At 42.4% G+C, this 56,704-nt stretch overlaps 2 protein-coding genes across 2 annotated transcripts; both read left to right on the forward strand.

The window, feature by feature from the left end:
* Positions 1 to 6,812: 6,812 nt before the first annotated feature.
* Positions 6,813 to 20,447, forward strand: LOC144723231 (CUB and zona pellucida-like domain-containing protein 1). The gene is made up of 6 exons (XM_078601796.1): positions 6,813 to 6,915; positions 9,544 to 9,709; positions 12,505 to 12,698; positions 13,272 to 13,419; positions 17,533 to 17,753; positions 20,299 to 20,447. The coding sequence occupies exons 1-6, from the start codon at positions 6,873 to 6,875 to the stop codon at positions 20,445 to 20,447; spliced, it is 921 nt and encodes a 306-aa protein (XP_078457922.1). The 5' UTR covers positions 6,813 to 6,872.
* Positions 20,448 to 36,648: 16,201 nt separating this feature from the next.
* Positions 36,649 to 55,667, forward strand: LOC144739146 (enteropeptidase-like). Its single transcript, XM_078622155.1, has 12 exons — positions 36,649 to 36,823; positions 36,952 to 37,108; positions 38,451 to 38,644; positions 40,432 to 40,573; positions 42,883 to 43,058; positions 44,579 to 44,729; positions 47,021 to 47,187; positions 47,755 to 47,814; positions 48,759 to 48,924; positions 50,381 to 50,655; positions 52,728 to 52,873; positions 53,652 to 55,667. Exons 3-12 carry the CDS (start codon positions 38,452 to 38,454, stop codon positions 53,811 to 53,813), a joined length of 1,638 nt encoding a protein of 545 aa, XP_078478281.1. The 5' UTR covers positions 36,649 to 36,823; positions 36,952 to 37,108; position 38,451; the 3' UTR covers positions 53,814 to 55,667.
* Positions 55,668 to 56,704: the final 1,037 nt, after the last annotated feature.

The following is a 56,704-nucleotide window of genomic DNA, read 5'->3' on the forward strand; positions in this document are numbered from 1 at the left end:
GTGTTGTGGTTGTTGCCGACATGATCTCTTGTGCGGGGGTGTCGGTTTTTGTACCGGTTGAAAGGGTAAAAACCTATTACTATATTTTGCCACTGGTAAAGGAGGTCTCATAGTATAAATCTCGTGAAGATTTTGTTATCGCAACGTCGTGTGCCTCCACTCACTATCATTGTCCTCATCTCGCCCCACCACATCTTGCCACTTTTGTATCTTTCTACGTGTCGCCTTCTCGCCTTCTACTTTCTTAATCATGGCTGTCCCTCTCTTTGTTCCTCCTTCTCCGTGTGCTCAATTCACGCTTTCGTTCTCTCTCTATTTCTTCTCTCTCCCCTTCACTCGAGCAAACTTCCACCGCTACATTAAGCAGTCACCTTCGCTCACTAGTTTCCGCTCCTCACTCAAAACTCACTTCTTGTTCCCGAGCTCACGCCACGACCCCACTTAATCTCCCCCTCATAACCACCGCCATCGTTACTTTTCCCTCTTCATATTCTCATGACTTTCACTCGTTCCCCATTCATTCAATCCATTCACCATCATTTACCATCAACAATTTCGCATTTCACAGAATTCACGCATCACAGATGAGCCCATTGCTTCCTATCATCTATTTCATTCACCTCGTCTCCAATGTTGTGAATTCTTTCTAAAGCCCCTCGTTTAGGACGCTATATAGATTCCGTAAGGATAAGATCGACATCATGTTACGATGTTACCACTATTCTTTGGTTCTTTCGGTAAAGTCACCTAGATAGAAAAATGATAATAAAAATATTGTGAATACAAATAAAAAAATAATAAAAAAAATACTTAAAAAACACTTATGCAGACTGTAGCCTGGTTCTTACTTAGTAATCATTGGAAAGATGTTATCAACCACGCAAAAAAGACTTAGTTACACTTTTTTGGACCATCTTATCTGACAGACACTATTTTACTTTACTTTACCGAGTGTTAACATCCCCAGTGTTTAACAGTGCTCTCTCTTCGTTGTTCAGCCAGCATTGGTATAAACATGGGCATTTTCGTGCCTTTCAATCATGTGTATTGGGCCTCCCCTCCCCCTCTCTGTCCAATGCGTTGACGTGTGCGGCGCGGCCACGTTCGCGCCGTCGAGCACATCCTTTTGGCCCCGACCCCCCCTCCCCCTCCCGATGCGTTGTGCCTGGCGCCCCGTGCTGTCTTTGAGCCCCGCCCCCCTCCCTCCCGATACGTTCCATTCATTGGCTACCACATTCTGATGAGCCCCCTCTCCTCCCCCCTCAACTTGCTTTTAAGGGATTGCATCTTGAATCATTGCCTCACTTGATGCAGCTAATCTGGCTGTGACGGTCCCACCTGATGACGGAGACTTGTGTTGCCTCCGAAACGTCGTGATTTTTGTTTTATTTTATTTTTATTAATTTTGATGTTTTACCTACGTGACTTTACCGAAAAAACCTAAGAATATGCCCCGCCCATGTTGTTTGCGCTGCACAGCCCTCCTCCTCCCATCTCGTCCCCCGCCCACTCACTTTCGAAGTCCTTATAAGCAGTTGCATTTGGAGGCTTGCCCCCTCTTTTCTCTTAGCCTGATGAAGACTGCTTGTGTTGCGATCGAAATGTCGTGGGTTTTTGGCTTTTATTATTTTCAATTTATTATTTTTATTTTCTATCGACGTGATTTTACCGACAGAACCAAGCATATATTTATCCATATCAATTACGTTTTATGGCACATGGTAAGCTCTCTCTGAAGCCCTCGCTTGAAGGGCACTCAATCAAAAACAAACCTTGTATGGTGCTCATCTCTGATGGCAGAAATTCCGCACATTTATTGCAGGTACTGATCACTTTCTTCTCGTCCCATCTCGGTAACTCGCAGAAAAGTTGGTCTCATGCCCCCAGGGCAGGTCCCTGGTTAACTTTTTTGACCATAAGGTGTGTTAATACATCAACCTGATCGATGCCCCTGTGCTGCCTTGAGGTGGAGCAGGACGTGGGGCTACCGACTGTGGCCCGTCACCAGCGGCTAGACCTCAGGGAAGATTTCCATGCTGGAGGTGCTCTCCAGTGTGCAGCTCCCGCGGGGCAGTGGTACGTGGGTGAAGTTGGGATGAGAGCCCTTGGAGACCCCATATGTCCATTAATGCAGAGGTAAAGAGGGAATATAGAAACTGCAGTCATCTCGCTTTCTGATGCCATCCCCATACTCCCACCCTCCAGGTCTACAAATTATAACTAGCGTACACGAGGAGTTACACCATGTGAGAAGTCCGTGGCATAATTCACAAACTGCGTTAAATGTGCCATGGTGAATATAAAATGTTTTTGGTAGAATATATATGTTGAATATGTAGTGACCTTCAACCAAATGATGTTTGAAAGATTTGTGAATAGAAGGCGTTCGTTGCTAAGGTGACGTCCCAAGGCGAGACAATTATAAACAGCGGTGGTTTTCCCCACCATATAAATTAAGTGATGCTGAGTGACCTTAAATTGAGTAGACATTGGCACAGTTTCGCATACAGAAGTTAGGTTGCATAAGGTAGGCGTGTAAAGCATTGAGCAAAATATTGACAGGGTTTTGCATGAAAGACTTAGTTTGCTTAAAGGCAGGCATGTAAAGAGAGGTACAAGAGCAATACATTGACAGGGTTTTGCATAGAAAACGGTTGCTTAAAGGCAACCATGTAAAGGGAAGTACATAGAGCAAGGCATTGCATCTGTCTTTGTTCATTATTTACTTTCACCGTTTGTGTGTTGTTTCATTTAACTGTATATACATATGTCTTTTATTTAATATCAATAAGTCCATTTCATTGTTTAATGTTAATATTCCTCTTTCGTATGGCTGATGTACATGCAGAGTAACAACTACAAATTCACATTCAGGTGGTCAAGCCAGATAACCACGTCAGGAGTAGCAGTGTCTCGCTATAATGTCTCCTTCATAATTGTGAATTGGGCCATGTGTTATTATATGTTATATGGTCTGTTTTGGGTGACCATAGTCGCACACTGGAGAGTTTTAAATTTCCCATTTGTGCATCAGGTATCCAAATCTGCCATGGTTTGTGCGGCTTTATGGAAGTTCAAACCCTGTGAACTTTTCTGTTGGGTCTTTCCCAATGTGTTTGTGAGTTCTTTTCTACTCCATTCAGCTCTCCAACCTTCATCAGGGTTGAATTCGCATTGTTTAAGGTTAAGCGCTTGGGTCCAAAAGGGCTTGCGTGACTTCAAGCGATGACAAGGGACGTTATTGACGTCCTGATGAATGGGAAGGTGACTGTTTCCCTCGATTTGTAAAACTTCCTGGAGGGTTGCAACATTGTGGTGGATGGGTGGGGGAGAGATGTGACAACACGAGCAGCCAGAGTATTTGGGTCAACTTGAGGGTTTCAGGGATATACCGCATTGCAGTGTTCATTTGGACATCAACAATTCGAATGTGATTACTTCTGGTGCACAGTATTCGGCTACAGAGTACACAAATGCCATCGTTGATATCCGTAGCTCTGGTGCTGATGCTACCTGGCCTGTGCTTGTCAGTTTCTGGACCAGGTTGACCCTTGTTTTGGTCTTGGCGGCTACCTTTTTCAGGCGGCCATGGAAGGTTAGTGTATGGTCCAGCTTCACTCTGAGATAGGTTGGAGTGGGGTGTGTCGCACAGTGTTGCCGCAGGTAATTTCAGAATGTACTTGGTGCTCCTATTATCAAGATGAAATACAGTGACTGTTGTCTTATGGGAATTTGGCTTGAGCCTCCATTTACGGAAATATTCCCCCATGGTTTTTAGGTCTTGGTTTAGTCGTGTCGATGTCGTTGAAAGTGGCTGTTTGCGTTGCCAGGGCAAGGTCATCACCATATACACATTTTCACAACCTGGTTGGTGGTATGTCGCTCGTGTAGACATTAAAGAGCGTTTGTGCGAGTACTGAACCTTATGGCAATCCATTGTTGAAGAATTGGGGTGAGTTGGCTTTGTCATCCATATAGACATGCAGTCTGTCTCAGCATCAGACCATGCTTTCCCACCTGATGACGGACGCTTATGTTGCACCCGAAACGACGTGATTTATTTTATTTTATACCTTTGTGACTTTACCGAAAGAACCAAAGAGTATGCAGTTGCCAATTGCTCAGCATCATCCACAGCAGGTGTATTGTTTTGAGGCAAGGAATGGTCCTTGCGAGCTTTAACATCAAGCTCTTAATCCAGACTGTGGCGTAAAAACGATGAAGAAAGTCCACAAAGGCTGCGCCGGTATTGGATTTCTTATGGAATCCTGCCTTGATGTGTGTTGTAAGGGCCAACATTTGGTCACAGCAGCTGCGTCCAGGTCAGAATCCAGCTTCTTCAGGGATCACTGCCTCGACGAGGTGGCTGATTCTCCGGATGATGATGCATTCCAGGAGTTTATAGCTCATGCACAGAAGTGATATTGGCCGATAGCTTCCCAGTTTGTCAGTTGGCTTGCCCAGTTTGGGTATTGCAATGACTATCACCTCCCGCCATGCTTTTGGAATGCATCCGGTTTTCATGGTTTTGGTTTTACAGGTTTGTCAGCCATTGGAGTCTCCTAGGGCCTAAGTGATAGAGTAATTACCATCTCTGCCAGCAGCCTTGCCTTTCTTCATTTCAGTCAAATCCTCCCTCACTTCCTCTGGCGGTGGTGTAATTGACTACGGATATGTCTCTTGGTGTTTTTGTTAAGCGGTCGTTTTGTGTTCTCCACTAGTTTGGAGGCTATAGAGTTGGGCAGGACTGTCGCAATCCGGTATTGCTGGGTTAGTATCACCCAGATGTCGTAGTAGGGCCCAGGCACAGCTCCTGGAGTGTGTAAAGTCCAGGCTTTCATCACACTCAATCCACCACTAACTTCTGGCTGAGTCTACAAAGACTCTAGCAGAGCCTTTCCAACCTGTGGGCTGCCCAACCGGTTGTACTGTTGAAGCAGGTCCTCTTTTGTCCAGCAGGGAGTGTATTCTTTCTGGAACCTTCGGGGGATGCTCTTCTCTCTGTTATTTTTTAAATTTCATTGTCTGTGTTGATCAATTTAAAAATACCACAGGCCACCTGGGACTTTGCATCGGCGCACCTTTTGCAAAGTACTGCTCTCTCTCTGGTCTCTAAGTGGTTCTTAGTGTTGCACACTCGAAATGCCACATTAGGCAAAGGTGGTAACGTTGTATGCTTGCAATTGTCACTCAAACTGCTTCTGGTGGAAGGGCCTCCACTGGAGGGAGCTCGAGAGAGCGCTCTAAATGTTATTTTTTCCTACGCCTCTCTGCTAGTCAGACATGCAAGAGGTGGGAGTAGCCACAGTTTACCCCACCACACAACCTGCTGATTGACTACCTGCGGTGTACCGATTTATACTGCTGGGTGGATCGGGGGATTTTATAAACCTGTCCATTATTTAATCTGCCGCAGTTGGAGATCCAAATGCAATGGCAACCTTTGTATTGCTACCCCAGTGTGCTATACATTACACTACTACAGCTTCCCATGTGGTTATTGTCAGATACCAACGTTTTTCAGAGAAAGGTTATAAACATTTCTGAAATTCACATTGAACAATTATGCTGATATGTGAGCAGTTTGTAAATATGCCGATAGAATATAGCACCATTATAGTACAGTTTTTTTGTGACACTGCATTGGCAATGCTCAGTAACTGTACTTCAGGGCAAACATCGCTGGTAAATACAGCGCTCTAACAGTTGATCTAGCTTCATTTGAAGTGTATTTCCATCGTTGGAGACTAACCAAAGCATTCTAAAACCACAAGCACTTTCCGCTTGAACAATCATACAGCAGATGCCACCATCGATTTGTCTTTCTACGATAGTCCAGTGTGCGATGACCCCACACCAAGATATCTAGGGGTTATCATGCACAGAAGCCTGACCTTCAAGCCTCACATATAACAAATCCGTGAAAAGATCAAATCAAGATCATCTTGCTTCAGACATTTGCAGGAATGATCTGGGGCGCCGCAGCTGATGTGCTGCCAACTGCCACTCTCTCATTAATCTACTCAGTGGCAAAGTATTGTGCTCCATCCTGGTCCGAGAGATCTTACACAAAACTGGCAAGTGCATAATTAAATAATGCAATGCACATCATAACCGCAACATTGGCTCCCTGTTCTGGCGAACATTCTGCCACCAAATATTTGCAGAGACATGCAAACTGCAAAGAAGCTTACACGTGTTCATGCCGACAACCACCTACCCATCAACCAATCACCCTTCTGGGATCGTTCTGTTATCTTTCTATAATTTCTGGAAGAACGCTGGCGAACAGAGTAGAGCAATGCGGACGTCCAGAATAAACACCTCATTTGAGACCCAAACATCACATCTACTGGCTTTGATATTCCTTAAAGACGCTGGTGTACTATCAATGGTATTGGAGCATAAATAGGCTGATGCGAACATCTCCTTCAAAAATGGAGTTAAGAACGATTCACAGACTCACAGTGCGACTGTGGCCACGCCACACAAACAATTGACTATATAGTAAACCATTGTAGTGTATGCTCATTCAACGACGGAATAGCAAAACAACACACATTCTCTCCTGAAGTCCTTTCATGGCTAGCATACCTTGACATTGTCATTTTGCTCCTAAACATACTGCCGGGAGTAAGAATAGAATGCTGTTGGTTGAATAACATTATTTGACTTGCATGGCATGCAGGAGGGGTTACCATGATTGAAAGCTGACATTTCTAAAACTGTTTAGTACATAAAACACTAAGGAAAGATGACTTTGCGAAAGATTGCAGATATGAGAGGCATGCTCGCCCCCACCCATTTTTTTCCGTATAAATTAGCACTCACGAGCTGCATTAACCACTTGAGCAAGGACACAGGGCAGCATCATGAAACTTCTCAGTGGCGTTCTGTTGCTCTACCTCTTCACTGGTAAGCTTCATGCATTCAACAAATCACCCAGCATGCATCCAATATCAGATCTCTAGAAGCTAAGCAGGCTTGGGTCTCGATGATTAGGTGGGCAACCATCGTGCACTGGTTGTTGTAGGCTGCGGGCTACGTGGTGAGCAGCAGAGGGCAGTGCAAATTTCATTGTACTGTATTATTAAGGCCCCATGGCGATGGTCTTTGCATTCACCAATCTACATGGACAAAGCATGGTGAAGTATGGTAAAACAACCCCCATGATAAGCAGGGCATGGGGAGTTCCTCATACCGACGTGGGCGGCACAGTGGCGCAGTGGGTCACACTTGTGCCTCACAGTAAGGGGCCATCCATTTAGCACGTACGCATGGAAGGGGTAGAGGTTAACCCAAATGCGTACGCTTGCGTATGGGGGGGGGGGGGGGTCTACTGACAATGTGCGCACGCATAGGGAACGGGGGAGGGGGGGGGGGGTGATGCCTCGATAATGCAGCCGGCGGTGGACTATCTGTTTAAACACGTTAATATTATTAATCCTTGATCGTTTCTGCGTGGATTAAATATCGGCCGTTCGATAGGATTCGGAGGGGGGGGGGGGGGCGTCAAGCGAACGTACGCAGGTGGGGGGGGGGGGTGTAAAAAAGTACGCGTGCGTACAGGGGAGGGGGTCAGGTTTTGACAGATTTTTGCGTACGTACTAAATGGATGGCCCCTAAGAAGGGCCTGGATTTGATGTTTTACTTGGGTGCCTTTCCGTGCGGAGTGTGTATGTTTACCCGCCTGTTCTGCACGGGTTTCCTCCAAGTTATCTGGTTTCCTCCCATAACTAAAATAACGTACAATGTAATTGGTCTTCTTGGTTCTTTCGGTAAAGTCACGTAGAAGGAAAATAATAAAATAATAAAAATAAAACACAACAAAACAATTCTCACGACGTTTCGGCCACAACGCAAGCAGCCGTCTTCAGGTGGAGAACAGGTCTGTCGAGAGACAGTCAGACTCTCAACACAAAAAAGCATGGTCTGCCTCAGCAGTCTGCCTCAGCAGCAGACCATGCTTTTTTGTGTTGCGCCCGAAACGTCGTGATTTATTTTATACCTACGTGACTTTACCGAAAGGACCAAAGAATACTTAACTAAATGTTTACAATTTAATTTGTATATTTTAATAACGCTTAAAAATCACCACTGTACAGTGCAATTTGAGTTACCGTCGTGATGCAGAGGTGGAAGGCTGTCGTTCACTGGGTGTGAAAGGCTGAAAATTTATGGCAAGATCACAAAAGAAAATGAGGTGGGGTGATACCCCACCTGAAACTAAATGCACAATCAAATGTGTTTCTAAATGTCATGGACTTCAAATTCACCATTTCCGTGACAAATGTGACATGGAATAGATTTTTTGTCATAATAAATATTTGATAAAGATGGTACTTTTATTTAATAATATACTTACATAAATGTACGCTTATTGTCAAAAACTGAATTAATATTTGAATAGACACAACAGTGTTTTAAGTCCGTCTTCAAAAGGACTCATGAACGTCATTACCAAGATCGACAATCAGGTATTAAAGAACACCCAACGGATTGCTGTCACATTTGTAATGAAGAAAGAATACCTAAAATTTAGCAAAACGGTACAATCACTGAGGATATTCACATAAATGATGGACCAATGGCCGCAAGGGTACTCATTGCACCCTATGGGAAAACTGGATTTTTCTCCGGGTCCTCCGGTTTTTTTCTCCACATTTAGAATTAACATACGTTTAGAGTATTTGACTGCTATACATTTCTACACGATGATAAGCCACTTTGTTGAGCTATCATTTTTGGCTAGGCCGCTTCTGAAAAAGAGCAACATATCTCAGTGGGCCATACATTGTAAAATAAAAGTTTAGTTTAATTCAGTTTACAAGGCTTTAAAATTGAATTTACTTTGAACGAATCTTCCACTAAATGCACTGTGATAACAAGGTTCATGTATGTATGTATGTGTTATGCTGCACCTCTTTCGCACCGTATGCAGCCAACCATGCTAATCTGTAAACGTGAAAATATGTTTTGCCAAAAATGACTCGAACGGTGAAAGCACAATGTAAACACCACCGCTAAGCACCCTTCTCACGCAGTGCTCGTAGAGAACGCACGTACAACCGGGCACATCATTTATTTACACAGTGTCTTCAGTTTCAGCTTTTGTCCTATTTTAACAAAACATGTACAGCTGTCAAAATAATTCCTGGCATTGAACAGCACTGCATAGATTGGGGTGATGTGCATTGTGTGCAATTCCTGGTCCAAGTTGTCTCTTTGCAGTGTTATTTTTTCAGTGTTTTCAGTAGCAACTTTTTCACACAATACACATCAATCCCATCCATGCGGTGCTGCTCAAAACCAGAATTTATTTAGACAGCTCTACAAATGTCTAACATTCTCAATCATATCTCGTATCTCCGATTAGACGTTCAACGTACATACAAAACAACTTGTTGAAAAAAAAGTAGGAAGAGAATAGCCCAGCAACCATATCTTCAGCGATCATGTCACACATAATGTACAGCTATCAAACTTTCTTCATAAGATTACTATGAGAACCACATTGAAATGGGCTTTGTGGATGTATTTCAGCTGGTGGAGAATGCATTTGGTTGGAGCCAGGATCGGAGTTCTACAGCGCCGACTCCTGCAGATACTCCTTCCGTGGAAGTGGGAACTGGATTTCCCTGTCCCAAAACTGCCTGCATACATTTGTTGTGGAAGACGATGAGGTGGTCAGCCTTTACATGAGTAACTCGTAAGTAAATCAGACTAAGATAGGCAGGATATGTGAAATAATGTATGCTATAGTTATAACGATGATGGAATGTACCCCTGTTATCATCAGCCAATATTTATCCACTGCTGGTTGAAGGCCTCCCCACAACATAGCTGTCTTTCAATGTCTACTAATGTTACAATCCACCTAGCTCAGTGATGGGCAACCTAGACTAGTTAGTGTGCAACATGAGCGGCCCTCCTTCACCTCATTGTGGCGCAAGCTTGAAACCGTGCTTGTGCACTAATCATGACCCCAAGCATCACACGAAATACACTTAGATCAGGCCACCTCGAGGGGCTCCACGGGACACATGCAATTATTTATACTAAGCCATTTTAATTTGGTACAGTGGTTAATAACACTGGTCAACACACTTTTTCTGGCATAAGGTATTCCAACGGTTTTAAGGTAATTTTGGGGTGCCGGTTCCAAATCTGGCATCAGTTTTTGTCTATCACATCAAGTTTTTGAGATATTAAATATTGCATTTTCAATAAAAAACATAAAATGTATGCTCATATACGAATAGCTAAACAGACATCCATACAAGAATAAGATAAGATACAATATACAATAATAATGAAACAAACATTTAATGAGCCGTAGCACAAAGTTGTGAGAGTGACTGCATATCAATGTGAGTGAATGCATATTACCATGTGAGAATTGAATTGTGAAGATAAGAAAAATATGTACAAAAAGGTCATTCACAATAGTGATGTTACATCTGCATAAACGACTGCTTCTTTGACGATCTCCGATGCACAGCTTGTGGAATGTCTCTCATCAAGGACCAGCAGTAATCTGCCATCATGTTTGAGTCCCATCGGCCTTGGTAACGTTCTTCCATAACTTTAATGTCTTGATGAAAGCGTTCACCTTGCTCTTCGCTCACGTGACCCATGTTCTCTGGAAACTGGGCCAAGTGACTATGTAAGTAGTGAACCTTGATGCTCATTCTACGTCCAAGTGCTTGGAAACTCAAGAGCAGCTCCTCCACAATCTCTTGATAGTTGTCCGCTTTCCTGTTCCCAAGGAAATTCCGCACCACATCAGAGAATGCATTCCAAGCTCTAGCCTCTGCCTGCCGCAATCATTGTTGTAACAAAGTGTGGATCCCTGATGAGTGTTCTTATTTGAGGGCCATCAAATATTCCTGCCTTTTTCTTCTCGGCACTGAGACTTGAAAAGGTTGAACATATATAGCTGAAGCAGTCTCCAGTGTGATCAAGAGCTTTGACGAATTGCTTCATTAACCCAAGTTTTATGTGCAGTGGGGGAAATACAATTTTATTCCTATCAACCAGAGGCTCATTCTTGATGTTCTTGTCACCAGGCGTCAAACTGATTCTTGGTGGCCAGTTCTTCTTAACCCAGTGTTCTAATGTAGCCCTACTGTCCCAGTAGCACAGGAAACAAGGGTATTTGGTGTGACCTCCTTGAGAACCAGCAGAAAATTAACCATTTTCAAATCAACACAAATTATCCATCCATGAACATGGTATTCCAATCTATCCAGAACAATCTTGATGTTGGCATACTCTTCATTCATTTTTACAGAGTGTCGTATTGGGATTGAACCATATATATATTTCTGTTGTGAAGTAACACACATTTCAAACTCCTTTTACTACTGTCAATAAAAAGTTTACATTCACTTGAATCATATGCGGGCAGTCCCATATTGAGAAGAAGCCCTTCAACATCATTCCAATAAACAAGTTGACCATCTGAATGGAAGTACTTTCGCAGTGCTGCTTCTCTGTTACGATAAAAGGGGACACTAGTGCCAGGTCTGAGTAGTCCTTTCTCTTGCAGCCTGGAAGCCAACAATTCAGCAGACTGCTTTGGCAAATACAAATCTATTACAAGATCATTCAATTCAGGCTGACTAAACAGAGAAATTTGATCACAATCTGCATCAGATGGCGTATATTAGATCTGAGCATCACCATCATCATCTGTAGAAGCAGGTAAACTGAGGGATTCAACATAAATCTCTGGTAGCTCAGTAAATACAAGCACAGGTATTTCCTCACAGTGCTCAAATGGTCGTCTGACAAGGCAGAAGTAGCAGTTATCCAAATGGTTTGTAGGTTCTCTCCAAACCATTGGCACACCAAACTTCAGCTTAGCATTCTTTCCTTTAGACCATGATCGCAAAGTTTCAACACAGGTTTTACACACTTTGTGAGGAGCCCAATTTTTGTCTTGGTCTCCAAGTCGTACTTTAAAGTAGGCAAGATAAACCTTCTTGACAAAGGTATTGATGTTGCGCCTTTGATCCTGCAAAGTGAAGCTGCCACAGATGTAGCAGAATATATCTTGGTCATTACTGCATTTCCTTCTTTCGGATGTTGTAGCCATTGTTAGATCACGCCCTACAGAAGAAAAATATTAAATAAATGTGGATATCTACATAAAATGATATTATAAACACACTTTCTTAAAAATATAGCACCATACTTTAACACTAAAGCAGTCACTGACTCGCAACAACTTGCAATCATAAGTGACAGAGTTAATTTCGGGTAAAATCAATGAAAATGGGGTATGCTGATAGCATAAAAATGAGATGTGATAGAGCATATCTGAGACCAGATTTGGAATCAGCACCCTGAACTTAGTCTAAAACAGCTGCAAAAGTCCAGGCCAAAAAAAATAAATAAATGTGACCAGTATAATTAAGACGGAGACACAGCAATACTCAGGCTGTTGTGTAAATAGAGAGTCCATGATATCTAATTCCTTTTTTGTGTTGTTGTCCTCAGCTATTCCTACTGCGGGGGAAATGACACCATGGTGGTTGTGTATGATGGAGCGAACGCCCAGGCACCAATCCTGGGCACCTACTCCTGCAGATCTACCACAAACTTCATTTCAACAAACTCCTCCCTGTCACTATACTTCAAGTACCCTTCCAGCTCATACTCTTATATCTACGTGTCATTCTTTGCATCCCCCGGTGAGAACGTACCATCTAACTTATTAATTCAAACAATATTTTATTGTAAATCATAGAGAAAATATTTAACGTGTTAAAGTTCAAAGCTGTATGTTGAACTTCTTTCTCACCATATATAGCCAACTGGCGGAAAGACAACATGAATAATATAGTACTATATTGCTCTGTTATGCTTTTGATGATTAATATTTTCTAGTAGTAAATGTAATACAACTGGTCCCATTTTACATTAAAGCAAAAAAAAAGTTGTATTAATTCACAACAGTTCATTCCTGGAGGTTACAGCCAAGAGTTAACGAGAGAGAGTTAATGAGAGCTAACATTCCATTCCATGTTAGCTCCACAGGTTGTAACATAGGAATGCAGTAATGTGATATCGGTATTTAAAATGTTTTGTTTTAATAACATACTATTGAACCTGAAGGCCTGTTAACCAAATAGTGGTAGGCCTTATCGAATTGACTTTAAAAAGTGATATTATAAATATTTTACAACAAACAAATTTCTGTTAAATATATATTGTAGTAAAATTTTCTGTATTGATTGGTATAAATTTGCACATTCCTTACACAGCTTCTTCTGGGTGTGGTGGGAGGCTCAGCGCTAATCAGATTGTGACATCTCCAAACTATCCAAACAACTACAGCAACAATGCCAGCTGCACCTGGGAAGCATATGCCCCACCTGGATACAAGATTTCGCTCAACATTTATGATTTTCAGTGAGTATTGCACTGGAATTTTTAGACATGTACAAACATTTCTAATACTTGAATAACCATTTTTGCATAATTGTACCTTTTAATGTCATCAACAGCTATTGTCTAGTCACTGCTGGATGTCTGTTAAAAGCTCACAGGGGTATTTGGCTTTTATGTAATACTAGCGTTCCCGCTACTCTTAAAAATCTAACAGCAGTGCGTACTGACTGTGGTGGTACCTGCTATGATTACAGCAGTGCATACTGTGGTGGTACCTGCTATGATTACAGCAGTGCATACTGTGGTGGTACCTGCTTTCACTGCAGCAGTGCATACTGTGGTGGTACGTGCTATGATTACAGCAGTGCATACCGACTGTGGTGGTACCTGCTATCATTTCAGTAGTACATGCTGACTCTATAGCAGTATTTATTGACTGTATAGCACAAAGTACTCACCTGACAGAGTGGCGTGGTGAGGCCTAGTCCCGTGCAGAGTCTCCGGCTTCGCCGAGATTGTCCAACCGGCCTAGGTGGCACCTTGGCAGGCTGGGACTGGGCTGCTACCCCTACCCACCCTGAAGCCACGATCTCCCCGGCCGATCTGCAGTAATATCTACGGCCTATAGTGGTAGCATCTAGCGACTGTATATAGTAGTAACTGCACGCATCGGGGTGGGGGGACGTCACACAGTGAAGAATTTACCTAAGCATGTAGTGTATTTTTATAGCATTTTTAACGCGAAAGAAAATGTCCCCCTCACTCCCACCGAAGGCGTGCGACTTGGTATGGGCCGTCCCCCCCACCAAAGGCGCGTGAGTTGGTATGGTCGTGCATGCGTCATAAATAAATAAATAAAAGGGAAGCGCACAAAAATCGCACAAAAACGCTAATTAAACTAATTAAAAGTTGACGGATGTGAAAAAGAATAGCAGTTGCTCACAGCGGGGCTTACGGCGTGGTGCCTGGCTATTTTTTTTACGTGAACCACCCCGTTGGAGAACCAAGCGCGCCACCACACACAAACCCACATACCCCGCCAGAATGTTAGACTTTTATACATATAGAAGATTGGGTATGTGTCTAGGTTGACTCAGCCTTAAATGGGTACCTGGTATGATGTGTTCACATCAGCACTGCGGAGACAAAGATGGCCAAGCATCGTTCTGGCCATCCACTCCCTTGTGTGCATGCCGGCCTTCATTGGTGCTTGCTAACAGCACTTGTCTCAACAGTCTTTTAAAGGCTATAGTGGGGATCTTTGTCTGTGGTGTGTTGTGGAGCAGTAATGCAGTGTTTATCGAATTGCGCTACAAACTTGGTGGACTGGTCACCCGAGTATGATTTGTGCTCACAAAAAATAATATTTACAAATATTTGAACTGGTCCTGGGCCTTCCCAGGGTCGACTCAGCCTCAAATGAGTACCGAATGCAGTGTGTAAATATCATCAGTGGGAAGACAAATGTGGCTGGGTGTGGTGTTGGTCACCCAGCCTCTATAGGTGCACCCTAACATAACTTATACCAACAGTCTGTTGAAGGCTATATTGGGGTATCTTTGCCTTTGAAAACACCAAAATAAGCATGCGTCAGAGTCCCCAAGACAACTGGCATCTATGACATTGTCTGGCCAAACCCCATATGGTAGAGCAAGTAGACTGAAAACCACTTTGGTTTCCTCCAAAAACAACAGGTCATTGTAGTTGGCCATATTGAATGTTCTAAGGCTGCCTGGGGTGGAGAGGCTGCTTGTAGGAGGTTCATTGGACTGGTTCTGGCTCCAGTCACCTCAGTGGGCAAACAGTCCTCTATTCGGGAAAGGGACATATTAAAGAACAAGGAGTGGCTCTGATTAATAAATGATAAAGGGGGCATGGGAGCGTGACGGTGAGGTGTGGGAAGCCGTGAGTCCCAAGTTATCGTGGGCTCACCTCCCCATCAGCAGGAGGAAAGGAATAGTGGTGGTGGCTTATGCTCCCACCAAAGATGAGCATAAGTGGAGGGATTGTTGGCTGGATAAAGTGACCCCTTGGGATAGAGTTATCTTGTTGGGTGACTTTAATGCCAGAGTGAGTCATGAATCAAGCACTTGGGTGGAAGTGATTAGAATGCTTAGGCCAGAATAGCTCAATAACAGTGGTAGGAGGCTGGTAAACTTCTGTACAGTTCATGGAATTAAAATTAACAACACCCTCTTTCCTGCATTGGCACATCCACACAACATCATGTATCCATGCCGGATGCAAGCAAGAACATCTGCTGGACTAGATAGTAATGAACAGCAAATGTGGGTCCATGTCCTTTGATACCAGGACCTACCGTGCAGCTATTCATATTTCGTTTTTACAAATCGTTGTTTATGCAACTGCATCACAAATGCAAATATGGAGGCGTATATATTAAATTTTCAGCCAATTAATGAATTTTTATACATATGTGATGAATCCAGAGCTCTCAGAGGTAGCAACACTATCCAAAATTGGACATTGTATCACCGTCTGGCCAGCCAGGGTATGGCACCTTGATACCCATGGGAAGTTTCTCAACATTTGTGTGATCCACCAACCCTCATCTCCACAGATCTGGATTACACCACTTGGCCTGATATGTAAACAGACCATTGGCTTGAAATCTGTAAGATACACCTGCATTCTTCCACTGCGGTGGTGGTTGCATTGGGTACGCAGTCCAGACCTCCTCAGAAACCATGGCTGATGGAGCAAGTGTTCTCGCTATCTGAAAGTGGCAGGCCTGCTGTCACCATCTACATCACCCCACATCTGAGAATGAGACTTACTGCAGCCTATTTTCAGAGGTTTTGAAAGCCATGCGGTGCTGCAATGATGAGTGGTAGTCACAAGTTTATTTAGAGATGGAAACTACCTCAGCAGCTCGAGATCACAAATCGCTCTTTAATTCCATCAAAAAAGTTACTTGCTACACCACACCTCTTACCAGGAAAGTGGTGACCTGACCTCTGGCCCGTTAAGAACAGGTTTGCAGTTTTACTGAGAATTTCTATGATAACAGCATTTAACAAGGTAGGGTTAACTCTGCGTGGATTGCTGAGCCTGAAAAATAGTGACGTGTGTGTACATACACAAATACAAAGATCTCCCATATAGCCTGTAACACTGTTGGGGCAAGTGCTTTTAGCGAGTAACACGTATGAAAGCCGGCACGGCACACGAGGGGGTGGGTGGCCAGAACCACTCACAGCCGCCTTTGTCTCCCCAGTGGCGATATTCACACGGCACCAGTTACTAATTTTAGGCTGAGTCGACCTAGGGGTGGCCCAAGACCGGTTCAGATAATCGTCACCAGTGTTGGTGGCCATCAGCAGGAATCGAACTCGGGTCGCCGGGTTTGTAGCAGCTCGCTAACCGCTACACTACTGCTTCTGACACACACGAGTGCACACACGCACACGAGTGCACATGCACGTGTGCATACACAAACACGTGTGTACATATACACACCCCTGGTCAGGCTTGCTTGAGCGCTGGTGATCCAAGATTTCAGTATCAAGAGAGAGTTTAGTTCCTGTACAAAGAGATTGTTTTGCAAACAGATCTGTCACCTGCTAAGGAAATGTAAAATATGATCCAACGCCTGAGACCAGGCAAAGTACCAGGCAGAGATTACCTTCCAAGTGATCCGTTCAAGGAGGGTGGTGACTGTGTGTAGACTGCCTCTATGTTATTACATCTGCCTGGACCACAGGATGGGTTCTGTAGCATTGGATAGATACCCTTGTAGGTCCCCCTTTATTAAGAAGGGGATCACAGTAATTGTCTCCTCAGTGTGCCAGGAAAGGTCCTGGCAAGAATTATTGAACATTGCCTTGCCATGTACGCTAAGAAGCTTGAGGGCACCGTGGCCCAACTACTGTGTTATTTTCTTAAAATTGTTCAAAACGTTTTAGTGAAGCATTTCATTTAAAATAAAATTATATTCCCTAATTCGTTGGCAACGTTATCGTGAAACAACGTAAATAGAGGACTTATTTTTAATATGTACGTGTGAATTGTTTTACTTTCAGAAGCTGTTATATATTTGTGATTGTGCCTCTTTATCAAGCCTTGAGGCTTTCTTATTCAGACGGTGGATCGATACTTGCTTGTGTCTCACAGGGTCCTTGATCAGCCAGGAAACACTCGCAGCTCCAGCAGAAGGTGCAAATACGACGGCCTCACTGTTATGGATGAATCTGAGGGCGAGAGCTCACTGCTAGTGCGCCTCTGTGGGTATCTGCCCCGCCAGTATTTTCAATCCACTGGCAACCTAAGCTTGCAGTTCTCCTCTGATGGCATCGGGACCGGCAGGGGATTTTACATTTCATTGGGGTACATCGGTAAGAAAATCTCCACGCTTGTCACACCAAACATATTGTGTAGAGGCAGTGTTAGTTGTCAAGTGACCAATTACTTGAATGATAGTGGCACTCATCTCTGTTTCTGGTAGAAATTCCAACTCGTATGTATGTTGACCTTTTTTCGCACCATACATAGACAACCGTACTAATCGGACCATCGTATGGTCTAATTTCTCCATACCCTTAACATCGTTGATGTATTACAAAGTGTTGCTTATTTTATTTACCATGTCGCCTGGCTATTCTCCCTCGAGCAAGGGCAAAGTGTCTGGCGCTCCGGGTTGTCCCTCTAAGGGTTGTCCCTTAGGTGGGCAACCACATCTTTGGGAGCTCGGAAAGTGCTAGGCTACCTCTTAAATCACCAGAGCCGCAATTTTTTCCCAAGGATTTTTTGCCCCCCTCCTACTATCCTTTTACTTCAACAATAACTATGCTCTTCAGTTCCTATAACAATTTAACCGTCCCTAGAGTACCAAACACATTCTCACTCGGACACAGAACTGTTTCAACATGGAAGGATCTTTCAGACAGACTAAAGTATGCCACCAGTCTCAAATTATATAAACCACTCATAAAAAATATACTTGCACAACATTGGCAACTGTTATAGCTAGAAGAGCATTCTACATAAACCTGTGGTGTGCGACACTGAGTTCTTTATATACACAAAAAACCTTGCCCATTGCGAGTTTTCCCATCACAGATTGGACAATTTGCACATCATCTATTGAGGTACGGTTCGCCGATCGCGCCCCTGTGGCTGACCATTCGCGTGTTTGACCACGATATTCCTTGTACAGTATACACATCGTAAGGCAGTACTAGACATGTAGTATAACTGCACTTTGCTCGCAATGATGCTGCTGCGGATGAATACACATGTAGTGTCAGTGAGTTTGGAGACGAGGTTTGTAGAGGCACCTTCTTTATTGAACACTCACGATCTCGCCTGCACACTCTACAGTCGTTAGCCTATACACAACACTAGCCGTCTAACACCGACGGCGCTGACGGAGACAGCCAACACCTCTCTAGTAGCGCAATATCGAGCGAAGACGACAGCGACGTTGGCGATGAGATGACAGCAACGACGAGATCCAATCCTAAAACCGGCAGCCTCGAGCTCCCGCTCTTGGCCCCTTTTATGCTACCAGCGCGGCCTGGCTCTGCCGTGGCCGTGCCTCCCTTCTGGAACCCACTAGCAGGTTCCAGGGGCTTACAGATTGGGCCCTCCATTACCCTTGCCCTAGTTCCTCAGCCCTGCTGACACACCCGTGTATATGCTCACCGGCGTGTTTACTGCTCGTCCACCACAGTTGCTGTTGCTGGTCACCAGCCGGCGCTATGACACTACACATAATCATCATTCATCATGTAAAAATGTTTTAGTTAGTTTTTTTTATATTGATTTTTATTGTGGTATAATGTGCGGGAACGGGCTCGTAGTTTGTTCTTTTTTTAACTGTACATTACATTAAGCTTGTCTTTATTTTCAGGTTTACGTATACATGTACTGTACACTCCATTTATTATTCCTTTTATACATTTACTGTACAAATTATGATATGAAGCGTTCGTGACTGCAGGAATCCATACTCTTTGGTTCTTTCGGTAAAGTCACGTAGGTATATACGTGACTTCACCGAAAGAACCAAAGAGTATGTACAAATTATATTTAACACGTGAGGGAATAACATACTTCTCGTTTCATGTTTGGGTTCATGTAGGGTAACATAAAACAAAAGAACTGGTATCGTACACCATTGGAACCTCATTTGCCAGTAAAAAATATGATAATTGTTGTTTTACCCTTCTATCTGGCAACAAAACTGGCACCTTTTTTTTACAAGGAGTCATGTTTGCATAGACCACAATACCTGCAGTCATAATGCTAACAAAAAACATAACTCTGATAATGTATGCACAGTGATAATGTATGCACAGTGCATACATTATCAGAGTTATGTTTTTTGTTTGCATTATGACTGCAGGTATTGTGGTATATGCAAACATGACTCCTTGTAAATAAAGGTGTCAGTTTTGTTGCCAGATAGAAGGGTAAAAAACCAATTATCAACTGGTATCGTATTTCGAACCGGGAACCAAACCCACGTTTTCCCATTTGCCTTTGAGTTTATGGATCGCGGATTTGCCGATTGAGTCTATTTTCAAGAACGTAACCCCCCTTCCCTCGCAATAGGCAAGGTTTTGGTGTATTTATTTACGTGTTTGGCTGGATGTAATGTTCATTGGATAATTGCATGCTGTATAAGTTATACACTTCAATGAATGTTTACATGTCATTACTGTATATGTGTCTTATATACGTTACAGTTGATGTCCTTGACACCCTTGAAAATGAAATGTTCCACTTGATGGATTTTTCCAATAAAATATTTGTATTAGTAACTTTAAAAAAATCAACAAGGGTACAACAATTTCATAAAAGTATGTTCTATACATTGGTACTATGTGGCTTGTATGTGATAACCATGTATGTCTATTTGTGTACATTTGTTTAAAGCGAACTCACCCAATGCTATCTGCGGAGGAATCCTGGAAAGCTCACATGGAAACCTCGGCTACAGTGGATATAGTGGGCAGAGTTGCATTTGGATAATTAAAGTTCCAGAAGGGAGTACTGTCCAAATCAACGTTTCTATATCCAGGTGAGAGTCAGGGTCTCTACAAACTCTAACTTTTAAGAGGTTATAATTTTAACTATTATTTTTAGCATATAATGGATATTTTCAGTGAAAGCATGTTTACGTATTAATGATTTCGTGCAAAATTGTCTTCTGACTAAATCATTACACATGAAACCATTCAGCAATGAAAATATGTTATTATGCCGATGAGGTACGTTAGCTTATATTATTTTCAATTTACGACAATGATATGAATGTAACAACATTTAAACTAATGGTCAGAATGAGCCAGACGGTGTAAATGAGATCTACAATACAGACAGGAAAGTACGAGATAGAACAGATCAAATTGACCGTATAAAACGTTACAGATGAGATAGGCAATAGCCAGATAAGGGATGGACAATTCATTTTAAACTTAACAAAGTGCGGAATTGTTACTGCCACAATCTCATATTGTTTGAGATCTTGACAAACTTAGATTTTGCAATGTTGCAAAATTAGACAGCTGGTAAAACCAGAATGTTGCTGCAAACATAGAATTTGTGTCATAAATTGTATTGCTTCGTAAAGTAATATATTTTTGTTGAAAAGTTTGCAGTCACATTGCCACTGAGTCACATATGCCTGACAAGTTAACCTACATGGTTAATCTGCAACTGCCAACAAAAAATTGAGTTAAATCTACTAAAACTATAAAGGGCAAAGGGTGAAATCATATAAGATTTGGTAGCTATTTATTAAGACCGTTACTTTTGCCACCCTGGGGAATGTTTGGTGTTGTTGTAGCCGTTGTGATTTGTGAAAGCCATCACCTCTGGTTTAGGCATTTGTGCTGTTGATATCATTTTCTCAACTAGCTGATAACATTTACTTACGTCAAAATGGTTGCTCTGCATATTTTAATGCTCAAAATGTATCAACTAGCTGATAACATTTACTTACGTCAAAATGGTTGCTCTGCATATTTTAATGCTCAAAATTTATCAGATTAACAAAAACTAACAAATGTGACGATAAGGGGAAGAAGATAAATCTTAAGGAGAGAAAAGTATAACATTCCCATTTAGATCATGTTTATGAAAATATCCGCAATTCCAATTGCAGTAACGCCCCTTTGCAAATAACACTTCCACCTGTTGATGCTGGGGAGGGGCCATTTTCCCGATGTTTTTTGTGGTACATACTAACACAAACGTGCATTCAAAAATTTGCACTGGCTGAAGTTGTGTAATGGTTGCATTAATGCAGTTAGTTTGAAACCAAGATCTAATACTGAAGCTGACTAGAAACCTACTATATGTGTAATGCGGGCGTAAACGGCCTCGCGAATATGACGTCACGGGGGGAGGGGTTAGGTCACGTGGGGGAGAGGGGTAAGCTCTTAAGAGCGAGAACCGGAAGAGACGGGGAGAGAGTTTGGGAATAAAGACAGGGTGAGGCCACGCAGGGCAGAGGGTGGAGAGTGGCGAGATCGCCACGCGGTGAGGCTCGGCACCGTCGGCCAGCGGTGACCGGGCATGGGTGGAACGGAGAGCAGTGGTGGAGCTGCAGCGAGAGCAGCTGAAAGACTGCACAAGGAAGCCTGCAGCGGAGCTGCATCGGAGTGGAGAAAGGCTACGGGAGCGACGGCAGCTGTCGAGCTGCCAAGCGGGGAGGCTCTGAGCGAGGGCCATGTGGGACAAGTTGTAAGAACCCAAATAAAGGACAACGGAGACAGACACAGTGAAAGAGTCCTTTATTACACTGGTGTCAGAAGTGAAACGGCATGTTAAAACAGCTCAGAAGAAAGAATATTCCTGCGCCATCATCTGCTACATCATCCGACGACGATGACCTTCCTCAGGTGGTGGACCTGCCTGCGATGGAGGAGGAGATCCGTGCGGGAACGAGTACGGGTCCGGGAGTACAAGATGTCGCCGCGTCAGTGGACCCGTCCGCGCCGGAGGACGCGGACTTACGATGGAGACAGATGGCGGCGCAGCTGGAGACCTTGAAAATCGTGCTGGCGCAACTGTGCGAGCTCGTCACGCCGAGGACGGCGTCGGGGAGGCCCGGTGGTGATCTGCAGGCCGCCGCCTTGCCTGCGCTGTCAGCGCCATCTGCCACGCGGCACGAAGACGCCATCTTGGGCGTGGCAGGGGAAGAACGGCGGGAAGCTGCCATCTTGCGCTCTCCGCGGCGGGGAGCCGCCATCTTAGACACGTTGCGATGCGACGCCATTTTGAATATGCCGCGTGATGAGTCATCTGCTGAGGACGGCGCAGCAAGGAGTCGCAGTCGTCATCTGACAACCGTTAAAGAATTCTCCATCGGTAGCGATTGGAGTGCTTTCGCCTGCAGATTTTTGGCGGCGGTACGCTCCGCCAGGTGGACTGACGCAGAGGCATTGGAGGTTCTACCAACTCTTCTCGACGACGAGTCGGTACAATTCTTCCGTTCTATAAAGGCCGAGAAAAAAAAAACATTGAGAAGAGTTTTCGACGGGATGGCAGATGCATACGAGCTGCTGGATGATGCTCACCGCCGGTTTGTTCAACGCCAGCGAGCACCCGAGGAGTCGCCGGTGGCATACAGGGGTGCTGTCTTGGAGTTAGCCATGGCCGCATACCCGGAGACGGAGCCTGATCTACTCGAACCCCTCATTTTGGGAAAAATGCTCGAGCTGTCCCGGGATTTGGGGATCCCTATGCCGGTGTGTGGCCACGAAAAGCTGACATCCCGGGCGGCCGCAAAATGTCTGGATGCCCAGTTTAACCTACGCCGCTGGAAGCAAGTCACGGCGTGGACGGGGGGGCCCATCATCGAGGGAGGTGCCGTGGGTTGGGATCCCAAGAAGGCAGTGTACGTTCCTGACGGGGGGAGGGCCCGCAGGAGCTGACAGCCGCCTCTGCTCAGTGGTCGGCCCGCGGTGGACCGGGGCCGCGATCTGCGCCGCCGTCACGGGAGCGTCGGGAGGGGGGGCCTGCGGCGCGGCGCAACGACATCGACTGCTTCCGCTGCGGTCGTAAGGGCCATTACGCCAGGGACTGCTGGGCCCGTATCCCAGGTCTGCCCCAGCAGGAGGCCTCGACAACAGACGTGCCGCGGAAGGATCCTCCAGGACAGGCAAGTCGGTGCGCACCAGACACCCGGCAAGGCTTGACACCTCATTCATCACCATTGTCGCGCGATCCGGGTGTTGTTAATAACGGGAGGCCATCGACTGGGCCATGTCGCTCAGTAACGCAGTAGTGTAAATTGGCACGGCGGGTCGTCGCGGCCGCTACTGGTTCGTCCACTGTACCGGGTTCTATACAGGGGGTTGACGTGCGCATTTTAGTGGACTCCGGGGCGTCCGCGACCATTATATCGGATGTAATTTTCCATCTGTTGGGCATCCCACCAGAGGCCGTGCGTCCAGTTTACGATTCCTGCGTTGCGGCGAATGGGGGTAGTATGGGCATTGTGGGCCAGGTGGACGCCAATATATCTATTGGGGGAGTGTCGGCCTCGGGAATTGTGTTAATTTCGAGGTCCCTTGCGGTTCCTTGTTTGTTGGGAACTGATTTTCTGGCCAAAATGCCCATTCTAATTAGAATTAATGAAAACTGTATCGAATTACCGGGGGGTCGTAAACTTACATTTCTGCCGTCGCCCTGGGGGGACCTGCTCCGGTCGGCCAGGTGCAGGCGCTGTCAGAGGTATCTGTTGACATTCCACCGGGCTCACAGATGCTTATCCCCTTGCGGTATCGGAAACCTCTACCTGGTCGGGAGGGAGCAATTGGGGTTTTGTTATCGCCGTCCGCTACTTTAACGGGCAGATCGGCGCTCGTAGGGGCACAAACTATTATCCGGCCGGACCAGCAGCCATTTTTGCAAGTGCTTAATGGGAGTACGGAAAATGTGTGTGTGCCGGCTGGAACGGTGGTGGCACACGCCACCACAGCGTTTACGGCCCAGGACTATCTGGGCCGCTGAGAGATGGTTGCCGGTGTTTCGGCCTATGCAGCCCCAGATAATCGCTGGATAGCCAAATTGTGCGGGGAAAATTCTTCCCTTTCCGGGGAGCAACGGTTCGCGCTTCGCGCGCTATTGTTGAATTATTCGGATGTGTTTAGCTCTGACGATCTGGACTTGGGACGCACCTCCTTGCTTTCTCATCATATTGACACTGGGGACGCTGCTCCTATTCGGTTAAACTCACATCGGATGAGTCCGGCGGAACGAGATCATGTTCGAGGGGCAGTGGACGACATGTTGGCCGCGGACATAATCTCTCCATCTAATAGCCCATGGAGTGCGCCTGTTGTCTTGGTTAAGAAGAAGGATGGGAAATTGCGATTTTGTGTGGATTTTCGGAAATTGAATAAAGTGTCAGTGGCAGATGCGTACCCCCTGCCGCGTATGGACGATTCCCTCGATGCCTTGTCGGGGGCGAAGTTCTTTTCGACGCTGGATCTCTCTTCGGGATTCTGGCAGCTTCCCCTCGATGAGTCCTCGCGGGAAAAGACTGCTTTCCGTACGCCGCAGGGGATATTTCAATTTAATTGTCTTCCGATGGGATTGAACATTTACTGAGGTTGGAGGCAGTGTTCGCCAGGATGCTGTCCGCAAAATTGAAATTTAAACCTAAGAAATGTCACCTACTGCAACGGTCCATGCGCTATTTGGGACATATCGTTAGTGCGGACGGGGTTGCCACGGATCCGGACAAGACGGCGTGCGTCCGTGACTGGCCAACCCCGGCCACGGTGGGGGATGTGCGTCGGTTTTTGGGGTTTGCCTCATATTATCGTAGGTTTGTTCCAAATTTTGCAACGATCGCGAGGCCTCTGCACCTTCTTACGGGTAAAGGACGGAAATTTGCTTGGGGACCGCCAGAGGAGGCGGCGTTTCAAGGCCTGCGCGATCGGTTGGCTACGGCGCCGACGTTGGATTATCCAGATTTTGATCACCCCTTCATTCTGGATACGGATGCGAGTGACACGGGCATTGGGGCCGTGTTGTCTCAGTCCAAAGGCGGTGGGGAGCGCGTGGTGGCGTATGGTAGCCGGGTTTTGTCTCCCGCCGAAACCTGCTACTGCGTCACTCGCCGGGAATTTTTGGCTATTGTTTACTTTCTCCGCCAATTTCGACCGTATCTCTACGGCCGTTCGTTTATTGTGCGCACGGATCATGCGGCCTTGCAGTATGCCCTGAAGGTGGACCAACCATCCGGCCAGCTGGCGCGGTGGTTGGACACGCTGCAAGAATTTTTCTTCCAAATTCATCATCGGAAGGGGGTGCGTCACGCAAATGCGTGACGCGCTCTCTAGGTTGCCGCAGCGATCCCCTTGCGCGTGCGCGTCTGGGACGCATAGGTGTGCGCTGATCCAGCAGCCCCTTCAGCCTGTTGCGTTGGCGGTCGAGGTGCCTGAGGCTCCAATGGGGCCGGGACCGGCTGATGGGGTTTTGAATCTTCCAAGGGCTGTGTGGATTCGTGAACAAATGCTGGACGATTCATTGGGGACCCTGCGGAGTCGGGCTACGAAGGAGAGTGGGGGACCGGGTTCGGGGGGAACGCCGGGAACCGCTCTCCGCGATGGTCTGCTGATGTGGAGGGAAGGGTTACAGGAACGCTGGCGTCTTGTTGTACCGGCATCCTTGCAGTACGAATTGATTAGGACTCTGTATTGCGACACGCTCTTACATCTGGGGGTGCAGAAGACCCTATTGACGTTGCAGCGAGATTACTTTTGGCACGGCATGACAACGGATGTAGTCGGGCACATTCGCGCGTGTCCCGATTGTGCCCGGCGGAAACCGCCTAAACACCCATATGTGCCGCCGATACAGTCTATTCAGGTGTCTCGAGTTAATGAGCTGGTGGCGTTAGATAGTTAGTTGGGGTGGAGTACCTCTCCCGCTGGCCGATGGCCTGGCCCTTGCCCGACCAGTCGGCGGCGTCCATTACAGACGCCTTTCTATTCGGGTACGTTATGGACAAGGGGGCGCCGGAGAGGCTCCTCACGGATCAGGGCCGAAATTTTTCTTCTAAATTGTTGGGGGAAGTGTGCGCGGCTCTGGGAACTAAAAAGATCCGGACATCTCCCTACCACCCGCAGACGGATGGTATGGTCGAACGGCTAAATCAGACTTTGTCCGCCATGCTGTGTCACACGGTGAGTGAAAAACAAGCGGATTGGGATTTGCATATCCCTGGGGTACTCTCGGCATACCGTATGACGCCGCATGCGTCTACAGGATATTCGCCGTTTTTCCTTATGTACGGTCGCGAAAACGTGCCGCCAATGGATGTGCAGTTGGGAACAGGAGTGAGGGGACCTACTAAGCCTCTTCCTGATTACATTCAGGACACCGTTCGCCGTGTCACTGAGACGCGGGAAGGGGCCCGCATGGCTACGGCCAAAGCCCAGGCCCGGAACGAACGGTGCGCTCGACGCTCTAAGGGGAAGTGCCCCTGGAAGGTGGGGGACATGGCCTGGCTGCATTGCCCACAGGTGCGGCCAGGGACCTCCCCTAAATTACATAAACCATGGCAAGGGCCTATTCGCCTCATCGAGGTTCCCAACCCACAGTCTGCACACGTTCGGTTTGGATCTCGGCGTTGGTACGTTCACACGTCTCGCTTGAAACCATATGTGGCCCCTCGAACGGATGCGTCATCTCCTGATGTTGCCTTGCCGGGGTCTGTTGCTGCCGATACACCCTTGCCTGTGCCTGTTGACCCTGCAAGAGCGCCTGTCGTGCCTTTTACAGACAAGCCGGCCGTGACACTGCAGGAGACAGGGGACTCTGCTCGGGGTGTGCCTACCATGGCTGCGGGGACACCGAGCCCCGCCGCCCTTCCGACCCCGCCGCGGACACGATTGTGGGACACCCCTGACTCTGGCCCTTCAGGGATACGGGACCGTGACGTTGGCGGGCCTCCAATAGCGACAGGAAGGCTTGATCCTGTCGCTCTTAAAACCCCGTCGCGTTCCCGGTCTGCAGGGGGGCCGCCGCCCGTCCGGGACGGGCCGGCGACCCGCACGCGGTCTAAGTCCCTTACGTTTCGTTGATTTATACTGTTCGTGTTCTTGTTGTTATTGTTATATTTATTGTATGCTTCGTTGTCCTCGCATGTATGATGGTTGTTGGTTGCTCGCATTACTTGTTGTTGTTGTTGTTGTTCAGCCAGGGACGGCTGGAATTTTCTTCACGGCGGAGGGTGGTGTAATGCGGGCGTAAACGGCCTCGCGGATATGACGTCACGGGGGGAGGGGTTAGGTCACGTGGGGGAGAGGGGTAAGCTCTTAAGGGCGAGAACCGGAAGAGACGGGGAGAGAGTGTGGGAATATAGACAGGGTGAGGCCACGCAGGGCAGAGGGTGGAGAGTGGCGAGATCGCCACGCGGTGAGGCTCGGCACCGTCGGCCAGCGGTGACCGGGCACGGGTGGAACGGAGAGCAGTGGTGGAGCTGCAGCGAGAGCAGCTGAAAGACTGCACAAGGTAGCCTGCAGCGGAGCTGCATCGGAGTGGAGAAAGGCTACGGGAGCGACGGCAGCTGTCGAGCTGCCAAGCGGGGAGGCTCTGAGCGAGGGCCGTGTCGGACAAGTTGTAAGAACCCAAATAAAGGACAACGGAGACAGACACAGTGAAAGAGTCCTTTATTACATATGTGCCCAAATGCTGTGGCTGATCTGTAATATGCTCAGCAACCAAAGGACGTATGCTTTCTTAGCAAATATTTGAGTACACCTCACACCCTAATGCTTTGATCAAAGCACATTTTACTGAAAAAAGTGAATAAACCACAGATAGTCGAATGTATTTGGTACGTGACTGCTCTTACCAATGAAAATCAGCAAATAATACAATGCTATTTTGCTACATTTTTCGACAAAAATTCCAGATAATTACGGATAATAGGAAGAATTGGGCCCACGGATAATAGAAATTTTCACTAACCTTTAAGCTGGTGTGAATTATAGGAGTCACGGATAATTGGGCAGCAGATAAGAGGAGTTATGTTTTTCGCTAGTAATAAGCCAAAGAGGAGGTGACAAAAGAATGATGAAGGTCCCCCATATAGCTTGCATAGGTTGTTGGGGCAAGTATTGTTAGCAAGAACCTGTTAAGGTTGGAACAGACCAAAGACAAAGACATAAACACATTGGAATGAAATACCCATTTTATATTTACTAATTTGTATTATTAGTATAACTAGTATTACCGTATTACAACGAATACACTTAATTTAAATAACATCCATCACACCAAAGAGTTAAAATTACATATATAAAACATCGAAAAGAATACTGTCATAAAAATGAGAAAAGCAACAGCAGCAGAAATGAGATCTTCATTGTGAAATGTTCTCATTTCAACAAAATGGTTACGTTTTATCAATAATGTTCCTCAAGATGATAATGATATCCATACTGTGCCATAAATATATATGCATCTTTTAATAATAACTGTCAATACTAATGAAGTTAACGTTCTTTTTCAGCCAAAGTTACAGCAACCTGGTGGTCTACGATGGGGAGTCTGAACTGCAATCAATTATTGCACAAAAATATTACTTGGGGCAGCAGACATCCTCTTCTATCGCATCAACTGGAAACAGCATGCTTATCTCCTTCTATGGAACCGATATCTCAGCTGACTACAATGCTGTAGGTATGGATAACATAGGGACTGGGGCTATATATCTCTTATTACAGGAATGTCATATTTAGGAGGTAAGAGTGTGACATGGGAGGGTGCTCACATTACAGTCAAAATGTGTGCATCTAGATCATGGGACCTCCTTTGCCAGTACCAAAATATAAGAATAGGTGTTTCCCCTTTTTTCTGGCAACAAAACTGAAACCTTTTTACTAGGAATTATGTCTGCATTAAGGACTGTTTCGTTTATCAAGGACCGTCTCGTATTCACGTGAATTGCGGCTCTTGAACGTTTTTCACCGAATTCTAATAACATTGTCTCTCGTTGATATTTTGGTTGCCGACTCCTGAGCTAGAACAACCTCTGAGGCCCGGTCCTTATAAACTCAACCAACTGTGTAAATAACTGCGTGGGGGTGTTCGGGTTTGTTAGTCCTGCAGACAAACACAGCGAAAGAACAACCGCTTAAGTATGCCTAAGATATGGCTGTGATGAGGGATTATATAGCTGCGGGGAGGGGGGGGGGGTGTGGGGGCGGGGTGTGGGCTGGGAGGTGTGCATGGAGTTCAAACTAAAGCTTTATGATGCAGGGGACATAAGTTAAGCTGGTTGATAAGAAAGCTAAGTTAAGCCGATTAATGACATCCTTTGTTATGCTGCAGGGGAGTAAATTGGAGCTGCTGGGGGAACTAAGCTTGCACGCTCAAAACAATGCACAGCAAATTTCCAAGTGATGGGAGTAAGCAGGCCTTAGAGTCAAATTTCTTAGTGATGGTAGTGTGTAAAGCTGGGAGTAAAAGACTGGGACTATGGATATGAATATAAACTAGCTGTCATTCTAATGCTTTTTCAGAGCATTCCTATTCAAAGGCAATATTACTGTCTATAAGATATGGGCAATTGGTCCGTATCTTTGTCACAATTAATACAGAATAAAATATTGTCATGATATTACACGAGATGAAATGGGATCAATACATTATTGAATTACTTTGGCAAAAAATGTGTATTGTGTTGCCTTTAACAAATCGATTTTAACCAGTGTTGTTTATGATTAATGGTTCAAATCTGAATTATGTTTGATTTCTTTACACATTCTTTATATATGATCTTGTTTACGTGACCTTGACAAAATTCCACATTACATTATGCATTAAGAGCATGTTTGTTTTTACAATGACATTTGGTTCTCCACTCCTTTTAGTTAAAGACGATTCATTTGACTGTGATTTCAATGGAAACTTTTGTGGATGGACACCCTCATCTGGAGATGTAATTAATTGGGACTTGTACAACACCAACTACTACAATCCTTCTTCGGGTAAGTAGACAGATCACCTAATACTTGTGTAGTGCTGAACTTTACACGGACAACTTCTTGCTTTTCTGTCGTCCTTTTATTTTACCAACACGGCACATTTCGCCACCATTCTCCAGCGCGTTCTCCGCTCACTCCCCGCGCTCCGCCGGCCTCGCTCGGCCCGATTCTCCTTCTCTCTCCCCGTCTCTCCCGACTCCCCTCTCGGTTTCTCTATCACACTCCAGCCGCTCTCTCGTGGTTTCTCCGTCTTACTACAGCCGCTCTCTCATGGCTTCTCCGTCTCACTCCAGCCGCTCTTTCAGTTTCTCCGTCTCTACTGCTACCCTATACTCTTATTCTACTGCACTGCTACTCTATACGCTTCTTCCACTCCACTGCTACTCTATACTCATCTTCTTCTCCTCTGCTCCGACCATCTCCGTCCAGCTCCCAGGCACAACTCCACTCAACTCCACACCCCCCCCCCCGTCTCTGACGCCCCTCTATTTATCCCCGTCCTTATTCATTTCCAATTAATTAGTTGGCGTCCCCCCCTGCCAACTTTCTCTATTCGCAGACTTGGAGGCGCCACCTTGTACCCAACAACAACAATCGGCCAATCACTGCCCTGCACCATAATTGCCTAATGGGCCGTCTTCGACTCTCTCGTTGCCCCCCCCCCCACAACAGCAGCATGTCCCGATTTGACCCCACTGTTCCCAACCCGCACGTGTGTACAATTACCCCCCTTGGCGCGTGTAAACCACTATACTTGTATCGGTGAATTTAGTGCAAAAGTAGTGAAAAGTTGAAGAGATGAGAAATGTGAGAGGTCATAGCTGGGAAAAAACACAAAAAATGTATTTACAGTAAAATTGTATGTGGAGAAGCCCAAACGGTCAAATTAAGAAAGGGTTGACTTGATTTTATCAAACAAACTGCAGACTGTCAGAGATGTTTCTGGCCTTAACAAATTGAACACAGGAAGTGGTCACAGACTGATGCAATGCAAGTTACATGCCAACATAGTCAAAGAGAGGGTGAAGCTATTAAAAATAAAAATGTAAGATACAGTAGACTTTCTATTATCCACGTGCGGTTTATCCAATTTGCGGATTAACCGCCCACCTGAGATTTTGACGTAAATTTATAACTCATGGATTTTACAGTAAGCACAAATTTATAATCTAAAAAACAGATATACATTGTTATTCTAGGAAATGTGTATTACATGTCACGTGCTTAAACCGAACAAATATCTGCTCTGGTTAATCCGAAATCCACGTGATCACCTCTACAGTACAGCAGTTGCATATCTTTACAACAGTGGGTAGAGTTTTGATTATTTTTGGATTATCTGCGATTTTTTATAATCCGTGGCCGTCCTCCCCGTCATTCGCGTGGATAATCGAGAGTCTACTTTAGTATCAAAAATATAGACCAACAATAATCATATTTTAGGCTAAACAAAAACAAACAGATTGAAATGGCGAGAGGAACAATTCATGAAATAAATTTCATCACTTTATTTAATCCATTATCTAGCACAGTCTGAAAAATCAAATACGTTTTGGGGAAGGTTAATATTAAAGAGATAGAGATGCAAAACAAAGGGTGTAATCCAATGCACTGAACTCTGTTAAACAATTATATAAGAAATAAAATAACCAGAGAAAACGAAAATTATAGAATATGTCATTGGCAGCAATTAAAGCATGAAAGCAGCAAGAAGTTTGATGACTTTAAATTCACAAATGGTAACTCAAATGAAGAAAGATGGAATCAACAGATGGGATAAAAAAAAATCTAAAATCTATGTAATTTACCCCCAATGTAATCCTAATTGTGTTGCCAGTGTCATATCATGACACGGGCACCCTACAATTCTAGCCATTGACTGCATATTCTCTCGTATTGGTTTTATCTCGTAAGTAAATGCAATGCTTTTTTGTATGGGAATATTAATAAAAATAATGATTGTATTAATTTTCTTGTGCAGATGGAGGACCTTTTGCTGCTATCAGAACTTCATATCTCCCAGATGATGCCCCTGAAATGAGCAGTTACCTATTAGGACCTCAAATTATTCCATCAAACAGCACTCGCTGCCTTCACTTGCAATACATGGCTGGCAACAGTGTAAACCTGAGACTCTTGGATGTGTCTGCCATTGGCAGTGCTGTGGGAGACTCAGAAAACCCCATCCCTGTGCTCTGGGAGCCCACGATGTTTGATATACTTGACCATTATGGACAACAATGGCAAGACGTGGCTATTAGTATTCCAGCCAATGTCACACAGGTAATATAATATCTTATAATGATCATGCAATGATCTGAAAAACATAACAGACATGAACACCATGCATATCAACGCAGGTCACTCTGGGATAGTAAAACACTTTTTTTTAGATAAGGGAAGCAATCTATACATTTAGAGAGTAAATAAACAATACACGCTTATTCAACCATATACCCAGCATTCTCTCATTTCTTATTAAATTATGTTCAAACATCCACAGACATATTAAACAAGGCAAAGTGTAAAGGCAATATATAAGGTCATACGCAATAGGCTAAACATTTTGAGGTGTCAAAACGCAACATTTATTATGAGAAAACCTTAATAACTGTGGCAATGAGAGATATAGTAAATTTTACCTTCCCATTTCACACAAAGCTGACTGGATAGCAAGTATCAAACCTCGCCCAGGAAATTAATGTCATTCACAAACTTTGCAGTCACAGATTCCCTGGCTATTAACTTAACATGTTATGCAATTGTTTGGCTCCGCCATTAACTCCGCCCACCATGTCCCATTTTGGTGAGTGGACTGAAACGTAAAGTGGAAAAAATGTCACTCATGAATCTCAGAATGCAGAACTGTCACTAACTTAAGGGAACATTTTAAATTTTACCACTAAAATTGTAAGGAATAACAGTGTGAAATGGTTTGGCTTGCTATTTTTGCATCAATAAAAGATGAACCATTGTTCAACAAATTATAACAATTTCATTATTTATAATCTCATTAATAAATTAAGGTATGCCTGTGTATTACTACAGTATACTGTACTACCGAACTTAAAGGGAACTGCAAATGCTTGTTTATTTGCAATTTTTGCCATAAGATTGGAATATTACATGCAGTAAAAAGCTTCATTTTTGTTTACGCTGATTGCAGGTAGCATTTCAAGCACACAGCTACAACCGTGGTGCTCTCATTGGGATTGACAAAGTCCACATTTCGGAAAACGCCTGTCTATCGCGAGGTAATGTTTTTTTCAGATTGTGATATAAACATTTTTACCAATAAGCTCGGCATGTATGTCCTGTCGTTTGGGTTGTTATTGGTTGAGAGCGTATTACGTAATGTTAGATGGGGATTGGTGGTAGTGTCTTCTGGAGAAGAAAAACGATTGAAGACCGTTTTTTTACACAGAGGAATACAATGGAGCACATTGTTGAATTCCAGTGTAATGGGATAATGCGAGCACAGACCATGGAAGTATTGTCAACTGTGCAATAGTTGCGCAATCTAGCAACTGTGGTGGTAGTAATCGTGTTGGCAATGACTTCTTGAACTTGCCATTCAAAGTTGTTCATATTGTTTTTGAGTAAATTGGTTTGTATATTTTTTAGACCCTTAGCTCTGTTTTGTGGGTTTATTTTAAATTCAGCATTAGGCCTTCCTCCGATTTACCAAAGTGGTTGAAACAATACTTGATTATTTGTGAATAAAATAGATTCATAACTTCTAATAATATTCTAAATAAATTAATAATAGAATGACTGTCGAGTCTTATCGGGACCATTTTCTTCTCTTTTTATTTCTATTTCAAGAAATTCCGTTGAAAGTAAGACCACTGAAGTCTACAATTAAGAGTACAATTAAAGAACTCGCACATAACATTCCATAAATCTGGTATTCGATGGTAAAATGTATCTGTGCGAGATCTACACATGCGCGCCAGCTAGCCAGGAATGCAGGCAGGAAGCCAGACAGAATTACATTTTTTTCGTGGAGAGTATGATCTTTGGGTGGTGATACATTATGGTCGTAGTGTGGAGGGTGGGTGGGGGGGAGGCATGATGTCAGCACGCACGAACCCGGCTCAACGCTGTGAAATGCGGGTGACGTCATCACGCAGATGTGTGTGTGGTGACGTCTCCAGGGCGCGTACGCACTTGCCCACGTGCCAGGCAGACAGGAATCCATCCAGGAATCCAGCCAGAAAAGTTTTCTAATATCATTTGAAATCGTTCTGTTTATTTTATGATATATGCTAGCTTCACTTGACATTTCATGTTGGTATTACAAATGTATAACTATAAGAAAGGTATTTGTGCGTGTTTATGATGAGCTGAATTATATATTTTTGAAATCATTACTTGCTTTTCAGCGGAATTGTGCGTTTTTGCTCTCGAGGGTCAGAATGGTACCATTGAGTATGAATTGGCTCCTCAGAACAGTGACGCTTCCTGCTTTTGGGAAATAACTGCGCCTCTCGGGAAGATCATAAAATTGAAACTTAACACGGAAGGGTGAGTTATACAGTGTGATCAACATTCTTCTGTATTTCATGTATATTTTTCCACATCATGCAATTCACATCTTAATTAAATAAACATGTTTTCAAATGCAAATTAAAGGGGCAAATGCTGCCATTAAAATTGTTTGTATAGAGTTACATAAATAAAACTTGGTGTCTGCCAGCATTACTGCCTTATGCTTTCCTCTTTTACGCTGCAGTCAACAAACGGAATCTTTCGCCTGATTGCATGACTTTTACATTGTAAAATGTATGGGCACGGGGTCAGCAAGTTACAACAGCAAACAATAAAAAAACAATAGGAGTGCAAAATAGAGAAAAGGGTAAGCAAGTAAATATAAATAAATAAAAGAATGATATAAGGCAATCTCATGCTGTACCACACATGCTTGGCAGGCATTCATGTTTTAACTAGAGAAGAATGAAAGGTTGTGTGTTGGGAGTAACCTTTGGGTACTGTCACCTCTTCTAAGATGTCTTGTTAGCATGGAAAAGTAGGCCAAATACCTTCAGTAGAGGTCCTGCCAGTAGTGGAATGTATTAGATCGCATAAATATTATTGTCGTTAACCTACCACCACCCGACTGGCAATTTGCCTGATGAAACCGGTTGTAATCACCAGTGAAACGTACTCAAATTGTAAATGTCGTGGGTTTACTCTCTGAAGTAGTTAAAAATTGGCACGCTTTGTTTACGTGACAAACCTTACAAATTTGGCTGTGTCGGATGGTGGTGTGTTTGCGACACGTATTTACGCGATCTAACCCAAAAACTTATATTATTAATAATGTTGGTCGCAAAAGCCTGTGTGTTAAACAGCAACAGAAGCATCATCACCCTCCTAAATTTGTTTGTGAAACCATTTGTTGGCGAGTTCTCAGCAATGTTTTCCGTGTACCACACATCAGAAAGTACCATATGAATAGCGCAGAATAGGTCGCCACACCCATTCTGCACTCCTGTGAGTGGCCAAGCCCTCAAGTGTAGAATGTTGTGGTTCCAACACTCACTTTAAGCCATATTTATTTGAGGCGGAGTGGATTGTGGTTTGTCAGTGACGTATATGGCCCATCATTAATTCCACATACGAGGCTGTAACTGTGTTAAAATGAGGCAGAATGACGGTAAAAAATGCTTCATGATTGATCAAAATAAGAATTGTTACTTAGACTATAGGAAACCGATGAGCTATGAAGCTCTTTTTGACAGATGTCAGCAAGCTACAACATCAAACAATACAAAAAACGATAGGAGTGCAAAATAGATAAAAGGGTAAGCAAGTAAATACAAATAAATAAAATAATGATATAGGTCCGATTTAGTTGTCCAGTATTTAAAATATTGAATAATTATCTAAATATTGTGGAATATCTCAATAATTGTACGTCTGATGAAGCCTATGACTGATTTCCATTCAATATTCTGTTTCTAATGTTGCTATCTTTGTATCATCCATGTCTGTTTTTGGTTTTGTTTCATAAAGTGAATGCATATTAATATTTATTACTTAATGTACACTCACATAATTTCTAAAGTGGGTAATTATAATTGTACTGGTCTTTATACCCCTTAGCTTTTATGTCTCAATTCAACCAGTGAGAATAATTTAAAATCCCATATTCTCTAAAAAGTAATCACGCCATTTTATAATAAACCTATCTGTAGGTCTACTTAAAATGTCTACCTATCCCAATGTTGTCTGTATGTAATGTTTTTTTTGTTTCAGAAACAACAATGCTTACTGTTTTCCCATTTATGAAATTAAATATGATATAATTAAACAGAGCAATGCCAATTACAGAGCTAATGAACAGTATACATACTATTCATCCCATAATACACTGATTGTCAAAGTTCCAAATCGCTGCGTTGGGAATCTGGTCATTGGAAACTTTACTGCAATAAGTCCAAGTAAGTATTGTATTATATTTGTTTAAGTTCGATTCAACAAAAGTTTTTTCAAAATAATTTAACACTGATGAAAAAGTAGTGATATATCTTAAGTCGTACCTGGCTGATTCATATTTGTTCCACAAAAGATGACGTTCCTGGCTGCGGAGGAGTTTTGAAGAGTCATTCGTATGACTATGTTTTCTCTCCAAACTACCCAAATGACTACAGCTACAACTCACACTGCGAATGGAGCTTTGATTTACAGGAAAATTCGAAAATTGCGTTGTACAGCTACGTATATGGGTATGTTTATGTACAATATATGTTTTATCAACCATGTCATAATTGTCACAAACTTGCTGTGCTGATGCAATTTGCTTGGTAAACGTTTGTAAACGGTTGTTCAGCATATTTTAAACTTGTCAATGCAAACAAAATAAAAAAAAATAATAAAACCTTTAACATTGACCAATATGACAGAATTGCACAATGTGTCTTGAAAATTGCATAATATTGTAAACTGTGAATTTATCGCAGATTACTTTAACCACTAATTATTTTCCCGGAATTCCCCTGCAAATCCATTTTTTTGCAGATAAATGGAGTTATGTGGCTAATTACTTTTGTAATCAGCAGTACACCAAGTTGGCGTGACATTTTTTTAATCGGATTACAGGACTTACCACTGGTGTGCTGCAGATTACAGGATCTGTGATATGGTCCCGAATATCACTGTGAATTATGGGAGTTCTGCTGAATTTCAGACGATTATTTCTAAAAATAAATAGTGCAGCTTGGAGTGATAAATTAGCAGTTCAAATTATCTCAAGTGCCCAAAAGTTTTTTCGATGTACTTTTTTTTTACCAGCATAAACCTTGTGACGACATAAATTGCAGGTATATTGCTTTTATTTGCAATTTAGAGGTGTTTTACATTTATAAAACCCACCGTATAATACTATATTTGAAAAAGAAAACATTGGCTGGGTTTAACCCTGCCTGGCTGGATTCTTGGCTGCCTGGGTTCCAGGCGGTGGGTGTCACGCCTCCCCCCACCCGCATTCCACTCTGGTCGTGTATCCCGCGCAATTGTGATGGAGGGAGGTGTGGGAGGGAGTTAGCGGAGGGAGGAAGAGAGAGAGAGAGGAACGGAGAGGAGAGGGGCAGGGAGATATTGGAAGGGCAGGAGACGGTTAGGAAAGAGAGCAAAACGGAAAGAGGAGAGCAAGGGAAAGCGACAAGCAGTTGGAGGGAGGATTTGGGAGAGGCAAGGGCAGATTGAGATGGGAGACGGAGAGGTGCGAGATCGAAGGAGGGAGAGATATAGGGCGGAGGGAAGTGGGTGGGATATTGTGGAGGGAGGAGAGGGATATAGAGGGAGGGAGAGGTCGAAGAGGGGACAGAGGAATAGAGAAACAGATAGAAACATCATGGGACCTCGAGACATCGAGATACATTGGGATATACGGTACAAAAAGGCAATAGAGTGGCAGAGGGAGACAAGGCTCTAGATAAGATAAAAGTTTTAATGGTTGGCTGGCAAGGGAGGGATATATGGACGGACACGTCCAAAGGACATGTGGGTTGCTCATGTTAGAAATTTACAGGATTCAAAATACATGTTTCCTTGTCATTTTATTCACAGAATGCAGAATTCCATAAACTGTACCGCAGACAGTTTGGAGATTAGTGATGTTATAAATGGAAGCCGCACATCCATATCTAAAGTATGCCAAAGCTGGTCACCTGAAACAATTGTGTCTCGTGAGAGTAAGATTGTGTTCACATCTGATTGGCAGAACGAAGGCATGTATGGATGGTTTTATGTCTTCTATAGAGGTATGTTCGTTTACATATTACTTTAATCACTACATACATATTTATATTGTATTTGTGTACATTACTATTGATGGTGCATTTGCTTGGACAGGGCTTAGTATGAGACATCAACCAATCTGGCCTACCTACAAATACACTAAAAAGATAAAAAGTTCACGGTACTAAAAAAAGTAAACAATTGCAAAGTAAGAGCATTATACATTTATTGTAGCAAGATTTAAAACGAAAAGTATACAAATAGTAGTGAATCATATTTAAAAAACATATTTATATTGTCCAAATTAAGCTTTTAACTTATTTTGAAGATTAACACAATATTTATGAATGTAATACAGATGCAGTATTGTGTACGGAGCGTACAAACTCAAAGCAGATTTTAATATATATAATAATATAATATTTTACTGTATTGACCTTTTTGAATGGTGATGCAGCAACATTCAGTGGAGATTGGTGGGTCACAATGAGATGGGAGTTTGTCAATTTGGTAGATTGGGGGTTGGTGTGATGATACGAGTAACAATAATTATGCTTTTGGTGATGATGATGATGACATAAGATGATTTGTCCTACTCGAGGCGTTGGGGGGTTATCTCAAAGGCTTTCTGTAAATATCAGCATCATCAACAGTGTCCATGTCATCATCACCACCACAAGCAGCATTGTCATAATTGTTAAGTTCTCATATCTTTTTTTGTCTCCTATGCATTGTTCATACTATTTCCTCATATTGCTCATTTAATAATTTGCTTTGTATTATTTTCTGACTAAATATATTTTTTACACCTGGTGAATTTTTTTAAATCCGTGTTTAATAAACGAATATGGATTTCAGGGCTCCCTATTTGTTTCTTTAACTCCATTAATTTAACTCTCATTTTACAACAAAATATGATTATGGTCACCTCTACAATTTGCTTCATGATATGTCTTTAACTGAAAATTGCATTTCGAAACTGTCTATAGTAATAAAGATATAAAATCATTTTGGTTACAATTACAGTTACCTGGGCAATAACGCTGTTTAAGAAAGTTTAAAACCATGTCTTGAAACTAAAAATATAAAGGTTCAATATCTGGCTCAGGAAACAAATGTATATACAATATCATTAAAATTACTTTCTTTTACTAAATAATACACCATGAGCTACATATCCAACTACAATTTATGTCTTAAGGAATTCCCTTTTATCTATTTAAAGGTTACTGAAAATGTTTTATACATTTTACATACGTGTTCTGAAGTAAACAATACTATAATTAAATTTAGAAACATAATATATAAACAAATTTGAGTTTCTAATCTGGATTTGATTTTGCCTCAACAACCATACATGAAAAAATGTGGATCAGATCCTGTGAGTTTGATCAGACCTCACATGGTTATACATCCTGAGTGACGATATTAACACAGGTAGCACTACAGTTGAATTTCAATACAGACCACGTCATAACTCAGTATATATCGGTAGAAGGCCAGGTAAACCTGGTAGAGAACTCTGAATTAGCCTTTTGTTATTATCTTGGGCAAAATTGAGAGTTGCACATAGATGGATGAAATTCATTTCCTTCAGCCAATACGTGAACCACACACTTGGTGTCTGAATTTAGAGCATACACTAACTAACATATCTTCACCTTGTGCATATATTTCAGTTATTAAAAATTCAGTTGTAGATTTTTAATATGTAATGCAATTGACATAGCATCTGTTTTATTGAAATTTAAATTTTAGATATCTGTTTATATTGGAATTATTGAACCCTCCCACATTTTCTCCTCGTCAGTTTTTGCACCATGTAGTGGCAACTTGACAGGATGGCAAGGGTCAATCCTATCCCCCAATGCCACGGACTATGACTACCGCTGCAGTTGGAACATCAACACCCCAGCCGGCACAATCATCAAACTCTCCTTTGAAGAACTGAAGTGAGTAGTGTATTTCAACTTATGATTGTTTTCCTGTTGCTTGATTCACAATTAAATAATGGTTAAAATAGTAATAATAATTACAGCTGTTGGCTTCTCCATGCCATGTCAATCACGGGGGTTGTTTTGACCAGTACGGATTGGTAACCAGGATTTGAACTTGGGTCACCAGGTGCATAGCAGTGCACTAACCATTGTGCCATTTCTGCACCTCTGCATCACAATATTAAGCAGGATATTCACATATGCTGCTCATGGCGATACTGTTGTTGTATTGTTTGTAATTTCCTAGCACCTATATTACTTCAAATATAGATTAATAACTAGGCAAATCAAGGATGAAAAATTGATGTGGAGCACTTTTTAAAGCTGAAATAAAAAATGAGAAGCAGCATATCCATAGGTTTCAAGAAGGGTTTCAATTAGTGCATACTACTGTTGATGTCAAACAACGTCAGCACTGATTAAAATAAGAAATAAATCTGTAAAGTGCACGAAGAAGGGTGCTTAAAACCACAATGAGGAGCACACGGATCAGGAAACAAAAGAGAGACATCGAACTCGCTGTTAAGAAGTGTAAGTGCATTGGACCAGGCACAATTGAAGGAAAGACAGCCAAAGGATGAGCCGAGTGAGGCCCAAAAGCATAACTGCTGTTGAGCTGATTATGTATTTATTTTTCTCATTCTTCAATATATCATGAAAACATAAATCAATCGAGTCCACAATTAAATATTTAAATGGTAAATATATTATTAAATTCGTAGCAACAAGTACATGTCTGAATAATAGAAAATTGGTGAATGAGTGAATTATTAAATGGAACTGTGAAAAATTTGCTTAAAAACAATGGTTACCCCCATTATTTTTACTCAGCCCTGAAAAGACAATTGTTACTCAGAATGGAAGCAGTAAAGTTCAAGATTCTACAGAAAATATTATATATAATATACATTATATATAATGTGGAATGTGAAGCAAGAGCAACCCAACTCGTCCTTGGCTGGTGCACAATACCTCGCCAAAGATACTGAACACATAGTTCACTAACACAAAATTAAAGTATGTTATAAACCCATAAACATTGTGAACTTTACTTTTCCATGCTAGGATCCAATGCCATGCAAAGAAAAGAGTAGTGTTATCTATGCCATGAAATAGGACACTTGTAAGGAGCAATATATTGATGATAAGGAAGACGACTAAGATGCAGCGTTCATGAAAACGTAATTAACCGGTCACTTATCGCAGAACACAAACTAAACACTGGATATACAATTGATTTAGATTCAGTCATGAGCACAACACCAAATTGTACTTGCAGTTTTTCAAATATTTTTTACTGCCAAAAACAAAGATCAAGCCTTAAAAAGGTAACAATTGTATTTACAACCTTGGCTATTTTTAGTTATTCTATCACCATGCAGGAGAAAATATAAGTTACATTTTATTCCAAACTAGCTTGGATTCTTGTCTTGGATTAATACTCTGCCTACGCAGAGTACGCAGAGTATGGGGGGGGATGCGTGACATCAGCAGGCACACTGTGTGACGCTGCCGCATGTGGGTGACATCACAGATGTGACGTCACCGCTCACTTGCCGTGCAAAATATATCCATTATTGCGCCCACCCCCAAAATACAAAAGTATATTTTTATACTTTTTGCATTGTGTACAGTCTGGAAGCTACCCACATGCCAAATTTAACGTTTGTTACATGTTGGGAAGTGTGTTAAACATTTCGAACAGACACACATATTCACAAATTGCCCTTTTATATATAGATTATGAAAGTGAAGATATATAAAACAATAAATACTACACTGCCAATTACAAATATGATTATTATATTTGTTTACCCATGAAAGCCTTACCGTGTCTCAAGACTATTTTTCAGAAAGCTATTGCAGGCAGGGAAATTATGGTTTCTAATTAAGTAACTTGTGAGTAATTGTCAAATTTGGACCACGATGCCATATAAAAGGCTTACTCTTTTTTTAATGAACGGCATGGGATCTGTATGTCCACTGTAAAGCAGTTGCCATGTATTTATAGTTAATTCATCCACAGTATTAACCAGGTCAGCCATGGGGTAAAACCGTGAACCTATGCAACACGCGATAAATGTGCTTCAGCTGGGACCTATCATAGTAATGAATATTATATTTTAAGATGTTATCCGTGTTTGATGTATGGAGGATTGTGAAATTCACATCACTGGCTCAGTGCCACATGCCCATCAATGATTGGGAGGCATCTGTCATGTAGATCAAGACTTAACAAAATGTTTTCCTTTCTTTATTAACAGCATATACTATTACAGCATGCTCGACATCTATGATGGAGAATCTTTAGACGCCCCATACCTGGGTCGCTTTAGTGGCTCCATTGTTCCGCCTCCCATCCTATCTACTGGCAATTCCCTCTACATCCGCTATTACAACCCTAGTTACACACAGCTACCATTTAAAATCACCTACGAAGGTAAGCGCAACATTGCAAGGTAAATGTAGGCACGCTGTGTACATATTTACATGATACTTTGTACAAAACAGTGGAACCATCATTTCAGTTGCAGGTCGGGTTCTCTGTATTAGCTTGAATCGGTTAGGGTTTAAAGTAGCTTCGATAGGTTCGGTTTAGGTTTAAATTTTGCTAAACATGAGTTTAAACCGGTAAAAAATGTCAGATTTGCTCAAAATGAGCAAAAGAATGAACGTTGGCTTGGTCTAGATTGCAGGCTGCAATTTAGGCGACATGAGATGTCTTTGTTTTGATAATTTAGATTGTTTTGTATAATATGCAATGTTTATTGGCAAGCACAGATGTGTTTGATTTACTTCAATGAAGTCTCTATCTGTGTTGCAACTTGCACAAAATGGTGACAGAGCTACAGAGAAAAACAGATGCAGAGACAAGTTGAAATGTGTTGACATACTGAGGTGCAAATAGACAAACGGAGATGTTTTACAATCTTAATTGCTGTGTTTTATTGCTTATCGTGTATGCATTTTTGCAAGAACTAAACTACAGTAAATATAATGTACACACTAAGCAATAACGCAAAGAATAAACGTTGCACATGATTGATCACATATACTTGAATCACTATTCTAATAATTGTGTTGTAGGAAATGCTACAAAAATAAATTTAACTGGAAAATATGGAGAGAATATTGATTATCTCATTGGCAAAAATTTGGCGGAGATGTAACATTAATCAAGCATTTTGTTAACTTCATGCTTCTGCCATTTTTGTTGAGTAGGAAAAAATAGATCTTTTCTTCATATTTCACAGTAAATTAAATTTTAAGGATTAACTGTAGTATTGCCTCCAACATTGAATTGAAGTGGAGATTAAATACATTTTATAAATGCTGGGCAATGTTTAAAAATATGTGTATATCTGTTTCTCGACGTATTTCCATCACTACTTGTTGTGTGATAGGTACTTCGCTAACAGCATTTACCTCAAATATTTGTTAAATGCTATACAAGGGACCTATGTCTTTGAGTTGTGTGTTGTATTTAACTGAATCATATTCATGTGTCTATAGGGGCGCCCCCAGTAGATATACATATATTGAGGTTCTTCCTTGAATTAGACTCTGTACCTTAACCTAGCCTGTTGTCGATACTGCCAACGACTTATGATTAATACAAATTAGAGGCCGTTAAAATGTTCCAAATGTCCCAATTTCTATTTGTTATTTCAGTTATAATTGCATTTACCACAGCTGTTCATGTTCATCACAAAGTTGTGTACTTATTGTACCAGCACTGCAATCAGAATGAGTCACAATTGTTTTCATCTTTAGATTGCTTTTTTCAGGCCCCGTTTCATTGATTGGCAGCATTTGCAATTTATACACGTGCTTCTATGCACTTCGATGATGGAAAATCGAAAACATGTTTAGAATCATAACAACAATAACCCCCCTTCAAAGTGCTTGGGTACATGTGCAAAAAGTAATGGCAGCCTATCTGTGCTGTGTTCCAAATAGCTATGGAAGTCTACACATCAGTGCTGGAGAACAACGCAGAGAGCATTTCATCATTCGATGTCACCTCGCAAAGGCAGAACATACTCTTGTTCTTGTGGGAGCTGCGTGTACCGGAAGGGTTCAACGTCAAAATCGACTTTTTTGACTTGCAGTGAGTAAATACAAACAAACTTGGGTAGTTTGTGTGAGCTAGTTCTTAGCAATGATGGGTGGGAAAGTGAAGGAGCAATGGGTGCCAAGAACCACTGTTTACAAGCAAGACGCCTTTGGATATGGCCTTGCTACATGCAATATTGCTGGAGACATAACTTAGGATATGGTTGGACATAGTTGATGGTGAGAATAAGGAAAGTCCATACAATTAAATAGTGTCAAACATGTATTAATTTGAGGGAGAGTTGACTAATTATGGTGTGGGATTTTGCCTTCCCTGGAATCAAGAAAAAGCTGTAGAATTCAAGATTGCTTCATATAAAGTTGCCCAGTTACCATTGAGGTTTTTGATCCACAACAAACTAAAATGATTATATATGCTCCAACAACAAGCCATGAAGATGAAGTAGAACAATTGTACGAACATATTAACTATTAAATGAAGGTAAAACGCATTACAGCACATTATAGGGTGCCTGAAATGCAAAAGTAGGTAAAAGATGGAAATGGAGGAGCCCAAATTTAGAAATTATGAATAAAGCTGTCTGGATTATCACGGATAAACCCCAGATTGTAAAATATATCTCTGTCATCCCAAAATTCAACACAGGATGTGATTGCAAGCTGGTATGAAGCAAGTTACACTTCAACATTGCCAATGAGATGACATCTAATTACGGTCAATAAAAGACTGTTAACATTACAACTTTGGCTTTGGAGATGAGAGAATGTATACTGATCATAAGCAATAAATGTAAGCAAAATTGTTGAATAAGTCACCGATTTAAATATTGAGATATCATTTATAATACACTGAAAGTGGGGACCACTGTTAATAATAATGAAGATATCACAACAAGCAATGGCAGCATGGAAGCAAATAGTAGCTCTGAGATGGCAAGATGGAAATATTAGTACATGACAGCGATAGAATCTACTTCTGCCTCCTCACCACCTTACAGCCCAGCAGATTTGGGAATCTCATAGTGCTTGAAGAATTCTGCATGATCCTTCAAAACACCTGATTACTTGTGTGCCATCAAGCCTAGCTATAGTATGTATTGGATCATTACTGTACATGTGTAATGACAGGGTGCCATCTGTTGACCAGGAAGGATAATCACGAGTATGGGTACGTTTTATAATAACCAACTAGAAGAGGGGCATAACTGGGTTTCAGGTAAAAGGCGGGGTCAGCCGGGAAGCTTCGGTAACCTGCTCGAAGGTTCTAGAAGGAGGCGTGGCCGGAGGTGGGGCCTGGCCACGCCGGGGAGTATATAAGGGGTACGTGATGGAAGGTTCGGGGCTGTCGTGGGGTCCGGGTCCTGGCTACCGTCGCTGGCTTCGCTGTCATCTCTCTTCATCGTCTGGCCACATGGCCGATCCTCTGCACGGCTCTCATCATTGTCGTCGCTATGTTAGTCAGCCAGCTATATAGTTATACACCGACGATGGGGCTGTGTAGATGGGTCAGCTATGCGCAGCCGTGTTTTTATATATGTCGCCCAGTGATTGTGTTTAAAGTGTGAGAAATACCTACTATAATAACCCAGGAATATCCTTAACGCTCGTGACGTCACTCCACATCGCCCATCCCTCCTCATTAATAATCATGAGCAGGTGACGTCACTCAACATCGAACAGCCCCCCTCATTAATAATCATGAGCAGGTGACGTCCTCCACATGGACCCCCCCCCCCATTCATAATAATTAGTGGCTGACGTCACTCCACATGGAGCACCCTCCCTCATTAATAATCATGAGCAGGTGACGTCCTCCAAATGGACCCCCCCCCTCATTCATAATAATATGCGGCTGACGTCACTCCACATGGGGGGCCGAGGCACCTCCCCTCCCCCCTCCTCAGCGTCAACTCACAACCCTCACTACAAAGACAGAACCCTCACGTCACGCGATTGAGACATCAATAAAAAGGACGTCATGATGAACAACCGTAAAATGAAATAGGTCTGTGTCACCGCGCCCTTACAAATTGCACACGAATGGATGCAATTCATATCACGTCGCAGTCTGCTTTTCGCTTGCAAGTTTCAGATTTACTGCAATACACCCGTCCTTGGACAGGCAAAAGGCTAGTAAATAAGAAGTCCTCTCCACGTTGTGTCTGGGAAGTCGCTCACTACACATGCAATAATCCTTCTCATACGCTTGTATCTTTCTGATATCTTTGTTACATGATTTATATGTAGACATATGTTCATGAATGAATTATTGAAAACGCACGCATCACGAACACTTATGTATATCAATTTATCGTGGGCACACAGACTCGAGGATGACCCTCTCTGCTGGAATGAGAGCCTCACTGTCTATGATGGAGTAAGATCTCTGAACACCAGCCTGGGCATCTTTTGCGGCTCGAGCATTCCACTATCCGTGCGATCAAACTCCGACAGCATCCACCTGCTACTTCGTCTTCGTACAAACGAACCCTGTATGTCGAAATACATAACACAGGCTGCATAACATACATTGGGAGGTCATACTTGTAAATCCACAATGTAGAAACGATTTCTTCAATGTTTAGAAACACTTTTTTTAACGGCTAGTATAATACAAATTTAATTTATAATTGACTAAATACGATCATGTATTAAAATGAACATTATATCTAAACGCACACCCATTATTACTGATGTAAAGAATTTGAATACATTTGTACTTCTTTTCGTGGTCATAGTAGTTTCTGGGGGAAAATCAGGTTGCTGATCTTAGAACGAGATGTTATTTCATCACACTGTAATGCTTATACTTTCTGCCCAAATGGCTGTTTGTGACCAATCCTAAAATTTAGTGAAGTCGCCAGTTTTCCAGAGTCCTCGTCAAAATGGTACTCTGAGAAATGTTGCCTGCAATGTACAACATTAGCATGAATGTAAAATAATTAATACCAATGACATGGAGATTATTTTTGCGACCTCATTACAATGTTTATATATGAAATATGGTCCTATACATACTTGTATCAACCTTGATAATAACTGGATGTTTTTATTTTCAGGGAAAAGATTTACCTTCACTTATTTCAGTGTTCCAAAGATTGTTCCCACAGTCAAAAAAGGTGAGTGTAGCATCGCAAAAACAAATAAGCACTTTAACGTAACAATGTAATGAAATAAAATGTTAAAGTTTGTAATGGTGAATCATAAGGGAGTACATGTTGTGGAAATAAGTGGTGGGTTGTGAAGGTAATTGCATCAAATGTGAACATTGTAAAACATTGTAAAAATGTGTCTTGCACAGGTATTGATATCAGATTGCCCAATTGATAAGCACAATGTGACTGCTGTGCTACTACTAGATTGTAGAGTGTAAGATTAGTAGACGCCTTTTGGCGTCCTCTGGTCTAACACCGTTTTGAGACTAGGCTCAAAATAAAGCTGTCTCTGGTGTGGACCAATCAGTTTCAAAGACAATGCATATATTATCAGAGTATGTTTTTTGTTTGCATTCTGACCACAAGTATTGTGGTTAATTAAAACATGATTCCTTGTAAAAGGCTTCAGTTTGGTGTTTTAACATCTTAACACCTCTTTGTTGCCAGAAAAAGGGGGAAAACCTGTTCTCAGCGTACAAAAAAATGCAATTTTTAGAGGGAGCTTGACATTATTGTTAGATTAGTTGATAAGATGTCGATTTATCAATATTAGACATGTGCATTGGTTTATTAGAACTGGCTAAACAGTTGATGAGACTTGCACAATATTGAGCGTTCACATTAACTTTCTGATCCAGTCACATCACCCAGTCAATATCAAGCACCAGCTCCCACCACTATTGCTACTTGATCAAATCCTTGCTACAATCCCAGCTGGGTTTCCATGGGACATGACCTTTACTGATGTCATGTTGATGAGTTGTCTCATTGAAATCTAGGAGAGCGTTCATTAGTCCACCTTATCAACAAGCAATCATGTGCAACTAACATTATTGACAAGAATGTGCTTGGAAAAACAACTGATTCTGCGTGTATACACCTTAGCTGATTTTATACCACTTGTTTAGAGTGTGGCCGAGTTCCTACAGGAGGGAAGAGTCGCGTTGTGGGTGGAAGTCTTGCCAATGTGGGAAAGTGGCCGTGGCAGGCAAGCCTCCAATACTACAATAGTCACATGTGCGGAGCGAGTCTCATCTCGAAGGACTGGCTCGTATCTGCTGCGCACTGTTTTGAGTATGTGGATTAAGACCTTATGGATTTCTTTACGAAGCAATGTAGTGAAATTATAATTCCATAGTTGTATTTTTCAATGCACTGTTGTAGACCTTACATATTAGCGTTTTAATATACTTTTTTAATGTTCTGTAAAATAAGCAGATGTTTAAATCAACGATATAGCCCATTTACTAAAAACTCATCCTCTCATAACATACGTTGTCTGCTCTACTGTTCTTTTATATGATGCTTGGATACACTTTTTTCATGAGTGCCTTGCGTTTAAAAATAAATAAATGTGGTTCATCATAGAGAGGTACAACACAATGTTTGTTCATGTTTTGCTTATGTGACAATATGAAAATATAAGTATTAAGTTATCTAGGATGTAAAAATTTACGCATGAATCCAAGCTGTCACACAAGTACACATGTTTAAAATGTAATAATAAAAACATTGTGTATTGGTCGACACCAGCATAATTTCTGAGCAAAAAAAGAGTCTCACTCTTAATTTCATATCCTGTAAATTTCCATTTATGAATTACCAATGAAACGTATATGTTTAACGCTTTAACAATAACAGTTTGGCCAGTTACACCCATTTAAATTTAAAGACAGTATATTGTAAAATTAGAATAAGTATTTTACTTGCAAACTGCATGTCCATGAAAATTGCCATGAAGCTGGTTAATATTGATTTTACTTTATTGTTGAATAATTCAAGTTATCCTTATGTAATATAAATATTCAGGATCTGATTGGAAAAATAAACTGATTAAACGTCTGGCACATACAATACTGTGTTTTTCAAAACTGGTACAAATGTATTTCTCATTGCCTCAAATGATCTTAAGTTTGGTCTGTCTCAGCATGAATTGCCAGAATGACATATGTAGTTGATCCTGTTGGCATGTGTATGCCAGGCAAATGCAACTTTAATTATTTTTTTAATCAGTCAGCTCAAACATGTTTAAATATGAAGCTCAGGGGGCTATTACCCAAAACAGAGCAAGATTATAGAAAGGTAAATCTGCAGGTGTAGCCCTGCTATTATTTTCTCATGCCACTGCTGACAGAAGGGCCTCCACTCGAGGGAGCTCTAGAGAGCCCTCTAGAGGGTAATTGGCCTAATCCTCCATGATGACCAGACACATTCGAAGAGGTGAGAGGACCCATAGTTTACCACACAAAATGCAATCTGCCAATCAACTGTTATATACCCATTTATATTACTGGGTGTACAGAGGTGATGGGATTTAAGAAATGTTCCCATGAATTAACTGCTGAGCAAGAAAATCAGATTCATTATGTTAACCATCAAACTGTGGCAGCTTCTCTAAAATGTCAGCAAGTATCTGTACCTAGACAATGCTAACATGTGTTCCGTTAACCAATTACTGCACCAAGAACCATAATTTAACCTTTGTTCATCCATAATTGTAGGAATAATGGATACATGTTTCTGTCTGCAGGGGAAGAAACGATGTCAATGCATGGCAAGTGCGTCTGGGTACCACATACATCTACGACAGCTGGAGCTCTGTGAATTTGGCGGTAGCTGAGATCATCACTCATGAGAGGTTCAACTACACAGCCATAGACTATGACATTGCACTGGTGCGGTTGAGCTGGTCTGTGGATTTCACGAGCCAAATATCCCCGATCTGTCTGCCGCCGGACACCAGCCACTTCCCACTGCCTGGGAAGACCTGCTACATCTCTGGATGGGGACGAACCTCCGAGGCTGGTGAGCTATAGCTTGTGATTTCAAAAGTACACGCAATACAAAGTGCGAGTCATGGTAATGAACTGTTTCACAGCAGTAAATCCTTAATGTGCAAATTTAGTTAATTTGTATGTACTGCCTACCTGTTTCTCAATCCACTTCTGGATGGCGGTCTCCTCATCCTGAGGTCGTGGGGGTTATTTGAATATATAATGCAACGTGCTGGTCATGGCAGGGTTGTTGAAGGCTATGTTTATGGATGTGGGAGCATAAAACAGTCCAATGGATTTTGCTCCACTGTTCTCTACTACTGCACACCACTTAGTCCCACAGCCGCATATAAAACCTGGCATGGGTGGTGGTTGCCTGTCCGAACATTATCCAGACTCACCTGGCTTAGCTCTAAGCTCTGTCAAGATCTGGCACATTTCAGGTGATTTGATCATGAGCAAGACTATAATACAGTTCAAATTATGTTTCCATCAAGAAATTTAACATAGATGAGTTCACAAATCTTTATATATGTGCTTCAATGCATATGGTACAGAGAGCATTGCGAGAGTCGGTTTTGGCCAACACCTCCTATATGGAGGATTTAGAGAATCGCCAAATGCCTCGACCACATTTTCTCGGAAGGGGTCCATAAACACAGACAAACCATCAGCCACAGTCACAGACGGAATCCAGGCATGCACCTTTGTCTTTGTCTGAAGCTGTGTATAGCAGCAGGATAACAGATTATATGGCACATGTTCAAGATAAGGAAAAACAAGTAACTTTGGGTTTGCACAAGGAAACACGTCCTCCTAATTAAACGTTTTCTAAGGTTACAAGGGCATTTAAACACAGGTTATGATTCATGTCCAATATGTGAATTAGAAAGGAATTGGTATCACAGTAACATAAAATGTAACAGCATGATTCAATGTAAATTCAAGGTATGGTTTGACATATCAAAGCAATTCAAAAGTTAATTATATCATGGGTGAAGGCACTTATGGTAAAATCCCAACTCCGTTCCAGTTAACCCAGGGAAATGTCTATGGCTCGGGAAAATTAAACTGTGTTTAATAATGGCCACGGAACGTGTCGTTATTGGCTAAACTGTTCTATGGGATTTGGGGTATAATGCATATGAGGTACTCACAGAACCCCGTTGGCCAGAGAGAGCTCTAAACCCTCTTAAGGCCCAGTATCATATTACCTTCCCAGAACTCGGTTGCAATATCACAGGAACCAAAAAAGGGTTGAAAGCACAGTACTTTCGTGGCAAGCTCCAGTAGCAACAACACGTTTATGTGCATGGAACTTGGGTTTCCAGATCACAAAAGCAGAGACGAAGTTGTAGATGTAGAACTCTGATAACCAGATCATCACAGGGATGACCATTTTACCATACCGCAATACCTGATCATATGCTTGAAACAAGAAGTTGCAGGACCACAAGTTTTGATCACAGGATTAAGGCAGATTTGAAAGTGTAGCAACCCTGCAGGCCTCGATTTTAGGATCAATACAGCTTGATGAGGTTGCAGGTTTGCAGGATGGCAGAATGTTTTCATACACCAAGCAATACTTTCCAGGTATCTCTAGTAACTGACATCGTAATGGTGTCAGGGTAAATTTTACATATCACCAATAACTGACACGGTAAGGCTCCATACTCGGAAGAGTGATCTTCAGACATCTCTAAATTATGTTGAGGTAAAGTCCTCTGAGTATCCAAGAGTATCCCAGGGCTCAGACAAGGTATTGCTTAGGGTACATGAAGAGGTGGCATGTCAGCGAGCCTATCGAGTGCATCTCGATTTGGAGTCCACTCTTGTGCGAGTTTAATGGTTCTGGGGCCGGGTCAATTGAGTGTGGAGATAAAGGGTTCGCCCTACCAGCTGCTAATAACCCATGCAGTGTGTTACACAAACCATAAAACTGGTGTGATAACTGCCTTTTCCACTTATACGGAGCAGTTGGCATACATGGCAGAGATATCCCAGTTGTTAATTCCTGACTGAAGCTGTAACAGAAATAAGAGCTAAAAGTATGCAATGTAAACACCAAGCTTTAACTCACGTAAAGCATCTTATTTTGTGCAGATTATGGAGTGTATTATGAGCTGTTGGATGCTCCAATGGACGTGTTCAGCCACAGTGGCTGCTCATCAGACAAGATGAATGGGAAGTCAATCACAACGAGGATGATCTGCATTGGACATCCGGCTGGAGGCATAAGTGCATGCCAAGTGAGTGCACGTCAGATGTAACACATTAATGGTGACTTAACATCCACATGTATTCTGTGCTTAATAGAAAATTAGACAGCATTTGAGGATGCAAATACAATACGCATAACTACCAATTTAGTTTGTAAATTGATCTTAATATATACCCGAGTCATTAATCATAATTGAGTTTCCATTAAAGCTTAGTTAAATTAATCGATAAGATATGCTCGTCTTGCGAAAAAAATATACGATCTGATGCTAATACTTTCATTGAGTTCATTGAAAAAGTAAACAGTTACCCCTAATACTGGTAGGAACCTCTTGGTTACACCAGCTCACGGGATTATTGTGACCGTCCGTCCGTCGTGCAGGGAGGGGCTGGGTGGGGAGGGAGGGGCTGGGTGGGGAGGGTAGGGTAGGGAGGGGCTGGGTGGGGAGGGTGGGGAGGGGCTGGGTGAGGAGTGTGGGGAGGGGTTGGGTGGGGAGGTTGGGGTGGGGCTGGGTGGGAGGGGTGGAGCTGGGTGGGGAGGGGCTGGTCACCCCGTGGTGCCTTTATAAAACTCAACGTTTAACTTACTCACGCCGGCTTGTGCCCGCCCTCACAGTCGGGCATATTTGCGGAATACACCACGCCGCCGTTGACCCTGGCCATTGACCGAGCAACCCAACGTTCCTACCAGCTCCCTCCGCAGGAATGTGTTATTGTGGATGATGGTTATGCATTAAAAACAATACTCCACATGTAATAAAGGCGATAGTTGTGCTAAGCTCATCGTATCTCTGTCGCCGGCTGCAGGGAGATTCAGGGGGCCCACTCACCTGCCAGGGCACGGATGGGACCTGGTATTTGAGCGGCGTCACCAGCTGGGGCAATGGGTGCGCACGGCCCATGAAACCTGCCGTCTACACCAAAACGAGCAAGCTCCTGAAGTGGATCAAGCAGTACACAGGCCTGTGAGGCTCAGTTTTCAGTGTTGTATTTTAACAAGTCTCCAATACAGTCAGAATAAATAACAGCTATGTGTACATTAATTTGAAATTACTATCTGATAATACCATTGGGTAACAAAACATTGTCCACATTTATGGCAATGTACACAATATTTTAATAATTACACTAAGTTTTGAACCACCACATTGAGAGATAATGAAACCCTTCCACGTATCGGCTCTCCTGTACTCATTGTTAAGACTGCAGATAGGTGAACCTATCACAGTGCATTGCAATGTAATATAATATGAATTTGTAAAGCATCTGTGATTGCATTGAATATGCTGTGAAAGACGTATACAGAAGAAAATAATGAGGAAGAGGTGTTTTTAGGTTGTCTCATAACAAAATGTTTATGCGATGACTGATTTAAGAACAATTATTAACTATTATTTACAAGCCACTTAAATGAATGTACAACGGATAATGGCAAAATAAATTTCCTACTTTTCTATTTGGCCTATATGGAATACATTTAAAACAACATTGCTGTACAGGAGAGATGCTAGGTGAATACATTTTCTGTGTTGGTGTAAATAAGGTTGGAGTAACATTCCTATGAAATAATATCTAAAAATGGGCATTAGTTCAATAAACTGAACTAAGTGGATCAAAAACTACAGGATAAATGATGAAGCATCAATACGTGGTTTTAGACATTTTATATGGTGGTGATATGGTTGGTAATGATGACGTCCACAATTCTTGACCTATTGAGATTGATATAATACACACGTTAGATATAAGGATGAGGAGCTGAATGTATACCCAGATGGTTAATTAATCAGATTATTTCATTTTATGGAGGGAGAGGGGGTATTGTTTTAATCTTTATAATTAATAGCAACTGGTATGTTTGTCAATATATATGCTTCGTATGTATGTTTTAATTATTTTTCACTGTACATAGCCAACCATGCTAATCGGCGATGCTTTGTAAGCTTACTATAAATACACAAAATAAGTCCAAAATAAATCAATACAAGCTTTAAAAACGTTAACTGTTTGCAAAAATGAAATAGCTACGTTGATATCGTATTAAAATAGAATATACATATTAGAAGCGAAGTGAGATAAGGATAAAAATCCACAAACATAAATCCGCAAACATAAACAGAGGCAGACGAGAGTCTATTGGAGTACTTTTGGGAAAACTAATTTAATATTGAGCAGTACCATAAGTGCCTTAGAGAAGAGACTTTATTCATGAGCGGATATTATTTGTACATTATAAACATTGACATTGATGAAGAGATTTGAAAAAAGCTGAAAATGCGCAACGAAGCATGGAGAGGTGCATGCTTAAAATTAAACTGAAAGTAAAAGGAACATTGATTTGAAAACAAATGAACGTCAAATTGACTCTTAAAAATAAGTGGACTTGGACAGGGAACGTCGCTAGAAGGGATGACGGCTGGTGGTTGAGACATGACAGACTCCGATTAGCACTGTTGACTACGTACGGTCCGAAATAAGTTCAACATACGTACATACATACAGACTGGCAGCCATATGAAGTGATATGACCTCCAGAAAATCCACTGCACAAAATGTAGCAATAAAATTGGCTCGTGTGTGCAAGTTCTGGGCCTAAGTCTTCATTGCAGGACAATGATGGATGGCTTGGAGAGGCCTTCATCCAGCAGTGGCTAGATAATTGATAACCGTGACTTATTCATATTCTTTGGTTCTTTCGTTAAAGTCACCGTGACCTTTTAATTCTGTTTAAAAAATTTTTTTATATAATTTCTGGTGTGATAATCAATGTCATGTAATGGGTTGATATGAATTTCAATAAACGAATTCTACAATTATCAAAAAGGATGTTGTTGTCTATACATTTCAATAATTCAGATACTCAATTATCTGGAGGATTGGAGGCTATGGACAGTTATTTGTAGAATGCACTTTCTACATACACTGCTACACACCACCCATTGCTTCAGCTGGACATAATCCATCAGTCCACTCGATCGCATTATGTCTTGGACGAGCTTGACACCATTCATCTTTATAGACACAACCTTCAATCATTGTACTATTGTATTAAATAAAAATTACCAGCGCTTCCACGTGTCACATATTACAATACACTCATCTTTGCTCCGATCACTTGCTTGTCTCCACATGAATATCCCAACGGATGTTAATCTTGATTTAAAGCTTTCGTGACTGCAGGGATTCATATTCTTGGTTCTTTCGGTAAAGTCACGTAGAAGGGAAATAATAAAATAATGTTAATATTATTGTATTATTTCCAGGGGCGGTTTCTTCATTAGGGCGATTGGGCGACGCACCACCAATGTCATTCAACCACAGAGTCACGCTAGCTGTCACTGTGCCTCTGGATATAGTCCAATCAGCGTCATGCTACGTTCTGTGGAGTACCGCCTCTTTTTGGGCGATTTCCCTCCAGCTGAGAATCGCCCCGAGTGGTCCCATAGACTTACATTCAAAGATGTTTTTTTTCGAACGGGGGCGCTGCAATGCATTCTCTATGGCTTCCGGGAGGGCTCGCCCTAACGTGCTTACGTCATCATACGTGCTTACGTCATCATACGTAAGCACGTTTCATCCAACAATATCATTTGTTGCCACCTAGTGGAATCTTTAATAAAAGAAACTTGAGTGGTTTGTTTTAATAGTGAGTATAGAAACAAACAAGATGTATTGTAAGAGTCACTTTATTTTTCATTAATATTAAAGAAGTGAAGTTGCCTTTACATGCTTAAGCTGTTAATTTATCCATTGCATGGGTGGACCTTATCCTTATCAATCATCCAGACATTTGCCCCCCCTGAGAGATTTTGCAGGAGCCGCCACTGATTATTTCCCTTCTACGTGACTTTACCGAAAGA

Source organism: Lampetra planeri, chromosome 1, assembly GCF_965212315.1.
Source record: "Lampetra planeri chromosome 1, kcLamPlan1.2.h2, whole genome shotgun sequence".
In the NCBI taxonomy this organism is placed as follows: Eukaryota; Metazoa; Chordata; class Hyperoartia; order Petromyzontiformes; family Petromyzontidae; genus Lampetra; species Lampetra planeri.

Excerpts from the sequence above, each read along its gene's own strand:
- LOC144723231 (XM_078601796.1), top strand. The coding sequence starts at position 6,873 with ATGAAACTTCTCAGTGGCGTTCTGTTGCTCTACCTCTTCACTG. Across the intron at positions 13,420-17,532 it reads CTCAACATTTATGATTTTCA|GGTCCTTGATCAGCCAGGAA; the intron begins GTGAGTATTGCA and ends TGTGTCTCACAG. Across the intron at positions 17,754-20,298 it reads CATTTCATTGGGGTACATCG|CGAACTCACCCAATGCTATC; the intron begins GTAAGAAAATCT and ends ATTTGTTTAAAG.
- LOC144739146 (XM_078622155.1), top strand. The coding sequence starts at position 38,452 with ATGCAGAATTCCATAAACTGTACCGCAGACAGTTTGGAGATTAGTGAT. Across the intron at positions 38,645-40,431 it reads GTTTTATGTCTTCTATAGAG|TTTTTGCACCATGTAGTGGC; the intron begins GTATGTTCGTTT and ends TCTCCTCGTCAG. Across the intron at positions 52,874-53,651 it reads GAGGCATAAGTGCATGCCAA|GGAGATTCAGGGGGCCCACT; the intron begins GTGAGTGCACGT and ends CGCCGGCTGCAG.